The sequence below is a fragment of the Myxocyprinus asiaticus genome, chromosome 27 (genome assembly GCF_019703515.2).
Source record: "Myxocyprinus asiaticus isolate MX2 ecotype Aquarium Trade chromosome 27, UBuf_Myxa_2, whole genome shotgun sequence".
In the NCBI taxonomy this organism is placed as follows: domain Eukaryota; kingdom Metazoa; phylum Chordata; class Actinopteri; order Cypriniformes; family Catostomidae; genus Myxocyprinus; species Myxocyprinus asiaticus.
This window is the reverse complement of record NC_059370.1, coordinates 1080641-1152729: the sequence shown is the minus strand read 5'-3', so window position 1 is coordinate 1152729 and position 72089 is coordinate 1080641. Positions and strand designations below refer to the sequence as shown.

The window sequence follows — 72089 nt, the reverse complement described above, 5'->3', positions numbered from 1 at the left end:
ATGAATGGAGTTGGGAAGCTCGTTCCACCAACGTGGTATGATGAAGCTGAAAGTCCGGGAAAGTGTTTTGGTGCCTCTTTGTGTTGGTACAACAAGGCGACGATTTTAGGTACACAAGTCAGCCAATTAAGCACTTAATATACTCATTCAGACTTCAAACATTGCACACTGTCTAATTTGCACACTGTCTAAGGGGCCCCTGAGAAGCTACAGATTTCAAATTTGAGTCATTTGGAGCTTTCTGAGGGGTGTCCATGAATTACCTATAGAAATGAATGGAATAAGTTGCTTGTGGGATGCACCCTGGCAGAGTGCCCAGAGGTCTGACTGACACTAAATTTCACATGCTGATATGTCAAGTGCCCCTTATCGACATACTAAGAGGACTAAGGCCTAGGATGCAAAAAAGTGTTTTTCATTATTTTCAATAGATCTCTCTGCCTGTCATAGAAGCCTATGAGACAGACTGCCTGAGAGGCCTAAATGCACCAGTACATTCATCAGAAAATTTATAGTTATTAGGATGAGTTTTGGGATGACACCACATGCAAGGCTCTCAGGGCTTCCCATTGAACACATTTACATAAACCACAAGTCTTGAAAATGTTGATTTTGCATGAAAAATGACTGTCCACGGACCACCTATTTGGTGGCCTTGAAATAGGTTGCACATGGGCCCTTCCTATATGAACTGATGCTAAATTTGATGCTAAGACCTAGGGCTTCGAATACTTCATCGTAGGGCCCTCATAAACAAAGTATTAAAAAGCAGTGTCCCTCAGAGTTTGGGAAGTACTTTAAAAAAAATCAGGAAAAATATTCAGGAAAAATAACTGTCACTTTAGGTGCACAAGTCAGCCAATTAAGCACTTAATGAACTCATTCAGACTTCAAACTTTGCACACTGTCTGAGGGGCCCCTGATAAGCTATAGATTTGAAATTGGAGTCATTTGGAGCTTTCTGAGGGGTGTACACGAAATACCTATAGAAATTTATGGAATAAGTTGCTCATGGGATGCGCCCTGGCAGAGTGCCCAGAGGTCCCACGGACCCCAAATTTCACATGCTGACACGTCGAGTGCCCCTTATCGACATATCGAGAGCACGAGGCTCTAGAAAAGAGGAAAAGTATTTTTATGCAAGATTCTCTCACACAGGCCTCTTTGCACTCACAGCTTAACAGAGCCTCTTGAATTAGATTAGAGACAACTAGGGTAGGGTTGGTGTAACACTTCTCAGTGGAAGGAGGAGGCGAGAAGCAGATTTCCTGGTTCAGGTAAGCGTTTTTTTATTTTCCTCAGTGCAGCACAACACACTCTCAGGGCTTTACGTTGTTGGCAAACACAGTCTAAAAACATCCACAAACTAGCTTACAAAATAAACTTTCAAAATAATCATCAAAACTTCTGGCTTCATAGTCCATGCCCAGGCTCTCTCTCCCCTCTAACTGCTGTGTGGCTCTATTTATGCCGCTCTCCCCGTGCTCACTGAAATTAGAGACAGGTGTTAGACATCATTTAACTCGGGTGTAAGCGCCCTTACCGCTTTCTCTCTCTCCGGAGAGATGCTTGACCACGCCCCCGCTGCCACATATCCCCACCGCCCGACTCAGGCCGGGGCGGCATCCGGCCTGCCTACCACTCCCCCCCCATTCCTGGAAAGGAAGTCGGCGACAGCCATCTGCGCCCCCGGTCTGTGGTCCACCTTGAACTTAAATGGCTGAAGAGCCAGATACCAACGGGTGATCCGGGCATTGGTATCTTTCATGCGGTGGAGCCATTGGAGTGGGGTGTGATCGGAACAGAGGGTGAAGGCCCGCCCCAGCAGGTAGTATCAGAGAGTGAGGACCGCCCACTTGATGGCAAGACACTCCTTTTCTATGGTGCTGTACTTAGTTTCCCTTAACGAGAGCTTACGGCTAATGTACAGCACCGGGCGCTCCTCCCTCTCCACCACCTGCGAGAGTACGGCCCCCAGCCCCCTGTCTGAAGCATCTGTCTGTAAAATAAAAGGGAGAGAGAAGTCAGGTGAATGTAAAAGCGGCCCCCCGCAAATTGCGGCTTTAACTTGCGTGAACGCCTGTTGACACTGCTCCATCCACTGGACCAGATCTGGAGCTCCCTTTTTAGTGAGATCAGTCAGCGGGCTGGTGACGTCCGAATAATTAGGTACGAACCTTCTATAATAGCCAGCCAGCCCCAGGAACTGTCTCACCCCCTTTTTGGTCTTGGGTCTCGGGCAGGTCGCAATCGCCACTGTCTTGTCAATTTGGGGACGCACCTGCCCGTGGCCCAAGTGGAACCCCAGATACCGTACCTCCACCCATTCAATCGCGCACTTCTTCGGGTTCGCTGTGAGTCCCGCTCGGCGCAGCGATCTCAGAACCGCCCTCAGAAGTTGCATGTGCCGCTGCCAATCATTGCTATAAATGATGATGTCATCTAAATAGGCAGCGGCGTAAGCTGAATGCGGTCTGAGGATTCGGTCCATGAGACGCTGAAACGTAGCCGGGGCCCCAAACAAACCGAACGGAAGTGTCACAAATTGGTGTAATCCAAACAGTGTGGAGAAGGCGGTTTTCTCACGGGAAATTGGTGTCAAGGGGATCTGCCAATAACCCTTTGTCAAATCCAATGTCAAATAAAAACGAGCAGTGCCCAACCGATCGAGCAACTCATCAACGCGAGGCATTGGATACGCATCAAATTTAGACACCGCGTTGACTTTTCTATAATCCACACAGAATCGCACAGACCCGTCGCTCTTAGGCACTAGAACAACTGGGCTGGACCAATCGCTGTGGGATTCTTCTATTACCCCCATATCAAGCAATCGTATCCAATTCTTCCCGAACGATTTTCTTTTTGTGTTCGGGTAGTCGATAGGGGCGGCTACGTACCACGACCCCCGGCTCGGTCTCGATGTGGTGATGGATGAGGTTTGTACGTCCCGGTAGAGGGGAGAACACATCTGCAAACTCCTGTTGCAACCTAGCAACCTCTGCGAGTTGGCTCGGTGAGAGGTGGTCTCCGCAAATGACCGGGGTGAACTGGTTATGTTTTGAACTCACTTCCGGTCCGAGCTCCGCCTTCTCGGGAACTACCGTAGCCAACGTCACGGGAACCGCCTCCCTCCACAATTTCAGGAGATTGAGGTGGTATATTTGACGTGCGCCCCCTCTATCGGTTCATTTAACCTCATAATCGTGTGACCTCAAAGGGTCCTTGCCACTTGGCGAGTAATTTAGAGCATGATGTGGGAAGCAATACAAGCACTTTATCTCCCGGTGCAAATTCCCTTAGCTGAGTTCCTCTGTCATACAGTCGGCGCTGTCGTTCTTGAGCTTGGAGCAAATTCTCCTGTATTAGCTGCCCCAAAATGTGGAGTTTTGCTCTAAGATCAAGAACGTACTGAATTTCATTTTTACTGTTTGAAGGTCCCTCCTCCCAGGCCTCTCTCAATACATCAAGCACACCGCGTGGGCGTTGCCCATACAGCAGCTCGAATGGGGAGAAGCCAGTGGAGGCTTGCGGGACCTCTCGTACTGCAAATAACGGGTCGAGCCATTTATCCCAATTTCTAGCATCATCGTGCACGAACTTACGAATCATGTTTTTGAGGGTTTTATTAAATCGTTCCACCAGGCCATCCGTTTGAGGATGGTACACACTGGAGCGAATTGATTTAATATTTAATAACTCGTACAGTTCGCGTAGTGTCCGTGACATAAATGTTGTGCCCTGATCGGTGAGGATTTCTTTCGGAATCCCCACCCGGGAGATTATTTTGAAGAGTGCCTCTGCAACACTGCTTGCTGAGATGCTGCGAAGAGGCACTGCTTCCGGATATCGCGTTACATATTCCACTAGGACCAATACTAGGATGTCTGCGTGCTGACCGTTCTAATGGCCCGACGAGGTCCATTCCAATTCTCTCAAAGGGGACCTCGATTAGAGGGAGAGGACGCAATGGTGCTTTTGGGGTGGCCGGTGGGTTAACCAGCTGGCATTCGCGGCATGCCGCACACCACCTGCAGACATCGCCGCCAATGCCCGGCCAATAGAAACGGGCTATTAGACGGTTCAGTGTCTTCCTTTCTCCTAAGTGACCTGCCATGGGATTATAATGAGCCGCCTGGAATACCATTTCCCGACGGCTCCTTGGAATCAAAAGTTGGGTTGTATCCTCTTTGGTCCGAGTGTCCTGTGTCACTCTATACAACCACTCATTTATAATTGCAAAATAGGGGTATGAAAGGGCGATGTCTGGCTGGAGTCATTGACCATCAATGACTCTCACTTGGTCAAAGGCGTGTTTGAGGGTTTCGTCTCGCGACTGCTCCAAAGCGAAATCCCCCTCAGGGAATTCCCTGAGAAGGGGAGGGGCTGCAGCCTCTCCCCCTCTCTCGTCATTATGACGTGGAGCTGTCGAGGACGGCCCCGGCTCCGCCTCCCCTGCCAGAGCATCGCACATCACACATCTCCCTATTTTCGTACAGGACCCATCCGCGCAAATTCCCTTTAATAAAACTCTAAAGTCAGGTCAATCAGTCCCCAAAATCAGCGGATGGGTGAGGCAGGAACTAACCGTTGCCTCCACTCTATGCTTTTTCCCCTGGAATTTAATCATCAGGGTCACTACCGGATACTTGTGAATATCCCCGTGTACACATTTCACCTTCACCGTTTTAATTGTGACCAATGCCTCGGGTTGGTGGATAGCGTGTGACTCACGCTTGGTTGGTGGATAGTGGTTTGATTACACCCGGTGTCCACCAACGCTTGGTGAGTACCCCCCTTGACACTTACCGGTATCCGGTATGCTCCGGCCCGGTCGGACAGTTGAGGATCTCAAATTTCAAGGTCCTGTGACCTTTGGAACCCCCTTTTCTAGACATCCCACTTGCAACGTAAACAATGGAAAATCCATAAGTAGACCATGGATGCTGTCCCTTTTTGGGCCAATTAAGTATTAAAAAAGGGCTGCAGAACTCTGGACACCGACACAGGGCACTGTGACAAGACATATATGTCAATTTTGGGACGATCGGACCTCTCTAAGTGCTGTACAAGAAAAGCCTATGGAAATGAATGGAATAAGCTGCGCATGTAACTCCTTCCCGTCTTGCACCCTGAGGTCCGACAGACCCCAGACTTCACATGCTGGTTGTCTAGAAGCCCCCAAATATCATATCTAGAGGACAGGTCTCTAGAACAAAGAGACATTTTTCTTAGCATTTTATTCTAGAATCTCCCCCACAGCGCTCTTGCTTACATAGCCAAAAAATATCTAGAAAACATCTAGAGCTTCAGAACTCGGTGGCAGGATCGAGGGGGCCCTGGACTACCACCGTACTGAATTTCAAGTGCCTGTGACCTTTTGACCCCTTTATTCTAGACATCCCACTTGCAACTTAAACAATGGAAAATCCATAAGTAGACCGTGGATGCTGTCCCTTTTTGGGCCAATTAAGTATTAAAAAAGGTCGCTGACACAGGGCACTGTGACATACTAAGAGGACTAAGGCCTAGGATGCAAAAAAGTATTTTTCATTATTTTCAGTAGATCTCTCTGCCTGTCATAGAAGTCAATGAAACAGACTGCCTGAGAGGCCTAAATGCACCAGTACATTCATCAGATGATTTATAGTTATTTCGATGAGTTTTCGGATTACACCACATGCAAGGTGCTCAGGGCTTCCCACTGAACACGTTTATGCAATTTACAATTCATAAACATTTATATTTTGTATAAAAACATCTGTCTATGGACAGCCTACGTGGAGCTTGTCAATTAAGTTGCAGGTGGGCACTTACGGCAAAAACACAGGAAGTGCCGCCTTCTGAGCTAACTGGCTGACGTTTCTCAACTAAACCACTTGTTTTACACCCAGAACAGTCAAATAGTGGTATTTATCAAACTTGCAGTTCAATAAAGTTCATAATTTTCAAACAAAACCACTCTGTCCACAGAAAGCCTATTTGAATTAAAAATAGATTGCACGTGGGATGTACCCTGGGATCGCGTCTGTGGGGTCATACAGACCCCAAATTTGACACGGTGACACCTCGTGAGCCCCTCGACAACATACTAAGGGGGGTGGCCTTTTCGGTCGTGTTTTGGTCAAAAGTCAATGAAATGGGTTTAAAGGGCACTGGGCGGGCACAGCAGGCACCCACCGTGTGGTCTGGGGCAAAATCGGGTGAAAACCAGCCAAAAACTATTAAGTGCCATAGATGACCAAAAACTCACTTATAACAGCTCTGGGGGATGCCCAGGCACTGCCTGTCATGAACTGTGGCGACGATGGGCATCGGTGGGCATCCCAGGGGCTCTGGTATGCAAAAGTGTTATTTAGTAGGTAAGAGGACAAACAGGCATTCTGTGGACATGAGGAAGACTATGGTGAAGTTTAGGTGGCAAGGGGGCACCGTAGACACTTCATGGACGTGAAGAAGACCATTGGGAAGACTAGTAGGTAAGGGGACAAAATGACACTCTGTGGACACTATGGAGCTTATGGGGAGTGGACACTTGGAGACTGGTGGACAACCCCCAGTATGCCCGTTCTAACCCCAGAGCACCTCTAGTGGTGTCCATACAGTGCCTTTGACCTCTTAGCCCGGTCCGGTTGGCCTTGGGCGAGTGTCGTCATTGGTTAGAGGGTTCGGGGATACCTTTCGTGGTTTGGACTGATCACAAGAATCTACAATACATCCGTAACGCTAAACGTCTTAACTCTAAGCAGGCTCACTGGCCGTTGTATTTCACACATTTTGATTTCACCCTGTCGTATCACTCAGGCTCCAAAAACGTCAAACCCGATTCCTTATCTCTATGTTTCCAAATTGAGACCTCCATCACCCCAGCGGATACCCTCCTCTCCACCCTTCAAGTGGTGGGCATGGTATCCTGGGAGGTGGAGGCTAAAGTGTGCACAGCACATAGTCACTCCCATCTGGTTGAGGGCCCTCCAGAGTATTCGGTCAGGAGACTGATTGATGTTAGGTGTAGGGGCAAAGGGTACCAGTATATGGTGGACTGGGACCTGAGGAGAGGTGCTGGGTCCCAGCGTGAGATATCCTGGATATCCGTTTCCACCATATGCAAGGTAACTCTGCTGGGGATGCCAGGAGGCATCCCTGGGGGGGGGGGGTACGGTCGCAGTTCCGGCATTTGTGCCGGCTCATACTGATGTTTGTTTTTCTCTCTCCCTCATGTCTCACAGGTGGAGCCGGCATGCATGATCAGCGTTTCCATGGGAACAGCATTCCCGGAGAGGTGCTGATCACGGCAGTGATTTACTTGCCCATTCCACCTGCTTTTCTCTGATTGCACTCCCTACTTATTCCTTGTGTTTCCTCTCTTTCTTTGCCAGTTTATTGTTTGCTGTCAAGTGTTAACCGTGCTCTCTTGTTTAGTTGGAGCTTGCTTGTGTGTCTGTTGGTTGCCTGTCTCTAGAGGTGTGGTTACCTTCCCATTTGCCGTCGCCTTCGCCTGTACTGTTGCCTAATTCTTGTGGAGGAGGATTCCTCTGTCTCTGTCCGTGTCTCGAGGGAGAATCTCGTCTGGGCTTTGCTTTGCACCACACCAGCTTCAACGGACTCTCTTCAGATTGCTCCTGACTTCCACAATGCACACACTCATCATAATAACACACTCTTTCCTTAGCCCATTGAGCAGCTTATGTTTGACTCTGCTCTCTGCAGCCTGTGCCGGGTGTACCCGTCCTTATTTGAGTGACTGTCATTAATAAATTCATTGAACTGTTTCCCTGAGCGTTTGGGTCCCTTTGTCTCCCCTCACTCTCTGACAGTGACACCCGTTAATTGTTTGCGCAACGGACACTTCCAGTGTAAACAGCATCATTGATTATAATAAGGGTTCTATTGCTTTTAATGTGATGTGACGCAACGTGCCCCTCATGTCCGGTGTAGACAGGATGTTAAGGGCTCGATAAACTTCTGTAGAAGTTCTTCCTCATTCTTCATTCAGGGGTAAAAAGAAGTTCTAAACAGCCAAGCAATGATATACTGTTTGTGAATATTCAGACACCCGCCACACCGATGTGGGAGGCATTTAGAAGTACATTTCAATATGAAGACGCTACATGTAAACCCTTAAAAATGTGTTATCAATGACTTTACGCATCATTCTGCGTAGAATTCACAAGGTCAGTAAAAGAAGCTGTTTTAACCACTCGATGAAGATTTAAAGTAATATACATGCAGTAGAAAATGTTTAATTTGTCTTGTTTACATTATGAATTTATGACGCTAATGCACTAACATGCTACACGTGGCCATAATATGCGCCGGTTACATTCTGTTATTGTAATTTATTATGACACTGATATCATTGCAAATATGATTGTATAAAAGTGTTAATGTGCAGAACAAAGATAAAACGATGATAGAGGCATATCTTACTTTAGACAGATGTGTGAATGGCTTTTTCTGCAGATGGCACATGAGTGAATGGGCACTTGAGAGTAGGGGTGTTCGATTTCGAATTTTTTGGAGTCAACTCCGATTCCCGACTCCAGCCATTGGAGTCGATGGAATCGACTCTTTGACTCCATTTATTTTCAATCAGGATAGTTTCAAAATTCAGGGCTGTCACCAGGGGTGGACATTAGTAGGCAGTGCCTTCCCAAGTGACATATTTTCACCTCAAAAATTGCTTGTCAGGAAAATCAATGGAATTATAAAAATCATAGTTTAATTTTCACTCGTATATACCTCACTCAGTCCACAGTTTTTAGCATCCGATTGCCGCTCCATGATAAAGTTGAAGTTTTTCTGTAACTGCTGGTCAGTTTCTCCTACCCAAATTCAAATACTAACGTTAGTGGGACGGGAGAAGCTTACTTTGGTCTAGATGGCTTCCATGCCGATAGAAAAACAAATCGCACATATTTTCTTGCCTGATTCACTTCAATAACTATTAATAAGCATATTGTGGAGATGTAATAAAATAAAAAAAAATAATTAATTTGGACCATTGTTTTTAAATGGAATGTACAGTATGGTGCGTGAAATCACTTTTTTATGGAACGTATGGTGAAAATTTTTAAACAGCAGCTTTTTAAACTCAGTCTCAACAACAACTGATCAAGTAGCAGTGTGTTATATTAAGATATATTTGTGTGGTTATTGCTTTGATAAAATATCACTAGCTTACCTGTAATTTAATAGTGTTTCATATTCCATATGTTCTGGCGATGGCCCTGTGAAGATTGCAGTTTTTAATCGCACTAACTAATAAAAATTTTGTTTTTATTTTCTCTTTCGAGTTTTTAAAATGTGTGACATGAAGACAAACTCCTGCTATTATAATTAGAGACACTGCATAACTTTACCTTAAAATGACTGGTAATGTAATTCCCTAGTTGCTGCCCATATCCAATTTTAATAGGGAAAATAACAAGAAACAAGCTGGCTCGGAAATAATTTCATTGACATATAGAAACTAGACAAATTGGTAGAATCCACTTCTCCAACCACTGTCCCTTGCATTGATGTAATACTACACAAACTTCTGAAAGTTTTAAAATCTGTCACACCCTCTCTCTCTTTTGTATGCACGCACATTATCTCTCACTCAAACGCACGATGAATGAGGTAGTGTCCCACCAACCAGCAGGTGTTTGTAGAGGATGTGATTGGTTCTTAAGAATGTCAATTCATTATTTTGAGCCAATCACAACGTCCTGTTCATAAAGTTACGGATTCAAACAAAAGAATCGATTCCTGTATCAGAGTCGACTCCGATTATAGGACGAGTCAGAGTCGAGGAATTTACACTTTTGGAGTTGACTCCCCATCACTACTTGAGAGAATTTTAAAAGATTTGATTCCTTTAGTAGACAAAAAAAACCAAAAACAAATCACATGACTTGGTCTTGGAAAATGTCTCTAAGAACGATCGTACAGATGTAGGTACATTTGCACCAGCTCGCTAATAACTCTGCACATCGATGTGTTCATGTTGACTGATTTTGACTCACTGAACAATGTAAACAAAATTAAGTAAGAAGGTGTTTAACAGCCGATAAGAATTTTTCCAAAAGTTTGCCCCAGCGTGCTATGAACCAAGAAACGAACGCAAAAACAACTTTTTGGCCAGATTTTGTTCTAAATCACATCACACCCATTCATTCTTCGATTTCATAGGAAGTATATCAAGGCTTTAATGGCTACAGCTGGGACACATTAAGAGGGGACCTGGGAGTTGTAGTTTTTGATGAGCCCTCTATCTTGATTTGTAGTCATCTGCTGCAGCCACCTTGAAGGAAGATATTTTCCATCTATGACACTCCCTCTCATGATGCCACAGTGTGTATTACGCAGTGATTTTAAACAAATGTACATAACACCAGTAGATGTGCGTGGCAATGGCTTATAATCGGTATATTTTCAATTGACATTTGTTTTAATAGTCTTTATGTGTGTGCATTATGCATTGAAACAAATATAATTTAAACACAAGATGTGCATGGCAGTAATGTTTTGTTTTAGTTCTTATAGTTTACTGATAGTTTTATATGTGTGTAAAAGGCCAATCGCTTGCTGATTTAGTGCCGTTATATTTCTTTTGTAAGTGCCAGCCAATTATTGGGCATATTGTCAGTGCAACAACAAATAGGCACTCTATTCCAATGGTGTGCCTGAGCAGAGTTTGCAGAGTGCACAGGTCCTCGTGGAATCAATAGGCTCCTCTTATAGGCAATTCTCATAGTGGTTGATGGATATGGGTTTGTCTGTTGTCTGTTTGTAGACCATTACAATTGTAAAGGGGAGGCCACCCAAAGGCCCAAGGACGGTATCCAATGGCATGGCTGAAGGTCACCTGCGCATTCTGTCTTATCATGTGCGTTAAGTTTAAGTTATTTTGTTCCAATTAAATTACTATATTATTCATTTTATGATCCCCATTTATTTTATCTGGGGAGGCGGAGCCGGGGCCGTCCACGTCTGCTCTGCAACAGAATGATGCAGGAGAGGAATCCTCTGGCATTCCCGCCCTCAGGGATTTCCAGGAGGAGGACCTCCCTCTGGAGCAGTCGCGTGATGAAACCCTTAGGCGCGCCTTTGACCAAGTGAGAGTAATCGATGGCCAGCAGCTCCAGCCTGACGTTGCCCTCACATATCTGTATTTTTCAATTATTAGGGACCGGTTGTATCGAGTGACGTAGGACACTCAAACCTATGAAAATACAACCCAGTTATTAGTCCCGAGGAGCCATTGGGAAACACTTTTCCAGGCGGCTCACCACAATCCTATGGCCGGTCACTTAGGGCAAGAAAGAACACTACACCTTTTAATGGCCCGCTTCTATTGGCCGGGCATTCACGGAGATGTACGCAGATGGTGTGCGGCATGCCGTGAATGTCAGCTGGTGAATCCACTGGCCACTCCAAGAGCGCCATTGCGCCCATTACCTTTAAAGAGGCCCCCTTCGAAAGAATTGGTATGGACCTCGTCGAGCCATAAGAATGGTCAGCACGCAGATATAGGTTTGTATTAGTCCTGGTGGATTATGCAACGCGATATCCGGAAGCAGTGCCTTTACGCAACATCTCAGCATGCAGATAAAAGAGATAAAATTATCTCCCGGGTGGGGATTCCAAAAGAAATCCTCACCAACCAAGGCACAACATTTATGGCACAAACACTACATGAACTTTATGAATTGCTGGGGATTAAATAGATTCGCACCAGCGTTTATCACCCACAAACTGACGGGCTGGTGGAACGGTTTAACCACACCCTGAAAAACATGATTCGTAAGTTCGTACACGAGGACATTAGAAATTGGGACAAATGGCTGGACCCCTATTATTTGCAGTCAGAGAGGTCCCGCAAGCCTCTACGGGGTTTTCCCCCTTCGAGCTCCTGTATGCCAGCCCCGCGGGGTGCTTGACGTCATATGGGAGGCGTGGGAGGAAGGACCTTCCCAGAGCAGAAATGAAATTCAATACGTCCTTGATCTTCAAGCAAAGCTACACACACTGGGTCAGTTGTCACAACAGAATTTGCTCCAAGCTCAAGAGACACAAAGCCGGCTATATAATAGGGGTGCCCAGCTACGGGAATTTGCACCGGGAGACAAAGTGCTTGTAATATTCCCCACAGAGCTTGAAATTACTCACCAAGTGGCAAGGAAAGGGTCGGGGGTTACATGGCGAGTCGGGGACCTCGATTATGAAGTTAAAGGAATGGATAGAGGTAGGGCACATCAAATTTACCACCTCAACCTCCTTAAATTATAAGAGAGGAGGTCCCCATGTCCATGGCGACGGTAGTTCTGGAGAGGGCGGAGCTCAGGCCAGAGGTGAAGTTCAAAGCTGATCCATTCACCCCGGTCCCTTGTGGAGACCACCTCTCGCCGTCCCAGCTTGCGGAGGTGGCCAAGTTACAAAAAGAGTTTGTGGACGTGTTCTCTCCCCTCCCCGGTCAGACTAACCTCATACAGCACCATATTGAGACCCCACTAGGAGTGGTAGTACGTAGTCGGCCATACCGCGTACCCAAGCACAAGAAAAAGGTGATTCGGGACGAATTAGAGGCAATGCTCGAGATGGGGGTAATAGAAGAATCGCACAGCGATTGGGCGAGCCCGGTTGTTCTTGTACCCAAGAGTGACGGGTCAGTCTGTTTCTGTGTTGATTCCCTGAAAGTCAACGCGGTGTCTAAATTTGATGCGTACCCAATGCCCCGATTTGACGAACTGCTCAATCAGTTGGGTGTGGCTCAATTTTATTTGACACTGGATTTAACTAAGGGATATTGGCAAATCCCCTAAACTCCATTATCCCGAGAAAAAATGGTCTTTTCCACACTGTTCAGATTACACCTACAGATCTATAACTCTGCAATAAATTGAATGGCATCTAAGATAATAATATTTTATTTGTTTCCCTGTCTCAACCTCGGGACTCCTATCCTGAGGTCACCAGAACCGGCCAGATCCAGCTCCGTTCCTGCTTGGTGTTGGACTCCACTGCTATGTGTCACTGTGTGATGATGCTAATAGCAGCCGATGCCAGCCAAACATCACTTCAGTCTATTACGATGGACTTCAGAGGATGACCTGATGCCAACTCCAATCATTAGACATGGGATACTTCAAATGCCATAGCCTGAACCTTGGACTTAGGATAGACCTCACCGAAATTACCGGCCAGGTTGAACTACGATGCACCTAAATGATCTCTGCCTGCATCACCTCGGTCTAATGATGGACTACACTCTTGAAATGGAATACATAGACTATCAATTAATTGCCAACAAATCCCTTCATCAGCTAACTAACAAGGACAATTGCATCTATGTGAATTTCTGCATTTAATCCAGGATGGACTTCAAAGACATTAGTCATTAATCTTACAGTTCATACAAAATCTTTGTTTTAAACAGTGACCCTTAACACTTAGTTTAATAATTTTAAACCATGACTTACACTATACATAAGTAATATTGGCATTATATTCATGATTTTTGCCAGAGGGGAACTGGCCCCCACAGTGAGACTTGTTTCTCCCAAGGTTATTTTTTTCCATTAACCAACATCTTATGGAGTTTTGTGTTCCTTGCCACAGTCACCTTCGGCTTGCTCACTGGAGTTATAAATACAATAATTATTTAATTACTTATTTTAAACAATTCACAATCATATTTTATTAAACTACACAATGATGATTCTAAGACATTATAGATATTATAGTTTTATCTTCTGTTAAAGCCTGATCTTCTGTAAAGCTGCTTTGAAATGATGTGTGTTATCAAAGGTGCTATACAAATAAAAATGACTTGACGACACCAATTCGTCACTCTTCCGTTCGGTTTGTTTGGGGCTCCCGCCACGTTCCAGCACCTCATGGATAAGATCCTCTGGCCACACGCTGCATATATGCCGCTGCCTACTTAGATGATATCATTATATACAGTAATGACTGGCTGAGGCATATGCAGCATCTGAGAGCTGTGCTGAGGTCGCTGAGGTGGGCGGGGCTCATGGCAAACCCGAAAAAGTGTGTAATTGGGTGGGTGGAAGTACGATATCTAGGCTTCCAATTGGATCGTGGGCAGGTACGTCCCCAAATTGATAAGACTGCAGTGATAGCGGCCTGCCCACATCCCAAGTCCAAAAAGGAGGTGAGGCAGTTCATGGGGCTGGCTGGCTATTACAGAAGGTTTGTTTCTAATTTTTCTGATGTCACCAGCCCCTTGACTGATCTCACTAAAAAGGGGGCACCAGATCTGGTCCAGTGGACGTGGGCGTGCCCACGGGCTTTCACGAGAGTGAAATCTGCACTCTATGGCGGGCCGCTTCTCTCTCCCCTTTATTTTACAGACGGATGCATCAGAGAGGGGGTTGGGGGCCGTGCTCTCACAGGAGGTGGAGGGTGTAGAGTGCCCCATGCTGTACATTAGTTGTAAGCTCTCTCTAAGAGAGACTAAGTATAGCACCATTGAGAAAGAGTGTCTTGCCATCAAGTGGATGGTCCTAACCCTCCGCTACTACCTGTTGGGGTGGGCCTTCATCCTCCACTCGGATCACGCCCCACTTCAGTGGCTCCACCGAATGAATGCGCGGACTACTCATTGGTACTTGGCACTTCAGCCCTTCAAATTTAAGGTGGTCCACAGGCCAGAGCCACAGATGTTTTTGGCTGATTTCCTCTCCAGGAATGGGGGGGGGAGGAGTTGGCAGGCTGGACACTGCCCGGGCCTGAGATGGGTGGTGGGGGTATGTGGACTGGGACGTGGTCATGTGACTGTCATTGGGGAGAGAGGAAGCGGTAAGGGCCATCACACTCTTAAGTACACTTGAACTAATGCCAGTTTGTTAGTCGGAGCTCTAAAGTCTCAGTCGGTGTGCCCCATGCTCCACTCAGAACTTAGCTTTAGTCTGCTACTAACCTGGTCGTAGATTTGAGGAAACATGGACTTAATGTAATCTACTAAAGACAATAATTTCAGAGTAAATCAGAATAAACTCAAGTGTAACAATTTATTTACTAGGTAAAATAATACATTCATCAGTTCCAATTAGACAATAATAAGTCAAATTCAAACATTTATCAAAACATAAGAAATAAGAATTGCATACCTGGTAGATAAAACTACACACAGCAATTGTGCGGGAGATCTGACTACAGATTCCCCGTCTCCTTTGCCATCTCTCCTTAAGTACCAAACAATTCTATATTTATTTCAGTTGTGTTTGTTTGATGTTATTCAGGATTTGGTAAACAATTTAGGGGGTTGTAAGTAGACCTTTTAAATTTGTAATTGAGTAGGTTTGTTTGATGTTTACAAAGAATACACCTAATCTGCATACAGCATATGTTTCCTGTGAGAGACCTGGGAGGGGCATGCCCCTGATAGAATACAGTAACTTTTTAAATCTTACTTGTGATTTGACCTTGCTGAAGGGGAGGTTTTACCAGTTGCACTGAAACCTCTTGAATGATACCAAACATGTATGATCAGAAAACCTTTTACATTACAGAACAGGATAAGTCATAACTTAGTTTTTGGTGACTCTAAAGTGACCTGAGGTGAGGTATGGAAGAGAGTGGGCAGATGTGAGTGAGATTTGCATTTTATGGTCCATACTCAATAGGGTGTGTTGTCTCAGGTTGAGATGCTCTTCTGTGTGAGAGTTTTATGATGTTGGCTCTCACAGAGTTCTTTGACTTTTACTGGAAATGGCGCCTTTTGGGCGTAGACATCCTGGTGCCAGCCTAACACAATTAACATGTTAATATTACCTTAATTTTTAGGGCACTAGCACCAGTACTAACACTAAAAAAGTAAAAATCAAGACTGATTATTTAATAGTTCATTTTTTCTCACTCCTTGGTTTTGTGCATGTCAAAAAATAAAAAATATCAAAGAACAATCAATGCCTGACTTTAATGGTGGTGACAATAAAGGGTCATAATAAGTAAAGCTCTGTATTCTTTATTGTCTCTGAACAGACCTTTGTGGAGAATTAGTACCCCAACCAGCATTTGTCTAATGGGCGAAGGCTGGTAATAGCCATCTATTTGTTTATGGTCCTCTGAGACAGAACTTCGGAGCTTTTCACTGTTAAGGGTCATGCAGCAGTCAGATGAAGTTCCTGTTGTGCTTGTCAGGAGGCAGACACCCATTTCCAGATATTTTCAAGATTATGATCTTACTGGTAACAAGTCTATCTAGACCCTTTTCACCACCTGCTTATTCCAATACTCATGCTGCTTTCATTGAAGAGGAAGATGATGTTGCAGTGGAGAATCAACAGTGATTTGTACATGGTGGTGATCTCCATAGTCCGCTGTTGTACATCAGCAGGACCACCATATGGACACAATGCGGCAAGAGAAGGTAGATCTGAGTAAACTTCAAGAGTCTGCTTAGCATTGTTCAGCAGTTAAAGGAAGAAAGGGAGGAACTCAAACAAGCTAACTGTCAGTGCATGGCCCATCTTCACAGTTACAGTACATCAGATGCAAAGCTGGCAAAATCAACAGCAGCAAAGACACCAATTACTATCTCCAGTTTGCTTACCTTGTGAGATAAAGACTCCTAAGACCTGTGCAAGCCTCATGGAGGCCATGATTAGCCTATATTGTATCAAATGCTAACTGCTCATCAGTAACCCACACCATTGGACTCAAGATGGCACCGAGTATGGCTGCTGCGTTGCGAGCTCCGACACAGCATAGCAATGTTTTGTTTGTTTTGTTTACAATTCTTATGTTTTTTGTCTTGGATGCTGTCTGCCTTATTGTCTACGACAGACAAACACTTTTGGACATTGGTTCAGCGATCTCACACCGAAAACCGGACTTCACATTCCTCAATGCCGACCCGCTGTTTACAAACACGCAAGCGGAGCCCTTTGTCTGGGCAGCACGGCCGCGGAAACGCAGGAGGAAAAGGGGAAACAGAGCCGGCGTTCTCATCAGAGTAAGACACCGCGCAAATCGACCCCCGCTACCCACTATTCTACTGGCAAATGTTCAGTCTCTGGATAACAAGCTCTGCGAGCTGAAAGCGCGGATCTCTTTCCAACGAGAGACGAGGGACTGCTGCATTATCTGCCTTACGGAAACTTGGATGTCTGCGGAGATTCCAGACTCAGCCATTGAACCCGCGGGGTTCTCCATGCACCGAGCGGACAGAGTGAAAGACCTCTCAGGTAAAACTAGAGGAGGTGGTGTATGTTTTATGATCAACAAATCCTGGTGTGATCAGAGGAATGTACATTCCATCAAGTCTTTCTGTTCTCCTGATCTGGAATTTCTTATGCTTCTGTGTCGACCATTCTGGCTACCGAGGGAATTCACAGCGGTCATTATCACTGCTGTGTACATTCCCCCACAAGCCGACACAGACCGGGCACTCAAGGAACTGTATGGGATTATAAGTGAGCAGGAAACCGCGCACCCTGAGGCCGCGTTCATTGTGACCGGGGACTTTAATAAAGCCAGTTTAAAATCAGTCGCACCAAAATATCACCAGCACATTAGTTTCAACACACGAGGGGACCGGGTTTTGGATCATTGCTACTCTCCGTTCCGGGATGGCTACAAATCCCTCCCCCGCCTACCATTTGGCAAATCGGACCACTCTTCCATTCTGCTTCTGCCCACGTACAGGCAGAAATTAAAACAGGAAGCACCCACCCTCAGAACGATCCAGTGCTGGTCGGACCAATCAGACTCTACGCTACAAGACTGTTTTGATCACACGGACTGGGAGATGTTCCGGTCCGCTTCTGATGACGACATCGAGCTTTACGTTGATAGCGTAATGTGTTTCATCAGAACGTGCGTAGAGGAAGTGATTCCGACCAGAACTGTACGAATCTATCCGAATCAGAAGCCGTGGATCAATAGCGATGTTCGCGCGGCACTTAATGTGCGGACCTCCGCTTTTAATTCCGGGAACGCGGAGGAGCATAAACAAGCCAGTTATGCCCTCCGAAAAACTATCAAAACAGCAAAACGCCAGTACAGGAGCAAGATTGAAGGACAGTTTAACACCACCAACTCTAGAAGCATGTGGCAGGGAATTAACATCATCACGGACTTTAAAGGGAATAAAAACTCCGCCATGAACACCGCTGCCTCTCTACCGGATGAGCTAAATACTTTTTATGCTCGTTTCGAGGGAAATAACACCGCCCTCGCTGAGAGAGCTCTCCCGGCCGAAGCTACAGAGGTTAGTTCACTCTCCGTCTCTGTAGCGGATGTAACCCGATCTTTCCGACGGGTGAATATCCGCAAAGCCGCGGGTCCAGACGGCATTCCGGGCCGCGTCATCAGAGCGTGCGCGAACCAGCTGGCTGGTGTTTTTACGGACATTTTCAACCTTTCCCTCTCTTTGTCTGTAGTCCCCACATGCTTTAAAACATCCACCATTGTGCCTGTTCCAAAACAATCAAAAATAACTTGTTTAAATGACTGGCGTCCTGTTGCTCTGACCCCCATCATCAGCAAATGCTTTGAGAGACTAATCAGAGATTACATCTGCTCTGTCTTGCCACTCAATCTTGACCCTCTGCAGTTTGCTTATCGCAACAACCGCTCCACTGATGATGCCATTGCATCTACAATACACACTGCTCTCTCCCACCTGGAAAAAAAGAACACTTATGTGAGAATGCTGTTTGTAGACTACAGCTCAGCATTCAACACCATAGTGCCCTCCAAGCTAGATGAGAAACTCCGGGCTCTGGGCTTAAACAGCTCGCTGTGCAGCTGGATCCTGGACATCCTGTCAAGCAGACGCCAGGTGGTTAGAATAGGCAGCAACATCTCCTCATCACTAACCCTCAACACTGGAGCCCCGCAGGGCTGTGTTCTCAGCCCACTACTGTATTCCTTGTACACACATGACTGTGTGGCAACACATTGCTCCAATGCCATCATTAAGTTTGCTGATGACACGACAGTGGTAGGTCTGATCACTGACAATGATGAAACAGCCTACAGAGATGAGGTGCACACTCTGACACACTGGTGTCAGGAGCACAACCTCTCCCTCAACATCAGTAAGACAAAGGAGCTTGTGGTGGACTTCAGAAGAAAAAACAGAGAACACAGTCCCATCACCATCAATGGAGCACCAGTGGAGAGAGTCAGCAGCTTCAAGTTCCTGGGTGTCCACATCACTGAGGAACTCACATGGTCCGTCCACACTGAAGTCATTGTGAAGAAGGCTCATCAGCGCCTCTTCTTCCTGAGACGGCTGAGGAAGTTTGGAATGAACCGCCACATCCTCACACGGTTCTACACCTGCACTGTGGAGAGCATCCTGACTGGCTGTATCTCCGCCTGGTACGGCAATAGCACCGCCCACAACCGCAAAGCACTGCAAAGGGTGGTGCGAACTGCCAAACACATCATCGGAGGTGAGCTTCCCTCCCTCCAGGAAATATATACAAGGCGGTGTGTGAAAAAAGCTCGGAGGATCATCAGAGGCTCCAGCCACCCGAGCCATGGGCTGTTCTCACTGCTACCATCAGGTAGGCGGTATCGCAGCATCAGGACCCGCACCAGCCGACTCCATGATAGCTTCTTCCCCAAGCAATCAGACTTTTGAACTTTTGATCTCCCACGATCAAAATACATCAGCCCTGCACTTTATTACTCTTTTATCTCACACCGGATTGTCATAAATTATATTATTATTATTATATTATGTCTCTCTTAACAACTGACTATCAACCGACAGCCTGAATGTCAATACAGTACAATACTGTACATTCTATATATATATATATATATATATATATATATATATATATATATATATATACACTTTTTTTTATATATATATTTTAATTTTTATTGAATAATGTGTATCTATATAGTAAAAAACAAAAAAACAAAAAACAAAAACAGCATATTGTATACTGTACAGTGTATGTTATTATTTGTATATTGTTGAGTGTAATTATGTGTATAACAGATGTTTAAATTGTGTTGTTAATTTGATGTTTTAAGTTGAGTGTAATTATGTGTATAACAGATGCTTAAATTGTGTTGTGTTAATTTGATGTTTTAAGTTGAGTGTAATTATGTATAACAGATGTTTAAATTGTGTTGTGTTAATTTGATGTTATTGTAAATTGGTATATGTCTCATCACTGTCACGACTGCTATGTTGATCGGAACTGCACCCAAGAATTTCATACACCATTGCACTTGTGTATATGGCTGTGTGACAATAAAGTGATTTGATTTGATTTGATTTGATGTCACCAGTCCGCAGTACATCTGAAAGTTTAGCCAGCTCAAGGAGCACCTCATCATTGGCTGATAACCTTAGATCTTAGCCCATTGCAGCACAGATCATTCAATGCTAGCTTCCACATAGCAAGACCAAGGCTGAGTTTGGAATTGCATGGTACCATACTTCTCATACTATTTTTGCCATAGACACATATGGCAGAAGTAGTAAGAGTAGTGTGTGTAGTATGCAATTCCAAACTCAGCCTAAATAACTTGGATGGAGATGGTTGATGTTGTCAAATCAGTAACGCAGAAAAACATAATGACTCTGTGCTAACCGAAGCCCCACCCACAACCAACAGCTGCTAGTAATTGCTACTAATTAGATGGCAGACATAAAAGTGAGAGCGTTTGAACATGACAACAGCTCTTTGTCCATCTAGTTTGGGATCTTAAATGCTTGTGATATTGTCTTTGTCATTGGAAAAGTAGGTTATGTATGTTTCCTTGTATTGTTTGGGTATTCCATGTAGCATTTGTACTGTTTTGTACATTGACTATTCATTCATGCATTTATCTGTATTTGTTTTACATGTATTTAGAACAACCAACTTTAATGTCATCAACATCAACTTTAATGGCACCTGTAAACCACATGTTCTAATCAACACCCCATTGTGTTGCCACCCTAACCTCCCTACCAGTGGACTCCAATATTTTACTTGGTTCTTTGAGCCAGAAAAACTAATGCAATGGATGGTCTAAAAACTTTCAGAGAGAAGATGAGGCAGTTAAGGCACATCCTGCTGGATTAGTATGAAGTGAGAGACATGAGAATATCAAATGGGTGTTCATTTTCTCACACACCAGAAGTGGTAGCTACCCAGTTCAGACCTCTTGTTTTGCAACAATTTGCAGCATACCAACCCTCAATCCCCACCTTGGCTTCTGTGTATGCCTTATCTTGTGCTGGAAGTCAGATGCCGGTGTAGTCTCAGACCTCAATCCATGCCTAACCCTTCTATACCTTACCCTCTGCTGGTGAGCTGGTACCAGTGCAGCAGACTGCCAAAGCAGCCTTCAGTCCATTCCTCGCCCTTTAGTGGTAGCCAATCACCAGTGCTGCCTTTGGTCTCATTGCCCTCTGGTGGAAGTAAGCTCCCATTGCAGTCTTTACTACATGCCTTGCCCTCTTATCATAGCCAGCTGCCAGTGCAGCCTTCAGTCTTCTCTGGTGGCAGCCAGCTGCCAGTCCCTTCCTTGCACTCTAGCGGTAGCGATCTGCTAGAGCACCCTTCAGTCCCTTCCTTGCCTTCTGGTGGTAGTAAGGTCCCAGTGCAGCCTTTAGTACCTTCTTTGCCCTCTAATAATAGCCAGTTGTCAGTGCAGCCTTCAGTCCCCTTGCTCTCTCGTGGTAACAAGCTGCCAGTGCAGCCTTTGGTCCCTTCCTTGTCCTCTAGTGGTGGCCAGCTGCCAGTCCCTTCCTTGCCCTCTAATCAGCCAGCTGCCAGTGCAGCGTTTGGTTCCTTACCCTCTAGTGGTAGCCATCTGATAATATGGCCTTTACTCCCTGCTGGAGAGAAACCAGCTCAGCCCTTTAGTCCTGCCTTAGGCTCTGCTGGTGGAAAGAAGCCACCTCAGCCCTTTTGTCCTCCCTTAGTCCCAGCTGGTGGAGAGAAGCCAGCTCAGCCCTTGTGTCCTGCATTATTTACTGCTGACAGTTCCGGCTACTCAGCCTGTGGCCTCTTTCTCAGTCACTCAACTTTTACATCCTTCCTCAGCATCTGCTGGTGGAAAGAAAATGACTCCGCTCCCATCAGATCCTCTGCCCTCTTTTTCACCTGTGGTGCCACTTGAACATCGTCCCTCACCTGTGGTCCCTTCAGCGCCGTGGCCTCGCTTCTATCCTTTGCCTGCTGTTCCACTGGAGCCATGGCCTCCACCTCATCCCTTGCCTGTGATCCCTCTTCTACCCAATCTGTGGCCTCCTATGTCTGTATTTCTGCTTTCTGGAAAATTACAATTCATCATAAGATGTATGATATGATTTCACCATGCCACCTCACACATTTTCCAAATGTGTAGAGATGAGCATTAACACTGATGGGTTGTCGGAGTGTGCAAATTAAAGCATATATTATAACCTCAGTGAATGAAGAGCAGGCTTCCATGCCTTGGTTCAACTCATACAGGCTTAAAAAATTTAAATGTAATGTAAATGAATAGCATTTCTAGATGTGGAGTCCAACTCAATTTGCAACAAAAGCTTATCTGTCACGACAGTAGTTGTTTCTTTTTTCATACCATAAATAGGCAGTAGCCTATGATATGATTTGACCATGTCACCTCGTACATTTCCCAGATGTGCAAAGGTGTTTTTTGTCTGTCATGTGAATCATGTGATGTTGTATAACTGATCTGTGATAGATCTAGTGTTGCTATGGCACTATATCTTAATATCTACGGTACGATACCATTTGTGTATAATGATACCGTTCGTGTTGTTTGGATGCATTGTTTGGGGGCACAAGACACAACACCCGAACCTCATGCTGTACTGGTGTTGGGCCTCATGTATTCAGATAGAAGACAAAGGCAGGCCTAACACAAGTTGTAAAACCTAACTCACCCCCCACACATTCCATGTCGTAAATCTTACTGATAAAAATCGCGCCAAAATCAAACAAAGGGAGTCCAAAACAGACTACAAATCCATGAAGCCTTGCTCACTAAAGGATCGAACTCTCAACTCCTATTGGATGAGGCACACAACAGAACGTCCCTCAAACATGACATCATCAGGAGTTGAAATACCTCTGAAATGCTTCCAGAATTTGCTTCCAGCGACTTTGTTCACCGAATATAGACGTAGCTCTTTGCTGCTCTCAGGTGCAACCTCGTGGCACAAGGAAGTAACGTCCGACTTGAAACTGTGGCCATACAATCTCCATCTCGCTGCATGAGTTGAGATTACTCTGTGTTCAACCGAACACTCTAATGGATCCGAAGGAGACCGCCGAGCAATTCGCATCTTCATCCGTTTGCCTACAGAAGTGAAGAGATTAAAGATTTCTCTTCCATCTTCAATCAAGTCGACATTTCTGAGTTCTCCGCCAGCCCGCCGAGAATCAACAGCCGTACCGCCCGCCGACAGAGCGAGGAAACGGCCTCCTGTCATCACCCGAGCCTCAAGGAAATGGGTCAGAGTTAAAGGACGGAGGAAAACACATTCTACCTGTGTCCTCATGCGATTCAAGTAAGAGGTTTACATCTGGGCAGAGATAGAATATTATAGTGTGTTATTCTTGTGTTTCAAGGTTTTTGCTTGTACAGTTTATGGACCGCCATGTCCGCTCATTATTAATACTCAGGGTATTAATTATCACAAATTTGTTTTGCTATATTGTGGTCCAACGAAATTGGACTATTGTGCAATTTCGCATCGCGGATGAGACAGGTAAACTGAGTTCATCCATTAAATAGTCAAAGTACGCTGCTTTCTCTCCCACTATCGCGAAATAGGCTTTAGGGCTGTCACTTCTTTCTCTCTCTCTCTCTCTCTTACTAATCACACACACACACACACCTTATGTGTTATAGGATTATTTTATTTCCATATCTAATCATATTACTGTTTAGTTTGTAGTTGTAAGTCGGAAGTTTATTGACTGCATTGTATTAATTATTAATTGATTTTACTGCATAAATAAACTTTGTTTATATTACAAAGAGAAGTGTTCTGGTTTGTTTTGCATACACCTGTGTCATGCTGACGGGATGTCAGTGCTCGGATTCAAACCTTCATTCATTGTTTTTTTCCCCGAAAATCGATATTCTTCAGATGTCGATTTTCCTAAGAAAACAATCTAATATTGAGACTGTTTTACTATTTGGTTATTAGTCCCTGATTTCAGGGTGGTGACCCGTCAATGTTAATCCTTATTAATATTCTATTGATTTTTGATAATTGATAATTATCTTTGATGATTGAATTTGAATGATCAATAAGCTAGTGTTAATTTTAATGTTTCATCAATGTTAACAATTAACGATTATCTTTGATAATTGTTGATTTAAAGGATTTAAAAAAAGCTAACATTGATTCTCATCAATGTTCTATTGATTTTAATAATTAATAATTATCTTTAATTATTAATTATTGCTAATAACCAAACTTGCTCCTAAACGTAGCACACTGGAGCCTCATATGAGGTTTTAATGAGTTAGATTCAATTGATTAATTTAAATATTAACTAATAACAACCAGTAAAGCCCTACACTGGTGCCAATGCAGTCTGAGTACCACATGCATTAAACAGTATGGCCAGCCACATCAATTGGCATTGCAGCGCATAGTCGAGCTAACGCAGTGGTTCACAAAGTGTGGGGTGTGCCCCGTTGGGGGGGGGGGGGGTGCAAGGGAGTGTGGAAGACTAACCCATCCTTAAATCTCATTCACTTTCACACATAAGAAACGATGTGCGCGTCCTCCGCGCGCAGCTCTTGACAGCCCAAAGCATTCATGATGTCAGGTGTGGTCATGTAAACAATGTCATTATTGTGTGTGCACCAGTTTCAAATGAGTGACGAGGTGAATTAACACTTAAATTTCGGTCTGTTCCTCCCACAACACTATCATATGGCTTCAAAAGAATTGAGATCTAAGGTACGAGTGATATTGATGACTTTAATGGCACTTTTATGTGTGCTTTCAGAGCTTGGACAGCCACAAACATGATCCTCTCGTCCTTCAATCTTGTGTTTCACAGATGAAAATGTAATACTGATTTTGAATGGGGGATTTGGTTTTCTGAGTGGCCATGCGCCCCATGGAGGAAGAAAACTTCTCATTTGCATAATTTTTTTAAATTCTTTTTTTGTTTGTTTGTTTTGAAAGTATATAAGCATAATTAATGTTTTATGCATTTACGTAACAACCTTGTGACAAACAGTAACAGTCTTAAAGAGATGGTAACAATGTTTTAAGATGGGCTTACTTTTAGTCGTTTAGCAGACATTTTATCCAAAGTGACTCAAATGAGAAAGAGACCCAACATAAGAATTATATTGAAAGCAATTATGTGCATTGTGCAAGTATAGGACATTTGATTTTAATTTTAGAGTTCTGTGTGTTTTGCAGTATAAATATATCATTTTAAAATAATACAGTTTGATATATGCAACGTTTACTTTTGGCCCACTGCCCTCAATCGAGTTTGATTTTTGGCCCTTCATAGGAAAAATTTTGGGCACCTCTGCTCTAAATCAACCTGAAAAATAAGGTTACACCAACCAAAATAATTAGTTTGGGTTAGTTGAAGTAGAAATAGATCCTTAAGGTAACTTTCTTTTTATTTTTATATATTATTATTATTATTTTTTTTTATCATAAGTCTAGAATCTGTGTTGGCACTCATAGATAGGCACAGATGGCATCTGTGTTTTTCTTCCCACATTTTCTTGACTGATTTTTGAAGGTAACCTATGGAATTATGAATTTAAACATGGTAAATGTGTTAAATTGGGCTCAGCATATTATACTCTTATTGGAAGCTAAAAAGCATAATTAACCAAAAAAATTAACAAACAAGGAATGGGGATGTGTAGAATGACTGCCTTAAGTTCTGTGGAAATCTCTGTTCTGTGGCCTCGTCCTCACAAACCGAAATATATCAATTAATAGTTCACCCAAACATGAAAACTACTACACATTTTAAATTGTTGGGTTCCTTTAAGGCAGGGGTTCCCCCCCAGTGGGCGTTCAAAGAATGCCAGGGGCGCTGAGAGCAACTTAGTAGATAGGGGGGCATTAAGTTACAAATGGGGGGTGTTTATCAGTCAGGTTAATCAAGTTCCTGTTTGCATTAAAATGTTTATCCAAACTCTGTTATATGGGTTGGTATGCATTTGAACCGCGGTTCATCTGATTCTGTCTGAAGTCTAGCAACGCATCTGAAGTATCTGGTTTAGCAGCATCAAATAAACAGGTGAAGTCACAACCTCCGCTAATGCACCTGTATGGCTCTGTAGTTAGATACGGCTCAATGGAAACTGGGTGCATTTTTACTCACAGATTGGTCTCGAGCTCTTAAATGCACACCTCTGATCATTGCAGTGCTACAAGAACCAGTGAGAAGCACGGCACGAGATGCGGAAACCATTTGAATTCGGCACAGAATTCTACATGACCACCCTTGAATTTACTATAGTAACACTAACTGGTCTTTAGGCAGAAATAGATAAGTATTATCATATCACTACTTCAGCTCTATTAAATTTGTCATAGGTTACATTAAGGGAGTGAGGGAATATAATACATTTTTGTTACAACTTTTAAATGTTTACATTTTGGTTTAATTGTTTCTACATGTTTAGAGTAGGTCTACTGTTTATAATTACAAAAATGCCATAGTTTGTTTTATGGAAATCATGTTACATCTAACCATGGTAGTGAAGAAGATCCATGCTTCCATGTGTTTACTATGGTCTTGTTACAAATACCACTGTTAAAACTATAAAAATAAATACATTAAAATTTTCGTATGGGCAAATGCAAAATACACTTTTTTTCTTTCTTTCTTTTTTTTTTTTTTAGATGAAATGGAAATGCTAAAATCCTAAAAAAATAGGCTAAAATATTTTTGTGTAAGAAAATATAACTGATTTTGTTTGCCTTCAGAAATTCCAAGAGATGACACATTTGAATCAATAGGAATCTGATGAAAGGAGTTCCAACTCAGTCACACTGAGGGTAAGGGAATGAAATAGGGGGGCGTTTATCAAAAAAAGGTTGAGAACTACTGCTTTAAGGCATAGAAAAGAAACGTTTCATGCTGTTAACTGTCAAAAATGAGAAGAAACAAAACTTGTGTAGATTCAGTGGCATTTATTTGACAGTACTGGACCCAGCCGAGGCAGTCTGATACACTGGAGAAAATGGCTTGTGAGTCCTTTAGAGTTATTGGTACGTTTCCACAGGCACTGTGTGGGGTGTGTAACAAGAGAGGAGGTTACAGTCTCATCGGCTCTATGTCTGCATCTCGCTCTGATACAGAGGACTCTTTCTGGATGGACGTGGTCTCCGTGTGGTTCTCCAGACCCCAGTCCTCATGCCCTTTCTGAGGTAGACTGGCTAACAGCTCCTGCCATGCACAAACACAACCATTAACATTGTTTTTATCTCTGTGTTTGTCTGCTGGTTTCATGAGTTTGTATTTCCCCACCTGCTGTCTGTATCGGTCGTTGTTCTTCACAGCTATCAGCAGGCTTTTAGTGAAACTCTTCAGTTTTGAGAACTTTTGCTTTTGGTTCTGCAACTCGTTCTCCAGGAACTGCACTTCTTCATTCTGAGAGAATAATTCAACAATACTTCACACAATTTCAACCCAGATCTGATCATAAACTGCTTCTGCTTCAGAAAAGGACATTACAATCTAAATGTATAAAACATTTGAGAGATTGACACAATTATGAACAACAAAGGCTGAGTATACTTTGTTTTTTCTGCGTTCTGGATCGGATGGTGCCCTGTTGACTGCGTTGCCTTTCAAATAATTATTTTTTGATCGCGAGCAAATATAAACCTGTTCCAAAATTCAATTTGCTCCTGAAGTCAAGTTTTAAGATAACATATTTATGATATTATCATAATTCAAGTTGGGAGAAACCAGATTAGAAGAAATACAATCTGTGTTCTGAATGTGATGTTAAAGAATATAGAAGAAAGTCATATGAGTTTGAGACAGCATAATGTTGAGCAAAGGAGAGACTTAACATCAACTATTCCTTTAAAGGTCCAATAGACATCATTTTATTTATGCAAAATACAATTTCCTTTTTGATTTGGGATTAAATATGACCAGGTAATTTTACTGACAGGTGTTGTTAGAATCACCCTATACTAGTCTAATAAGATTGCCTCTGATATAAAACAAACAGTTACCACCTTTATAGAGCTGGCTAGTTCTAGATGGTAGCTTGCACATTTGGTTGCATTTTATTTTGTTATTATAACTTTATTTAACCTCTGGTTGTTCTACTTCTACATATCCCCTTCTCAGGATGACAAAAACTATTTTGTCCTAGCATTTCTGTACACTAATTTAGGACAAACTTGCAGAAATATAGGGATATGTCATATCACCCTTAACTGAATGATCACATCTGCATAATAGGGATGCGCTGAAATTTTGGCCACCGAAAAAGCAAAAAACAGAAAACCTTGATTTAACATTTGATAACAGAAACACTGAAATGGAGAAAAAGCAGCATTCATGTGAAATGATCTTGGTTTAATTACATTTAATGTAAGTCCCGGATAATGCTGGATAAAAATCATGGTAACAAAATTGCTTTATAGTTGAGACACATGCACCTGCCTGTGTGGTGAGACTCTTGTGGAGAAATCCAGACAACCGCACAAAAAACTCACTGAAGTTTACTGAAGCACACTGCTATAACAGTTCATATGTGACTGCCAATACAATTAGCCTTTGTGTTTCTTAGTAGCACATTAAAGTCCCCATCCCCAGAAATGATAAAGTGATGCTCTCTTGGCTATTAGTACATTAATAAAGAGTGTCATCCTGTGCTTGTGCAGAGGCTGGGAGGTATTCTTTAAGGGACAGTTCACCCAAAAATGAAAATTCTCTAATCATTTACTCACCCTCATGCCAGAACTATCCCTTTAAACACTTTATTAGCACTTTGAAGGGTAAAAATGTACTTGCATTAGTCCATCTGGGCTTATAAATTGTATTTTGCTGGTGCTTTTCTTTCAAAACACAAAAACTAATCGCAGCAGTCAAATATTCCCATCAACCGTTCGAGCTATGAGTGGTATCAAACACACGGTCAGTAGAGGAGTCCAATCTGACCTGTGCCGAATGTCCCACATGCAGTCTCGTGCAAACACACAAATGTGCGCTGTTCATCTGAAACTGGATCTGAGAGTGACACTGATGCAAAGAAACCCAACTAATTTTCCTTCAGTCACAACAATAATGACAATGGATGATGAACCTACACAAGACAAAATATTAAAAATGGGCAGAGTATTTGTGCTTTCTTCTGCACTCTTAAGCACTTTATTTGCACATTAAAGGGTAAAGATGTACTTACATTAGCCAAAAGTCTTTTTTTTTTTACATCAATAAATATAATACACATTTAAAACTATGAACATTTATATTATATATTATTATTATTATTATATTGTATAAATTTTATATAATGTATATAAAATGTATATATAATATTAAAAATACTATCCAATAACCTTTAAAATATTGGAGCCTAGATTTTAAGGTAGCAATGGCACCTGAAGGAATAAGAATTACAATCACTTATTATAATATTTATATTATTCCAAGCAAACTCTAACTTAAAATACTGTAATCATTTTCGGCTCAGTGTGTCATACATTTTTGGGTTTCAACCAAGAATTTTTAATTTGGTTCATCACAACTGCATTTCCCACCAAAGACTTAAGTGGGACAGTGTTATTGTACTATAATACTTTACGCCTGCTGATGACTTCTGCAGTTGTCCTTAAGTGTAGTGTAGAATTTACAATCTATAATAACTAAAAGGATTACACAACACAAATGGTGACTAGTTACAGCACCTAAAATATACTCTTTACTTTTTACAACTATATAAATTTGATAAGAACCATGCCCATGTTATTTGTCACACTACCCAGTTACATTTTTATAGTTTCTACAGTTTTCACATAATATTTTGCCGGTTCCGGTTGAGTGAACGCTGGCATATTTTGATGCTACTCTCTGCAGTTTTAAGCTTTCTATGTGGATTTAATGCTTTTATTGGACTCTTTTATCAAGGACAACCTTCTAAGCCTTTCTGTTGGACTGTTTATGCTTCTCTGTTGGACTATTTCTGAACTACATTCAATCTAGGATTTTTAGGTTCTCACCATGTGCAACCCCATTTCTGGCTGAATGTGAGCTCTCGCCACCCAGTGCAAATGGGACTGTAAGTATGGGCTGTTTTATGCACACTGACACTGTGTGCTTCCTTTCAAACCTGTGCCATCTATGGCAGGAAACTTTCTGCTTCTCAGTTGTCTCATCTATCAACATGCACTGTCCGGTGTATTACTCGTCTATGGACCTTCACAGGATGAATTCTTCATTTCGTTTGTCTGCTGGAATTTTTAATCTCTGTCTGACTCTGGGGATAGCTCGCCCTACTCTGTGCATCGTGGTTCTTGCCGCAAACACTACAAGGACATGCCTCCTCTGATTGCGGCTCCATAGCAGCGTTGTGGTCGATCTCTCGCCATCCATCTACCAGATCAAGTGTTGTGACTGGAAGAGCCAATTTTGATAATCTTCGCTCGCTGAAAAACACCCCTTCTGACTTCGCTGCTGTTTCAGCTACAGGTTCCCTTTCGACTAGGATTGCCTTAGTAAATGCCATGTCTCTGTCCAGTAAATATTTTATTTTAAATGACTTTTTAAAATAATGGAGTTTTATAAACAAGGTTTGGGAGGAGCAAGGTCATTTAATCCGACCAATCACATTGCTAGAGTAAGCATAAAAAAAACAGCCGCTTACCTCTACATGGTGTCGCCTTCACCAGAACAGCTCTTCCATCCAAACAATCTCGTCATTCAACAGAAGCTGCCATAGCAGCTCATTTGTTTTCGCAGTACTGACTGCTACCACTTAAGTGTTACATTTTTACTCTTTCTTTCTAAGCTCCATTCACCGAAGCAGTTTATAGCGTGAAGTTGCTTCTGCAAACTGGCTGCTTCAGCACTATATACATGTGAAACATCCCTCTACGACTGCTTATATGTTCTCCTATCTAAATTTCCCACCCGGAGCGGCCGGCCGCGTGAAGCTGCTTCCACAAACTGGCTGCTTCAGCACTGTATACATGTGAAACAGCTCTCTATGACTGCTCATATGTTCTCTTATCTAAACTTTCCACCTGGATCGGTCCATTGCGCGAGCTGCCTCCGTAAACGGATGCTGCTCTGGCTCATGCTACTCGAATTCTATACCAGCTCCATTTGAACGCAAGGGAAACAAAAGATTATTTAATTCAATCATCATTCCAACGCTCCCCAGCGTTTCAATCTGGTTCTCCCGCACAGCTGATTCCTGTCAGCCTCATTACCTCGCCGCACAGCCCGTTTAGGGTGCGATCCATTCAGCGATTCTGTTTGTCTACTTCTAACATGAATATCACGATCATTCTCCCTTTAAAAATGCCATCCGGAGCGTGATTTATTCCATTTGCAACACAGGGGCAATCATGCAACAGCGAATTCCTTTCAATCGACCGATACTCTAATTACAACTTCTTTTCATACCAACGCAGACATTTTACGCGAGCTCGCTGCAGCACACCACAGTTTTACACAGTCTCTGTCTGAACAGACACAAGCCAAATTCAGCTCAGCAAGAGGCAGATCATGCGCCATGTCCCAACTAATTCATAATCATTCCGCAAACTCGCCTCGCCTTCTCTCAGCATTCGAGCTTGCTTCGCTGCGCAGCCCTGATAACACAAAGCAAGCGCTGCTACAAACTTCCACTCATCTCTACACAATAACGTGACTTTCCCTCCTCCCGCCAGGACAAACACCTCACGCAGGTAAAATCAATCTATCACTTATTTTACAGAAAGTCGTCTCTACTTTTGTCCAAATCATTGGATTACAAACTTGTATTTACAAGCTTAAATTTAAAACTTAATTGCTGCATGATTTTAAAAGCATTCAACATCTGCCATAATTTTACACAAAGTAACAGGTTTTAATCAACGCCAAATGATTCAGCCTGGCACTTTGCTTTATGCTCCAATCTTTCAGTTTCCGTAGAATTATTACAAGTAATCAATATAAACAAATTGTTTTATTCACCACACTACCGCAAACGGTGCTCTTATAGTATCTATTAAATCCAACTCTCAGGCACAAACTCCCACGATTTCATATGTCCTCGTCAAAACAAGACGAGTCACCCCGTGCCATTTATACAGAGTCATGAAATGACACACATTACACTGGAAAACAAATCTACAAAGCCCCAAACCATATGCCTAAGTTAATAAACATCAAACATGTGACTGTTCACATGCCACAACCACAGCACGTCTTTCAGACCATGCGTCTCAGCCTCCATGGCTCTGTAACTCATATTATGCCACTCATACCAAATGAACCATCGCTCACCTAGCAACTGACAACAATCTGGCTGCGGCCTGCATCTTCGCACCAATCACTTTCATTCGAACATAGCCTACCTACCCCCTCACGTCGAATGCTGTACTCAACCCATTTGTACCGCAGAGTGAGTTTTGCTTATTTTCAGTGTAAACTTTTCACACGAAAGAATAGGCTCTTCCTGTTACATGCAGCGCTTGAGGATTCATCCCGTTCATCCTACCATTGTATGCCATGCGGGCCACGCCTGCGGATCCACACGCTTAGTAAAATCCAGTATAAACATTCTCACACAAAACGTATGCTCTCCCATTGAACACCGTGCGGTCTGCTCCTGAAGATTCAACCCGTTCATACCACAAATGCCATGCAAGCCCGTACCCTGACATTGCCTCACATACGTTCCAGACACCTTCGTTTTTTCCACGCAACCTATTCTCTCTGCTAACATCCATCCCTCTACCCCTTCCTATCCATTGGCCACTACAGTGGATACCCACGTGAGGCTGCCTCCGCTAGTTAACCCTGCTCCAGATCCATTCCCTTCTTCACTTTATCACCCTCCCTTCTACCATTTTAATCTCTCCTACTCCGGATCCATTCCTTGCGCGAGGCTGCCTCCGCAAGCAAACTTCGTCCCAAATCCCTCCTCAGCTAACCATAATTAAAGCAGAAAACATTCCAGGCTCTAAAACCATATTGCTGACTCTTTCTCGTTTTCCTCCAGAGATCCAGAACCTTGGCCCTAGAAGCAAACCCGACACCAACCCCAGTTCCTCCCTGTCCATAACTGAAATTCTTAGAAATCATCCTCCCAGATTCCTCCACGTCCCCCAGGACTCCATTCTTCAAGCCATTCCCCCCAAACCCTACAAACATATTGGACAGCTCGGAAATGCTTCAAAGATTTCCACCTAAATTACAATCTGCCATTTCTAGATTTTTCTCTCCTCTCCGTATCCTCCTCTGCCTCACATCCCAACAAACCTAAAACTACTGTCTATCGATCTACTACCTCGTTGCCTAAACATTCTTCATCAGGGCTACATTTCTCTAAACACCTCAAATAAAACATTAGGCACCACGTTCATCCTTGCCTACTTTGGCTTCCTCTGTTGCACCGAACTCACCACCATGACAAAATCCGTCCCAAGAACCCATCCCTTTATTCTGGATCTCCACATCCTAGACAACGACACAATCAGATACTTCATCAAAACTATACTCAAGCCATTCCTTTCGCATTGGCAGTGCAACCATAGCAGCCCACAAAGGCCTGCCCGAACACCAAACACAATTACGGGGCTGCTGGTCATCCGACACATTCCTCTGTTACATCCATACCAACCGCCTTCATATCAGGAAGGCCAATCAAGCCCTGATTAACTAGCCACAAGTTCTCTTCCGGGGTCAGGGGGATGCTCGCTTCATCCTCGAATATCCAACAGGCCGGCCCCACCGTTCGGACGCAGCACGGGTCCACCCCGGCCAGTCCCTCAATGCAGGATGGGAATGCCTAAAGTACTCAAGGGCTCTCCCGTTTGAACCGTGCCGTGCAAGCTAACTCACGTTTATTTGTATTGTGGGCTCCCCCTTTCGAAGCGCAGTGAGGTCTACCCTGTTCAAATGCCATGAGGGCCCTTCATTGCCAGAAGGAGATGCTGAGGTTGTCCTGAGCACCTAGGATCCACTCCTATACTTAGGGTGACCTGCCCTAGCAGCTAGTATTCACACCTCCACTCGGGGGGGCCTGGCTCCCCCAGCGCAATCCACAAGGGCTCTTCCATTCAATCCACAGTGTGGGTTCTCCCATTTCAAACCCTGAGTGAGCTATTCATGTTTATTTGTATCATGGGCTCTCCATTCGAAGTTCGGAGGACTCTTCTGGTTGAATGCAGCGAGAGCCCCCGTTCAATCACAGGTTGGGCTCGCCTTCTCGAGAGGAGCAGTGCTCCGTCCCTAGGGGTTTCGCCCGCTCGCTGCACGGGCCCATCCATCTAACTCACCAAGCCTGGAGGGAGACTTAATTTTCGGTCCGGGCTGCTAGGATTCTCGCCTTTGTCCAGGGTAACCCGGCCCTAATGTGGGGGTGGCCCCCAAGTTCGGGCATAATGATCCCTCCAGCGCTTTTCAGCCCTCGCAGGGCTAACTTCTATGTGGGCGGAACCGCCACTGTCTCTTTAGTGCTTCTGCCTAATTTCCATTCTCCACATCTACTTATTCTATACCTCCAGTTTCTTATCCCCCAAGCGGACCCTAGTGTGAGGCTGCCTACACTAGCAACCCCTGCTCGTTCAATCATACTTTGGCACCTCTGCCCACCTCTCACAGGGCTCAGCAAGCGCCTCCCCCTTCCCCAAACTCATTTCATCGCTCAACGCTCCTTTTTGGGGGGTACAAGAGGTATCCTAAATACTTTGATCCTTTCAAATGCAAGAGGTACAATAAAATACTTCGTCTTGTCTCAAATACAAGACTCCATAGACAACAGCTCACTGTCCTGTTTTCTGGCATCTTTTTGGGGGTATTTGTGCTCAGGTCAAGCCTCGAGCCTCAAGCCCTTCGTCCAAGACAGCGAGCCACAAACATTTACACAATCCTCTAAGCAGGATTACATTAACTTGCAAACTACTGAAATGGAGTTTTATAAACAAGGTTCAGGAGGAGCAAGGTCATTTAATCCAACCAATCACATTGCTAGAGTAAGCATATATAAACAGCTGCTTACCTCTACATGGTGTTGAGTCTTCTGGCATCCCTCCACCTCCCCTTTCTCCTCATATCCATTTACTAATAACTAACCTAAGTCTGGGGAGGTATTTGTGCTCAGGTCAAGCCTCAAACCCTTTGCCCAGGACAGCGAGCCACAAATGTTTACACTATCCTCTAAGCAGGATTACATTAACTTGCAAACTACTGAATTGCTCATTAGATTTTTTATTTGTATAACAGAGACCTGGCTGAATGTTGGTGACCTTGCATACCTGGGTGAACTGGCCCCTTTTAACCGTGCCTTTTTCAGCTCTCCCAGGACTACTAGTCATGGTGATGGCCTGGCTATTTTTAAGAACTGTTTTAAATATAGACTTTTACCTATTAATGTGCATACCAGTTTTGAGGGGAGACTTTTATTGACTGATTTGGCTGGGCCTGTCCTCTGCGCTCTAATGTACAGGCCCCCAAAATTTAATAAGGATTTTATAAATGAATTCTCTGAGCTCTTGGCATATTTGTCATCTCATAATGACAGAGGGTAAATTTTAGGTGATCTAAACATTCATGTTTGATGTCCATCCAAACCTCTTGTTAAAGATTTTCTATGTCTGCTGGAATCGTTTAATTTTGTTCAATCAGTTTCTGATCCCACACACCAGAAGGGTCATATATTAGATCTTGTTCTGACTCATGGTTTCGCTTTATCTAATCTTGAGCCAATAATAATAACGCAATAAAAGTAACATGCATTATGTAATCAGATTACGTTTTTGAGTAACGAGTAAAGTAACACAATATTTTTTATTTTAGACCATAATATCTGAGTTACTTTTTAAAAGTAAAGTTTTGCTTTTGTACACCTCTACTGTCACTGTATTGTGAGAAATCAGGAGTAAAAGTGTGCAAACTTCAGGGAGGAGACGTAGTGAATGATTGGCATTGTTGTTCTATAGAACAACAATGCCAATCATTCACTACGTCTCCTCCCCGAAGTTTATCCTCCTCACACTATAGTGTGAGGTCAGAGTCATTTCTGTTTAAATGAATGGGAGAAATTGGAATGCCCAACCAAGAAGCTCTAGCACCCAACAGTCAATGGATGTAGAAAGGAATCACCTTTTAGATACAGACATCGCCTGTCAATCAACTCCCTAATGCGCATGCGCATTTCGTGTCTTAGCGTAATATGAGGTCAACATTCGGTTGAGTGAATCGAGGTTGATTCTTGTGTTAATACACATTGCATTAAAAAAAATTAGTAAACACGTTTAGACAGAGGGATTAAAAGACTAGTCTTCCACTGGCCATGACATGATACACAGGGTGAAATACTCGCTCAGTTGACTGACTTATGCAGCCAAACTGCTCTGTGTTAGAGCTCCCTGTAACTGGGAGAATGGGATGAGAAAAGCTGAATCTGGATCAGTGACTGCAAGCAACATTCTACATCGATTGTGTACACAGAGAAAATGTCTTAGTTTCTAAAACATTTCTACTTTTTTTTTATTTTTATAATAAACAAGTAGTTTGATTCATGAAACAAACCGTTTTATGACATTTTGTTAGCATTAAAAAACAATTTCATTCAAGTATCAATGCGCCTTTGAAGTTATACCATGCATCAACTCAAAACAAGTGCTGTGCACTGAGATGACTTAAGTGAAAAATATTCATTTATTCATCAGACTTATTTCTTGAACATGTTAGACATTCCCCACTGAAGTTTATCCTGACTTTTGAAAAACATCTTAAGTTGGCTCTGGCATTGTCGATGGGCACCGAACATGATGACAGATATGATGCAGGTTCAAGAGTTGGACTAGGCTGCTTTAGGTATGACAGTGGTTATTCTTCATTTTTCATATTGGCTGCCATGTTGATGGAAAAACAAACATGCATATTATTGATTCTTTATTATAAATATGACATGAACACCTACTTTCTAAATATCTGTTTGTTTACTATGTTGTTTTGACAAGTGTGTTGTACAGTAGCTAGCATGACCTGTAATGTCTCTTGTATGGAATGCATGGCTTATTTGTATGGTATGGAATGCATAGCATAGCAGAAGAGAAAGTGGCTGAGAAAAAAGTTACGCAAAAGTAACGTTTTACTTTCCATAAAAAAAACTTTTTAATTAACTTTTTTAAGGAGTAACGCAATATTCTAACGAGTTACTTTTAAAAGTAATGTTGGGCCTCATGTATTCAGACAAAGGCAAGCCTAACACAGTCGTAAAAACCTAACTCAAGCCCCCACATTCCAAGTCGTAAATTATACTGATAAAAATTGCGGCAAAATCAAACAAAGGGAGTCCAAAACAGACTACAAATCCCATGAAGCCTTGCTCACTAAAGGATCGAACTCTCAACTCCTATTGAATGAGGCACACAACAGAACGCACCTCAAACTATGACATCATCAGGAGTTGAAATACCTCTGAAATGCTTCCGGGATTTGCTTCCAGCAACTTTGTTTGCAGTGTGTAGACGCAGCTCATCGCTGCTCTCAGGTGCAACCTCGTGGCACAAGGAAGTAACGTCCGACTTGAAACTGTGGCCATACAATCTCCATCTCGCTGGACGAGTTGAGATTACTCTGTGTTCAATCGAACACTCTAACGGATCTGAAGGAGACCGCCGAGCAATCCAAATCTTCATCCGTTTGCCTGCAGAAGTGAAGAGATTAAAGATTTCTCTTCCATCTTCAGTCAAGTCGACATTTCTGAGTTCTCCGCCAGCCCGCCGGGAATCAACAGCCGTGCCCGCCAACAGAGCGAGGAAACGGCTCCCATCATCTCCCGAGCCTCAAGGAACTGGGTCGGAGTTAAAGGATGGAGGAAAACACATTCTACCTGTGTCCACATGCGATTTCAAGTAAGAGGTTTACGTCTGGGCAGAGATAGAATATTATAGTGTGTTTCAAAGTTTTTTGTTTTTTTTGCTTGTACAGTTTACGGACTGCCATGTCCGCTCATTATTAATACTCGGGGTATTAATTATCACAAATTTGTTTTGCTGTATTGTGGTCCAAACAAATTGGACTGTTGTGCATTTTCGCCATCGCGGGTGAAACCGGCAAACTGAGTTATCCATTAAAGAGTCAAAGAACGTGGGACTTTTAGGAGCCATCCACCGCGTCTCTGAGTGATAAACTAACAGCTGCTTTCTCACCCATGATCGCGAAATCGGCTTTAGGGCCGTCACTTAATTCTCTCTCTCTCTCTCTCTCTCTCTCGTACTAACCACACACACACACACCTTATGTGTTATAGGATTATTTTTATTTCCATATCTAATCATATCACTGTTTAGTTTGTAGTTGTAAGTCGGAAGTTTATTGACTGCATTGTATTAATTATTAATTGATATTACTGCATAAATAAACTTTGTTTATATTACAAAGAGGAGTGTTTTGGTTTGTTTTGCATACGCCTGTGTCATGCTGACGGGATGTCAGTGCTCGGATTCAAGCCTTCATTCATTGTTTTTCTTCCCGAAAATCGATATTCTTCGGATGTCGATTTTCCTAAGAAAACAATCTAATATTGATAATGTTTTACTATCTGGTTATTATTCCCTGATTCCAGGCTGGTGCCCCGTCAATGTTAATCCTTATTAATATTCCATTGATTTTTGATAATTGATAATTATCTTTGATGATTGTTGAATTTGAATGATCAATAAGATAGTGTTACTTTTAATGAATGTTTCATCAATGTTAACAATTAACGATTATCTTTGATAATTGTTGATTTAAAGGATTAAAAAAGCTTACATTGATTCTCATCAATGTTCTATTGATTTTAATAATTAATAATTGTCTTTGATAATTATTAATTATTGCTAATAACCACACTTGCTCCTAAACGTAGCACACTACATTTACTGGAGCCCCATATGAGGTTTTAATAAGTTAGATTCAATTAATTTATTTAAATATTAATAAATAACTAAATTATTTCTGATAGTAACACTGATCTAAACAACCAGTAAAGCCCTATAGTAACGTTATCCAACACTGATCTTGAGGTATTTGATGCTGGATTCTCTGATCACAGTTCGGGACTGCACTCTCATGTCCCAGGCTGACTCTCCCCCACCCCCTTTTTTACACTCCTGTAATTCATTCAACCTCAGCGATTCAGTTCTCAAAGGCCTATAACACCAACTATGTATCCCTTGCAACAGTGGCCCCACCCCTTGTGGTTTGAATACAGATCGACTGGTTGACCTTTTTAATAATGCTTGTTCTGCCACCCTTTTTAATAACTCTTGTTCTCTGTTGCTCTATTAAAGCCAGGCAAATGTAAGACTAAAACTAAACATCAGCCCTGGCTCAATGATGCCACCCGCTCTCTTAGGAAGGAGTGCAGGAGAGCAGAGCACAGATGGATGGTGGTGTCTTGTGAAATTCTAAAAGATTGCTTGGCTCAGAATCAAATTGCTGTTAATCAAGCTAAATCTAAATATTTCTCTGATTTAATTTCTAAGCATGCCAATCGGCCTCGGGTACTCTACAGTACTATTAATGTAGTTTTAAACCCTCCTACTAGATCTCAGTTTGTTGCCACATCTGAGTCTTGTGAAGAGTTTCTAAAAAATGTTGTAACAAAACTCAAAATCTTAGATCCCTTATCTTCCCCTCAAATTCGGACATGTTTGAGGTGCTGCCTCCATCTAGTTTTCTAACGAAATTTCAAGCTGTGTCTTTATCCCAACTATCTGAAATTGTTTTCCATCTGAAGCCCTCTGTCTGTCAGTTGTATGTCTTACCTCCACAGCTTTAGAAGGATGTTTATGATACTGTGAGCTCCGAAGTTATTGCAATAGTTAACAGTTCATTAGCCAATGGAGCTGTACTGATAAACATGCCATAGTTCAGCCCTTGCTGAAAAAAAAACTCATCTTGACCACACTGTGCATGACAATTATAGGCCTATATCAAAGCTGCCCTTCATTTCAAAGATTCACGAGAAGGTTGTTTTTTTCCCAACTTATTACTTACTTAAATACTTTTAACATCATGGATAAATTTCAGTTAGGTTTTAGAGTATTACACAGCACTGAATCCGCTATGCTGAAAGTCAGCAACGATATTTTGCTCTCACTTGACTCAGGATCTTGTGCTGTTTTGGTACTGTTGGATCTTACTGCAGCATTTGACACCACAGATCATAACATTCTCTTACAGCGCCTCGAGTGTATGGTTGGCATACAAGGCCTAGCTCTTCAATGGTTTGCCTCCTACCTTAAAGATAGAAATTTTCAGATACTATACGACTTTCAAAGTCATCAGATTGCTGTTCATTTCACACTACACAACTGCCTGTCTATAATGAGGTATCTTTAAGTTGCTGTGGTTTGCACATTACACGAGGGATCGGCGACAGGGGGTCACACATTACAAAACATTTCACTAGGAAGAATCCCCGACAACTCTGTCTGGTCTCCAAACAACGTTTCACAACAAAACACATGCGAGAAGTGATACAGGAAATGACGCAAGATCTCGCGTGAGACTGGAGAGCTTCCCTCTAAAAATTGTGGTCCGCAAGAAGCTTGCGATCCAAGTTGTTTGTGCGTTGATTTGCAGTGAAAAACCAAAAAAGAAAAAGAATATGGAGGAGAGAATGGTTGGGGAGACGCGGGCAGCAAGGATAGTCTGTTCTGTAGAGAGATTGGAGGTAAATAAATAATTTTGCAATGAACGCAGGCAGCTGGCTGCTGGTGTTGTGGCTTGACAAGGACATGTTTTTGTTTCAAATAATTGAAAAGCTTGTGTATGCAAATTTATTCTGACAAACTCTATTTAAGCCCATTTATTCTGATAGAAATTATACTATTGTGCTCATCATACAAATAGATGCATGATAAGACTGGGTTCAGGGAGCTGCTGCGAATGACACATTAAAACACATTTCACACTGCAGGACTTGGAGTCGCAGACAGGTCTAGATATTTAACCTGCTAGATATCTCTCGGGCATCTGCGACGCATCGGCGCATCTCTCAGATTGCGTCTTTGAAGATTCACACATAGCGATCATCGCTCACGAGAGCGAGCACCGATTTGCCTCTGATTTCAGGCTTTTGTCGGCAATCTCCATTAACTGTCGGCAAGTGTAATATCAGGGCTAAAATCGTGTAAACTCGGCATTAGTTGAGGGAATTTATCTTCTTCCACTGCCCGATCTCCTGTGGTGTTCCCAAGGTACAATATTAGGCCCCCTTTTGTTTTTTCTATATATGCTCCCCTTGGGCACTATCTGTCAGAAATATAACATTTCATACCATTGCTATGCCGACGATTCCTAGCTTTATTTTCCAGTCAGACCCAATAGCAGCTGCTCCACTGAAATTCTCTTAAAGTGTCTTTAGGATATTAAGTGTTGGATGGTGAGTAACTTCCTTCAGTTGAATGAGAACAAAACTGAAGTTATTATCCTAGGTTCTCCCATTTAAACTGTGGGGCTTGGTAATCATCTAGGTCCTTTGTCTGCCAATGTACATAAATTTGCTAAACATCTAGGTGTCTCTTTTGATTCATCTTTAAATTTCAAAAAACAAATCAGTGGCATTTAAAGAGTAGTTTTTATCATTTGAGAACTATTGCCAAAGTTAAGCCTTTTCTCTCTCGTAAGGACCAAGAAACTATAGTTCATGCATTGATTACATCTCGCCTTGACTATTGTAATTTTCTTTATCTCAATTGTCTCTCGTGTGTTTACAGATGGTCCAAAATGCTGCAGCTAGGTTTCTAGCAGGAACCAAGAAAAATGAACTAATTAATCCTGTACTAGCCTCCCTTCATTGGTTACCAGTAGAGATGGGCATTTTGGCCATTTTGTCTACTCAATTACACATCGACATGTACATACACAGGCAGCCAAAAGTTTGGAATAATGTACAGATTTTGTACCAAAATTGGTACTTTTATTCACCAAAGTGGCATTCAACTGATCACAATGTATAGTCAGGACATTAATAATGTGAAAAACTACTATTACAAAGAACTATTATTTGAAAAAAATGTTCAGAACTTCTTAAACTACTTCAAAGAGTTCTCATCAAAAATCCTCCACATGTAGCAATGACAGCTTTGCAGATTCTCAGCATTCTAGCTGTCAGCTTGTCCAGATACTGAGGTGACATTTCACCCCACACTTCCTGAAGCATTTGCCATAGATGTGCCATAGATCTTGTCGGGCACTTCTCATGCACTTTACTAGCACCAACAATCATGCCACGCTCCAAATCACTGAGATCAATTTTTTTCCCCATTCTGATGATTGATGTGAACAATAACTGAAGCTCCTGACCCGTATCTGCATGATTGTATGCACTGCACTGCTGCCACATGATTGGCAGATTAGATAATAGCATGGATGATTGTTGGTGCCAGATGGGCTGGTTTGAGTATTTCTGTAACTGCTGATCTCTTAGGATTTTCACACACAACAGTCTCTAGAATTTACTTCAAATGGTGCTAAAAACAAAAAACATCCAGTGAGTGGCAGTTCTGTGGACGGAAATGCCTTGTTGATGAGAGAGGTCAATAGAGAATGGCCAGACTGGTTGGAACTGACAAAGTCTACAGTAACTCAGATAACCGTTCTGTACAATTGTGATGAGAAGAATAGCATCTCAGAATGCTATTCTGAGATGCGCACTGTTTTAGCGGCACGAGGTGGACTTACACAATATTAGGTAGGTGGTTTTAATGTTGTGGCTGATCGGTATATATCTCTGACATTCTTCAGCCATATTAAGCTCCAAGATTGCTTAGATTGCTTAATCTAAAGGGGATTGAGCATTTTCTGTCGCTGCCCCAAAGCTATGGAATAGCATTCCTTTTTACATTAGGTCTTCTCCTTCTATTTATTTTTTTAAATCCAGCCTAAAAACCCATCTATATTCTTTAGCTTTTTGATTGAATCTGAGGTTGTAATGTTTTTTCTTGATCAAATTTAAGAAATCTTAAGCATCCTTAACCTTATGCAGATGTATTTGTGTACATACATACCGTATATATGCATGCATATACATTTGTGTATATGTGTATTTATGTACTTTTATATATAAATGTTTTAAAAAAATATTTTTGATGTGCAGCACTTTGGATCAACTTCTGTTGCTTTTAAATGTGCTATAGAAATAAACTTTGACTTGATAACTGTAAATATAATATAACTGTAAATGTTATAAATAAATACACATAGAGCTACACTTATGAGATATTTGTTTATGCTGATGTTGTTGAATGACTGTTCTGTTGCTTCTCTGCTTACCTTGAACTCTAAGAGGTTCTGAATCTGCTCCATTTCAGTGGTCAACATGTCCTCCTCATCATCATCTTCATCATCATCCATGATTTCAATCTTCTAGTAGAAAGTTTCATGCATGAGTTACTAACAACACCTGTCTCAAAGCGATTCTATCGCAAGTGAATGAATATGAACTCATACCACATTTTTAGCAGGAGTGGAGCTGTCTGATTCTTCATTCACATCATTGTCTTTCTGAAAGAAATCACTGCCTCCATCTTCAAAACAAGCAAGAAAAGTACAATACAATATCCTGTTTTACCATGTCATTACAAATAAAACAATCAAATAAAAGTGATATAGTTCGCCAAGTGGTAGCAAGAAAATCCTTCCTACCGTCAGACAAACAGAGCGACACGACATCGTGTTCGCTGCCGTTTTCAGGAGTGTGACGATCTTCTTCAAGCGTGTGAGGTGAGTGGCCTCCAATCTGACTGGAGAACACGGCCGGCCCTCCTTTAGGTGGAGGTATTTCAATGCCCATCAAACGGTACTTCCTTCTGCGGTTACCAATCCATGTCTGCCAATTTTTTATTTTAGAAAAGAATTAAACCATGAATTTTGATGAAAAGTAGACTCTTTTGTCACTAAAAAAATAGATAATCTTGAGAATAAAGTCATAATATTTCAAAGCTTGTTTTTTGTTTTGTTTTTAGAAAATAGGCTTTATGAGAATAAAGTTGGAAATTAGAGATTTTGTAGATATTTGAGAATAAAGATATTTCAATTTATTTGAGAAGTTTCATTTAATTTTGTCACATTTTATTTTATGACTATTATTTCTAGATAAAAGCTATGAGGCAAAATTTTATAATAAAATATTTTTGTAAAACAAGTTATCCTGAAAAAGGGATGTGAATTGTGGGCAAGCCAGTGAGCAAACAGGATACAGCGGTCTGCCAGATGAGCAACATGGGGGATTTGGTAAAACTGTACTTTAGATTAAGATAGGCTTAGCCTCTTGGCAAACCATTTTAAAGTTGTTATACAATGTAAAAAAATTACCTTACATTTACAGTAAAATACCGGCAGCTGTGGTTGCCAGAATTATTATAATTTTTTTCTGATTTTCTCCCCAATTTGGAATACCCAATTCCCAATGCGCTCTAAGTCCTCGTGGTGGCATAGTGACTCGCCTCAATCTGGGTGGCAGAGGATGAATCTCAGTTGCCTCCATGTCTGAGACAGTCAATCCGCGCATCTTATCACATGGCTTGTTGAACGCGTTACTGCAGTCATAGCGCGTGTGGACGCTTCACGCTATTCTCCGCGGCATCCACGCACAACTCACCACGCGCCCCACCGAAAGCAAGAACCACATTACAGCAACCACGTGGAGGTTACTCCATGTGACTCTACCCTCCCTAGCAACCAGGCCAATTTGGTTGCCCAGGAGACCTGGCTGGAGTCACTCAGCACACCCTGGATTCGAACTCGCGACTCCAGGGATGGTAGTCAGCGCCTTTACTCAATGAGCTACCCAGGCCCCCATTGTCAGAAATTTAACGTAAGAATTCCAGGATGTAAAATTAATGCAACTCTATGTTTTATGGTTCACTACCGTTTAAATTATTAAAGGGTTCATGCCATGCCTTTTTTTTTATTATTTTAATATGTTTCTTGAGGTTCATTTATAATATTAGTTACGTTTTTTTTATTTATTTTTTTTTTATTTGGTAAACATGATCATTTTCCACCCCCGTTCTGATTTTGGTTCTGCTTCTCCTTTAAGTCTTGACAGTTAACACCCACTGTTCTGATTGGCTCTCTGTTCTTGATTGACCTGTTCTCTCCTTGCCATCTCACAGCTCACTGCTACTGGGCAGGGCAACTGAAGTGATAAGGTAAAGTAGGTGTTGATGTGTTGTTGTGGAGGTGGTCAGATGAAAATCTCTTCAAATCACAATGTGGAGAAAGTAGAGAGCGAGTCGTTTTGGCAGCTTGGTTTAAATAAATGTCCTTTTTGCAGTGAGGAGGAAGTTTTGAGATCTAAAACTTACAGTGTGTTATTATAGTACAATGAACTTACATGAGAAAAGATGAAGAAAAAATTAATTCCTCATGTCATGACCTCTTTAAATGATATAAACTTGAAATATAACCTTCTGGAACTATAAAAGTCTGGTTTTCACTTTAAAATGTATTGTTAGTCACTGTAGTAACTACAAAAGGCCACAAGACCTAAAAGTCATCAAGAGTGACCCTTCCAGGAGCAGTAATTAATTCACATGTAGAGAACTGTCTACACTGTGTTACTCACATAAGGAGGGGGGAGGAGGGGGGTTGCAGGAGGTGTTGATGTTTGTGTGAAGTGATGGTCAGGTGTGGGGTGTGAGATTGGGCCGTTCAAATCTACAGTAGAACACATTCAGGTCGTCAGCCAGTTGTTGGTCCACTACAGTGTTGGGGGTAGGAGTCCTGTAGTTAGTAAGTTGTTTCAGGCCACTCCATACTGATGTAGGGTCGGTAGCTGAAAACAGGTTGTTACTCAACCTGCAGTTAAGATCTGTGAAGAGGAGTTGTGCCGTGTCTCCGAAAACAAAAGACAAGGAAAGCACAGGGCCCAGATGGTGTCTCACCCACTTGTCTAAAATCCTGTGCTAACCAGCTGGCCCCCATCTTCACACTGATCTTCAATAGATCACTGGAGCAGTGTGAAGTCCCATGCTGCTTCAAACACTTAATCATCATTCCTGTCCCAAAGAAACCTTAATGACAAAAGACCCATCGCTCTGACGTCTGTGGTCATGAAATCATTTGAGAGACTGGTGTTGGCCCACCTGAAGGACATCACTGGATCCTTTCTAGATCCCCTTCAATTTGCTTATCGAGCAAACAGGTCTGTAGATGATGCAGTCAACATGGCATGGCATCATATCTTGCAACATCTGGACAGACCAGGGACATATGCAAGGATCCTTTTTGTGGACTTCAGTTCGGCTTTCAACACCATCATCCCAGCTATACTCCAGAATAAATTACACCAACTCTCTGTTCCCATGTCTATCTGTCAGTGGAACACAGACGGACAGGCAGAAACTAGTGAGACATGGGAAATTCACTTCCAGCACATGTACAGTCAGCACTGGTGCCCCCCATGGATGTGTGCTCTCCCTGTATACAAATGACTGCACCTCCAAGGACCCCTCTATCAAGCTCCTGAAGTTTGCAGACGGCACTACTGTCATCCATCCAAGATGATGACGATGAGTCTGTATACAGAAGGGAGGTTGAACGGCTGGCTCACCTGTGTAGTCAAAACAACCTGGAGCTGAACACGCTCAAAACGGTGGAGATGATTGTGGACTTTAAGAGGAACACCCCAACACTGACCCCCCTCACCATTCTAAACAACACTGTGGCAGCAGTGGAGTCATTCAGGTTCCTGGGCACTACCATCTAACAGGACCTGAAGTGGGAGACCCACATTGACTCCATTGTGAAAAAGGCCCAGCAGAGGTTGTACTTCCTTTGCCAGTTGAGGAAGTTCAACTTGCCACAGGCGCTGCTGATCCAGTTTTACTCAGCAGTCATCGAGTCTGTCCTCTGCACTTCAGTAACTGTATTGTTTGGTGCAGCTATGAAATCGGATATCAGAAGACTACAAAGGACAGTTCGGACTGCTGAGAGGATTATTGGTTGCCCCCTGCCCTCCCTTCAAGAACTGTACACTTCCAGAGGAAAAAGGCTGGAAAAATCAGTCTGGACTCCACTCACCCAACCCATTACCTTTCTGAACAGTTGCCTTCTGGACGGTGCTACAGAGCACTGAGCACCAGAACCGTCAGGCACAGGAACAGTTTTTTCCCTCAGGCTATCAATCTCATGAACAGTTAAAATGTCCCCATTGAGCAATAATTAATGTGCAATACACAGCTTAGTCTATTTATATTTATCCAACATACCACACCTCTTCTGCCATTACATTCCCTTGCTTCTGTATATAACAGATTTGTATTTGTATATTGTGCATATGTATATACACTACCGGTCAAAAGTTTTGAAACACTTGACTGAAATGTTTCTCATGATCTTAAAAATCTTTTGATCTGAAGGCGTATGCTTAAATGTTTGAAATGAGTTTTGTAGACAAAAATATAATTGGGCCACCATATGAATTTATTTCATTATAAAACTAAAATTTAATAATAAAAAAAAAAAATTTTGTTTTTGAAATTGATGACTTGGACCAAATAATAAAGAAAAGCAGCCAATAAGTTCCCAACATAGATGGAAACTCCTTCAATACTGTTTAAAAAGCATCCCAGGGTGATACCTCAAGAAGTTGGTTGAGAAAATGTCAAGAGTACATGTCTGCAAATTCTCAGCAAAGGGTGACTACTTTGAAGATACTAAAATATAACACAGTTTTGATTTATTTTGGATTTTGTTTAGTCACAACATAATTCCCATAGTTCCATTTATGTTATTCCATAGATTTGATGACTTTACTATTATTCTAAATGTGAAAAAAAAAATGTAAAAATTAAAAAAAAAAAAAAAACAACAATTATATATATATATATATATATAATAAAGAATGAGTAAGCGTTTCAAAACCTATTGTGTATTTCCATATATATTTTATTTTCTATTCACTATACAGCATATGTTAAGGTAACTGCCCGTTAACCAATAAACATTTTATTACAGTAGCATTTTTACATTTGTAGACTCCTAGGTAGAGCTGTGTAAAAGAAAACTGTTCAGAAGAAGACTTGTTCAGAATAAACTTGATGAGTCTTTGATTTGACTTGATTTAATAAATAGAGTTAATATAAACATAAAAAAATATAAGTATTTCATATGCCTTCCCATACATAAATCTGATATATGGCAATTAACATAAAACTATGGTTTGTTTGGTCAAATATGCACATAGCCTATTCAAATGAGATGATAATAAACTATGATTTAAGGAAAATATGTATTACATATAGGAGAACAGCCATTTGTAGTATTTTGTTATGTTGCTGCATTTATGTGCAAGTATATGACTTTTTTATATCATATATTGTTATGTAGGCCTACTTTTTTTTATATAATATGATGTGTTAAAGAAGATTTCAGATTTGTATGGGTTTAACTTGAAAGCTATGTAAATGTCAACTAGAACTGAAACATAGGACTTCAAAATGTTGAGATGGCACTCTGCCTCCTCATTTTAAAAGTCCACCACAAGCAGAGGTAGACTGACCATCGGGAGAACTGGGACTTTTCCCAGTGGGCCGGCCATAAAATGGGGCCGTGATATGCCAAAGTGGGCCGCAATATTATTATTATTAATGTTTCAAACATTATTCCTGTAAAAGTATATATTTTTTTCTTCAAAATATTTTGACTTTACTCTTAAACTCTTGGATTTTTAAAAAGTGGTCCTATGTTTATGTTGCACTGACACCTGGTGGTGTAGATGCAGCATCACTCACAAACAGAAGCTTTCCGTTATTGATGCCATTGCAGAAATGTGCTATTCGCTGTCAGTAGTGATGAATGTATTCCACGAGTGAAACCATCCAGTTACATGGGATTATTGAGATAAAGCGAGGTATGTTTGACAGATTATATAATCTATTTCTTTCTGTTTAACAAGTTGCAAATAAATAAAAACTGACTGCAACTTTAAGGTAAAAGAATGTCAACATCAAAATAAAATGATAAATAAAATAATGAATACAATTATTTGTGTGCATACAGACCTTGATAATTTCTGTGTCGACACCGAGTTCATTGGCTGCGGCTGCGATCTTTTCTCGGCACACAGAGCCTAGACTTGTCATGCCGTTGTCCCAGTATCTCTTCATCGTGAACACATCTCTGCCACTAAACTGAGTCCTGTCCTGCATCTTAACAAACACTACACCATTTATTAAAGGCCATCATCAAAATCTGACAGAACCGTCAGCTCTCATGAATATGTGCGCTAGAGCAGCGCTTCCCAAACCGGTTAGGGGTGTACACATTTTGGATGTCTCCCTAATCAAACATGCCTGATTCAATTCATCAGCTCAACTAGACTTTGTTTGGGTGTAAAAAATGTGTAAATTTTTTAATTAACTAATTGACTAAACATGAAAAAATTTGTTACTTTTTTACACCCCCTTATCAACCCAAGAATTTCACACACTATTGCACTTATATGGTTGTGTGACAATAAAAGTGATTTGATTTTGATCTGTTGGCATGGGTGGATGGGCCCTGTCAATGATGTAGTGACAGCAGCAGTGCACAAACTTCAGTGCCTTACAAATGGAAGAACGGTGCTGATCAGCCATCAAAGAGTTGGGTCAGAAAAGTAAACAAGTAGGGATCAAACCATAATGTTGCAGTACTTAAGATGGAGGTTAAACAGTAGAAACATGAAAAATTATAAAGGAATACAGAACTACTTATAAGCAGAATTTTATCAAAATCATGCAAGACCGTACGGTTGTCATGTATATAAAGTGCAGAAACATCCTAAACGTAATACAGGCTAAAAGTAGTTGAGAGGGGCATCTATGAGTGGTATATGAGGACACATGATAATATTTGACATTTTTCCTAAATTAGACATACTGATTCAATTAAAGTTAATAGCTATAATAATGTTTTTGAATTTAGTGAGTTGACTAAAAATGTTATAATGTTAAACGCAGCCAATGAACTCGGTGTCGACACAGAAATTATCAAGGTCTGTATGCACACAAATCATTACATTCATTATTTTATCATTTTATTTTGATGTAATTAATTTGTTGAGATTCTTTAACCTTAAATGTGCAGTCAGTTTTTATTTATTAAACAAATGTCCATTTTCTATTGTTTCATGAATACTGAGAACTCAAACATTCTACTCATCTGACATACTGCTTTTTGCAGACAGGGAAGGCGAGTCGGACGCAAGGGTTTGTCAAATGAAGGAGATATACAGAATGTGTACTGTTGAGGACAGGTTTGGGAATCACTGATGTAGTGGACATTGCAGCATATGTGGGACACTCACCGTTCTTTTCCGGGAGTTGCTCTGAAGCCAGGGCACTGACATATTACTGGTTACCTAGTGAAATACAAACAGGAAAAACTCATGTGATCCCCTGGTACTCAGCACAGAATGTCCTCTGACCAACCACATGAAGCTCTGACCAGTGAAACCTCATGTTAAATTCATTTTCATTCAACTAAGAATGTTGCTCTCCAAGCATTATATTAAAGAGCTTTACAACAGTCAACCTGTCGAGATCATGTCATGTTTGAATTTTTCCTGCAAAATCAAAAGAAAAATTACATTGCATAAAATATTATATATTGAATTTTGATATTTAATATTTTATTTAACAAATGATAAATTAGTTTGCATTTCTACATTGTAACAATTTTTTTAGACAATTAAGCACCCCATCCCTTTATATGCAAAATAAAATTGTTTATTTTGGTCTGACAGGTTCTTGACAGGTTTCATCATATTCACCCTTTTATTTATGAGTAAAAGGACAACCTTTTTATTTTTATCATACATCTCGTATGTTGTACTACATTATATTACATCCTAAAAGTATTTTTATTGAAATGTATGTTGTTTAAACAACAGTCATGTAAGAAAGCAAAAACTGTAGTTTTACATGTGTTATAATAAACCAGAGTGGCTTTTTGGCAAACCTTGAAACTGGGCATTCTGGAAGATGTCTGTGCGAGTAGTCGCAATGGAATGCTGCCCTGTGAGGATGTACCAATCAGTAATGAGCTGTTGGTTTGACATCCTTTATCTCCAAAGGGAGCAGAGTTTGATGCATAAACTGCAGCAGCTGATTGGCTTCTCTCCGTTAATCCCACACTGTCAATCAAGGAAGATGAACCTGCGCTGGAGCTCTGCCCACTGTCCGCTGAACTAATATTGCCGCCTTTACTGAACTGCACCTGTGCACCCATATTCGCCAACTCCTCCTCTCTCGAGTACTCGTTATCAGCGTCGCCTGTTTCCATGGCAATCGAGAAGATCTGTGATGCATCGACAGGCTTTTTACTCCTCTCTCTGCCGTGACTAGTTTGCGTGAGTGGCCGTGTTGACACGTGCCCTAGCGCCGCCAGAGAAAAAACATGCTGAATATGAGAGCTGTTGTCTGCAGTAGTTTTCGGAGGACTGCGATGCACAGCTGTGTTTTTTTGTGGTGAGGTATGCGGCCACATCTGAGGCTGCGAGGTTCTGTATTGCTTGGCCCAATTGGCCGTGATTCCTACAGATTCTCCAGGGGCGAAAGGTATCTGGCTGCATTTGAGCGTGCTGCTGGTGGGAATTACAGGGGCTTTGCGTTGCATGGCCGCAATGGTGGTGTGATGTTCAGCGGTGTCCGTGTGAGAGGGCAGCTCGATTTCAGTGTGTAAGGGCAACGACTTCATCCTGTTGTGAGCGGAAGCATCGAAGTGGTTTGCCTTCTGCGTCATAGAGTAAATGCCTGTCAAAATGACATCATGGTTGTTACCTTGGGGACCACTTCCACTGCTGAGCGGCGAGGAAGATGATGGAGATGAGGAAGAGGAGGAGCATGAGACCTGTGGAGGGAGAAGGTGTGTCACCGAGGGGCCACGCTGAACGCTCCGCACAGCCGCCATCTCTGCCGTTAGTACAGATCCTGTACCGAGTGCTCCAGCGGCTGCAGGCAGGGCATGGTGGTTGGACAAACCTTGAGCAGCGACTCCATTATGATCTGCTTTAGATGCCAGCTTCCGTCTCTTGTTTCCTACCCATGTCTGAAAAGACAAAAGTACAGAAATGTACAACCATCAGGCAAGCTTTGAGACAGTGTAAATCATCCAACTGTATACCAATCTCCCAAATTTATTTTCACATTGAAAACCATAGACAGAGATGGGAAGCATAAGGAATTTAATGAATCTGGCTCTGATACGGTTTCATTAACCATTTTTTAGGGGGGTATTTCTGAGAAATAAATATTTGGAAATAAGAAATACAATTGGATTTACTGCCCTCAGCAGTAAAGATAATTTCATATTTTAACAGAACAGATTCTTGAAAAATGTACTTAAGCAGACTTTAGTTTGTTTATTCATTATTTTTTACATAAATACCACTACTAAACAACAAAGATAATAATGTGTATATTTAAAGGGATGGTTCACCCAAAAATGAAAATTATCTCATCATTTACTCACCTTCATGATATCCCAGGTGTGTATGACTTTCTTTCTTCACCAGAACCATCCAGAAGAAAAATACAAAAATATCTTAGCTCAGTAGGTCCTTACAATGCAAGTGAATGGAGATTTCTCTTTTTCTTCTCCAAAGATCACAGTCAGCAGAAACGTCATCCATACGATTCCAGCTCTTAAATGAATGTCTTCTAAAGCGATAAGATCACTTCTGGTGTGAAAAAAGATCAATATTTAAGTACTTTTTAACCATAACCCAACGCTTCACGAGAGGGTGGAGTCCAAGCGGTCTCTCATGTGACGTATTCGCGTTGCCATTAAGGACATAATCTCATGTTCTCCACTCAGTTGAAACATCCAGGATAAACACACAAACGCACCACTGTGAGTAAAGAAACAGATAAAAACAGATCTAAACCAAAACCAACGAAGTTTCAAATGCCAATGCGATTACGTCACACATGCGTACCAATGCTCACTGGAAACATGATTTAGAGTTAATAAAGTACTTAAATATTTATCTTTTTCACACCAAAAGTGATCATGTTACTTTAGAAGACATTAATTTAACTGCTGGAGTTGCATGGATGACGTTTATGCAGACTATCTATGATTTTTAGAGCTTCAAAAGAGAAATCTCCATTCACTTGCATTTTAAGGACCTAATGAGCTAAGATATCTTTCTGTTTTTCTTCAAAAGTGTTCTGGTGAAGAAAGAAAGTCATACACACCTGGGTTATCATGAGTAAATAATGAGAGAAATTAAATTTTTGAGTGAACTATCCCTTTAACCCTTCCTCAATCTGAGTGTTTCAAAACTTGGTGACTTTATTTAGATATGCAATCTGAAAAAAAACAAAAAAAAAAACATAAATAATAATAATTGGACTTCATTCGATGAGTCCAAGTGGTCATAAAAAAAATGCGACACCTTGGATGTTAGCGGTCAAAATTGACCAACCATAGGAAATGAATGGGAAAGACCCTAAGACAGAGCAATTATTTTTCATATGTGTTGAATAAAATCTATATATCAGCCACAATGCTGAATGAACACACACAGAAATGAAGGAGTGAGACTATAAAACATCCAGAGTGCAAAAGATTCACACCCACAAATTTACAGAGAGAAAGAGAGAAATGAATGGGTTAGTCTATGACACAACCAGAATGCAGAATGCACACACACACACACACACACACACACACACAGTTGTAAACAGTCCCATATACATACAGCCCCCCCAACACACAGAGAGAGAGAGAAATGAATGGGTGTCACACACACATGCAAACACATCAAAGAGATCAAAGAACAAAAATGTCTGAGTCTGACCCCAATGTGGTTAGGTGCCTTCCAGACAAAACACTGCACCTTTTTGTTATGGAAACAAAGCACCTTTCCCACAGTTCTGAGTTATAAATGTGGCCTTTTAGGAACTGCTGCACAGTTCATTCAGTGGCAGCACCATGGCGAAACGTTTTACTGTTCATGAGACCCTGGAACAACTGCTTGACTCCAGTGATGAAGAACAAGGGCTTGCTGAAGTGGCTGCATCAAACACTGCAGCTGCACTACTGGCTATTATTGTCACAGCATGATTTTCAAGTCATGTTATTTTTCTCACCAAATGGCAGCAATCTGCCCCAATACATGACACATATTTTTCATATTTTCTTTGTTTCAACTTACAATAGTGTAGATTGTTACTGTAGTGAAGTTGCTTATTTGCACATGCAAATGATTGTGAAATCGAAAAATTTACATAAGATCTAAATAACCTTAAGTCCCAAAAGAAGTGCATAATTTTACTGTTACTACTTCAGGGAAGTTAGTGTTATAACATATAATTTAAAAATAAGGGTACACCTTTATTGCATCCGGCCATAAATGACCATTTGTGAACAGTTTAGGAGGGTTAACTACACATCATCATTTTAACAACCATCCAGAAATTACATGACTTGCACGTTTTTCATAAACTCAAAAGAACCGCAGATAACTTATTCACTCAGGGAGTAGAGTTGTATGCTTCAAGCTGTAGATTCAAAATAACCGACTCGTAAAGGCCGAAATATACTTCCAACGTCCACGTTGCGGATCGCTCCGCATACAGTATGTGTGACGCAAATTGTGTCGTGTGCATCACTTACACATGCGGCTGCTATTGACAGTACTACAAGAGTATCACAAAGAAGTTGTAGTGGGCATGCGTCAAATGCGTTGGTATACGCTTGCGGTCAGAGGAGTATACTCACAAAGGCAATGCAGTCGACCAGGCGCGAGCCAATCCGGAATGAGCAAAAATGAAGTATACCTGGGTCTTGAGAGTCAGTTGTTTAGGAATCAGAGCGCTGGTCACTCTACATTTCGCGCTGCTGATTTAATAGCAATGTTGCAGTAATAGTGCAGTAATCATTGTCAGATTATTTTAGCATAGTTTCCTGCCGGAAGAATGCACGTTCAAGAACCGTTAACGGGACCATGAAAATCATCAGTTCTGGTATTTTATTTAAATGGAAAAGGTTCTGAACAAGAACTGGTTCTTGGTTTCCAACCATAACCATAGAGCATAAACTGAAAATATAGCAAAATTTTCTTTTTCCATTCAGATTAAAGGCCTATTCACAACAACATCGTACCGTTTTTGTGAGACGAACTTCGGACGAAAGGTCTATTCAGACAGACCGAAAGAAATTTAATGAAAAACTATTTCACCCCTGTACAGTAGGCAGCACTGTTGCTGTTCTACTAGTTTCCTGCCCGGACCCTTCTGCATTCAACTATCAGAGATAAAAACAGTACACTGAATGCTGTTAAAGCTTTTATTAAGCTAATTTGGTGTAACTGTTTCATTATGTTCTTTCCATGTTTCTGATGCATTTTGAGCAATATAGAATCTGTGTTTTTTATGCAAGTGAGATGAGTAAAGAGCGCTGTTGCATAAATATACTGTATGTCCTGTGTCCTTTGCACATGTATTTTTCTACAAGTATATTCCAAACAGACTCCCGAACCCAACTTCTCTTTTTATAATGCCTGGATAATATAACACAAGGTACAGTGATATAAATACATGTGGAATAATGTACAAGATTAACAGATATAGGATAAAAAATGATGCAGAATATTAAAAACAATATAAAAGAAAACATGGGCTCACTGTTAGACCTTATTCACGCCAGCGCCATCTTTGATTTTTAATGGGAATGACAATGAGGCTGTGAGGGATAGACTTACAGTCTCTTCAATGGGCTGTACTGCAGTTTAAAGTGTTTCTGGGGGGCCTGGGTAGCTCAGTGGTAAAATACGCTGGCTACCACCCCTGGAGTTCGCCAGTTCGCTAGTTCAAATCCCAGGGCGTGCTGAGTGACTCCAGCCAGGTCTCCTAAGCAACCAAATTGGCCCGGTTGCTAGGGAGGGTAGAGTCACATGGGGTAACCTCCTCGTGGTCACTATAATGTGGTTTGTTCTCGGTGGGGCGCATGGCGAATTGAGCGCGGATGCCGCGGTGGATGGCGTGAAGCCTCCACACGCGCTATGTCTCCGTGGCGACGCGCTCAACAAGCCACGTGATAAGATGCGTGGGTCTCAGACGCAGAGGCAACTGGGATTCGTCCTCCGCCACCCGGACTGAGGCAAAATCACTACGCCCCCCCCCCCCCCCCACAAAACATTGATAAAATATTTGTCCAAAGAACTCGCCATTGAAAAGTCTATCCCTCACAGCCTCGTTGTCATTCCCTTTAAAAATCAAAGATGGTGCTAGTGTGAATAAGGTCTAATTCACATTAATATTAAATTGAGGGTGTGATGAGGAGGAGGGTGTGGCCAGGCTGTGAGGGTGCATGGCCAGCGCTGAAACAACTGATCAGCGGGAGAGCGGGATAAAGGGGAGCCGGAGATGCCAGTTCAAGAGAGAGATGCACGCGGCCGCATTGTGTGTGTGTCCTTATGTTTTATGTTGGTTTAAGTTTATGTTTACCATTAAACTTTATGTTGACTGTTCAGCCAGTTCCCGCCGCCTCCTTGCCCAGCCTTATACTGTTACAGTGGTGCCAAAACACAGGAGGGAGGAGGGATAAGCTGTCGCGGAGTCCTCGCCACTGCCGTCTGCCCATAGGAGCAGCCACGGCCGTCTGCCTGGGCATGGAATGGTCGCTGCCGGCTGCCTAGAGCTGGAGGAACTGCTGGCATCCGCCGAGAAGGGGAGGAGTGGTTCCGTCTGCCAGGGGTCAGAGCGAGCTGTTGTCTGCCAGAGAGGAGGAGCGGTTGAGGACCGGGCGACGGCGTGTCCGGAAACCAGCAGGCAAGCTTTCTCTCTCTCTGTGTCTCTCGCTTGCCCTTTCCCTCTCCCCACACCACCCCTCATCTCTCCCCCAGTTTCACAGGAGGCGGGGTGGAACACTGGCTGACAGTACGGCCGGAAGGGCAGCGACTCCCCTCCAGAGATGAGTGGGGGGGTAGTTAGTCAGGCCGATGGCACCATGGCCTGAATCGGGCGGGGGAGGTGTGCATGGCCGGGTTGTGAGTGTACACGGCTGGCGCTGAATCAGCTGATCAGCGGGAGAGCGAGATAAAGGGGAGCCGGAGATGCCAGTTCGAGAGAGAGAGGCATGCGGCCGCGTTGTGTGTGTGTCCTTATGTTTTATGATGGTTTAAGTTTATGTTTACCATTAAAATTTATGTTGACTGTTCAGCTGGTTCCTGCCTCCTCCTTGCCCATCCTTATACTGTTACAGTGGTGACGAAACCCAGGAGGGAGGAGGGATGTGCTGTCGCGGAGTCCTCGCCACTGCCATCCGCTAGGGGAGCAGCCGCGGCCATCTGCCTGGGGACGGAGGGGTTGCTGCTGGCCGCCGAGAGCCGGAGGAACTGCTGCCGTACACCGAAGAAGGGGAGGAGCTGTTCCATCCGCCAGGGGCCGGAGGACTCACTGCCGTACACTGGGGAGGAGCGAGCTAGTGTCTGCCAGAGGGTGGAGGAGCAGTTGAGGACCGGGCGACAGTGCGTCTGGGAGCCAGCGAGCAAGTTCTCTCTCTCCTCGCTTCCTCTGTGTCTCCGCTCACCCTTTTCCTCTCCCCACGCCTCCTCCCGTCTCTCCCCCAGGTTCCCAGGAGGCCGGAGGCTCGCTGCTGTCCATCGGGGGAGGAGCGACCTGGCGTCCGCCAGAGGGTGGAGGAGCGATTGAGGTCCGGGCTACAGCACGTCCGGGAGCTGGCAAGCAAGTTCTCCTCACTTTCTACCACACTGACTACCACACCTGGAGTCGCAAGTTCGAATCCAGAGTGTGCTGAGTGACTCCAGTCAAGCTTCCTTAGCAACCAATTGAGTTGCTAGGGTGGGTAGAGTCATGTTGGGTTAACCTCCTCGTGGTCACTATAATGTGGTTCTCGCTCTCAGTGGGGCGCCTGGTGAGTTGTGCATGGATGCCGCAGAGAATAGTGTGAGCCTCCACACGTGCTAGGTCTCCGCGGTAACGCACTCAACAAACCACGAGATAAGATGCGTGGATTGACTGTCTCAGATGTGGAGGCAACTGAGATTCGTCCTCCGCCACCCGGATTGTCACTACACCACCACGAGGACTTAAGAGTGCATTGGGAATTGGGCATGCCAAATTAGGGAGAAAAGGGGAGAAAAAAATAAATAAATACGAGCTTGGTCCAAACGAATTGCCGAACCTCGCTGCTATTTTTAACAGTGGGAAAATATATCAGACACAGTGATATACATATTAAATAATGTACATTAAGACAAAACACCAAGTAAATGATAAAATATGAGGCATCAGGACATTATATAACTATTCTAAAAAGAAAGAATCTGTTTACAGCGTCTACATTATTTACTACATATTTGCAATGAATTTAGTGTTTTTGTGCAAGAAAAGTAAAAGAGCACAGGAATACACTCGAGTCTTTAGTTTATGAACATTTATAATCCATGCGCATATATTATAAGCAGGCTTTCAAAAGCAGACTGGGTTTATGTTTGCAGTACCAATGGTTAATGAACTGCAACTATTTTGTTTTTCTACAGTAACACTTTTTAGTGATTCACACACTTGAACAGAAAAGCAAAACATATATTCATAAAATCAACTATAATCCCCATTATTCCCTTTCCCCCTCCCAATCCCCAACCCCACCCTGACCCTCAACAATATCCCTGTGGTCACAACTTGAGTTACACACTCACACACAAAAAAGAAAAATATATTTTTAAAAAATTATAATAAATCACACACATTTAAAACACACATTTAAAATTGCACATCTCTCTCCACAGCCCCACCCTGAGAGCACTCCAAAAAGGCCACATAGCAGCCCTATTTTTTATTAAAAGAATTTAAGTTGCCTAGCCTTCTACATCTCCTCAAATTCACTTTCTCCCATAATCTCTTGAGAGAAGTCGAAGCTCCATCCCCCAGACTCTGAATTAACAGGGAGTAATACACTGATGCCTCATGACCTTTTCCAAAAGCAGTAATCACCACTCCCAGAGTATCTTCCGCTTTACGGGGGTGTATGCTTCTCCCAAAAATAGAACAGAGCAGGTGGCGCAGCTGTAAATACCTAAAAAATTGAGGCCTGGGAATCCCAAAATGTTGAACCATATTTCATATAGGTCACCGAGCGTATTAACCTCCCTCACAATCCACTCTGTCCAGCAGAAAGGGGACTTATTAATACATAATTTTGGGTTCAGCCATATGCTCGAAGCAACATTTAAATAAATGTCTGAATTAAACACTCTGGACACTTTTGTCCATACCGAGTGCAAATGCGAGATAACGGGGTGTAACTTAACTTCTCCGGTTAGTTTGATAGAAAGGCTTGTAATAGCGAAATAGGGGCAAGAACTTCCTGTTCAATACAAAACCAGGGAGGGGCTCTCTCAGGTGGAAGCGACCAATGAGCCAAATGTCTGAGACCGAATGCATAATAATAATAAAAAATCTTGGGTAGGACTAGCTCACCTTTGTCAATCAGCCTATGTAACTTATTGAAGTGTAATCTGGGACGTTTACCATTCCAAATGAAAGACTTTGCTATGCTATCAAATTGCTTGAAATAAGAGAGGGGGACATCTATAGGGAGAGATTGTGGCAGGTAGTTGAATTTTGGAATACTGTTCATTTTAATAACATTAACCTTCCCAGTCATAGATAAATGTAATGAAGCCCACCTGCTTACATCACTCGAAAACCTTTTTATTAAAGGGTCAAAATTAACTCTAACTAATTCATGCAAATTTGCTGGGAATAAAATGGCCAAATATTTAATGCCCTGTTTGGGCCACTGGAAAGCGTCCAGCTGAAAAGCCGTTACCAGGCAGTACGCTGTCAGAGTCAAAGCTTCGGATTTAGACCAATTCACTCTGTATCCAGAGAATTTAGTCAAGGAATGAATAATTCTGTGGAGGCAAGGCACAGATCTAGTAGGGTCGGAAACAAATAATAAAATATAATCTGCGTAAAGTAAAAGCTTAAGTGCCACACCTCCTGCCACCACCCCTGGAAAATCATCCTCCTTTCTTATCGCGGCTGCTAATGGTTCCAGGGCAAGACAGAACAATAATGGGGAAAGAGGGCAACCCTGCCGGGTGCCCCTATCCAGAGTAAAATAATCTGAAATTAATCCATTTGTTTGTATGGCCGCTACCGGGTGTCTATAAAATAACTTAATCCATCCAATAAAAGTATTCCCAAACCCATATATTTCCAAAATCTTAAAAACATAATCCCATTCTACCATATCAAACACCTTTTCGGTGTCAAGTGAGATGGCAGTGACCAGAGTCTGATCATTCGCCACTGACCACATGATATTGATGAAACACCTAATGTTATCAGAAGAGCTACGGCCCGAATAAACCCCACCTGATCTATATGTATAAGAGATGACATAACTTTACTTAATCGTTTAGCCAAAATTGTTGACAATATTTTAACGTCTAGCTGGATCAGGGAAGTTGGATGTAACTTTTACGCTTGCTTGGATCTTTGTCATTTTTAAGAATCAGACTGATCCGGGCTGGTGTCTTGGTTGGCGGAAGCTTTCCATTCTTTAATGATTCCGTATAAACTTCTAGCAAAAGTGGAGCCAGTTCTGTAGCATAAGATCTAAAAAAATCAGCAGCAAAGCCGTCTGGCCCCGGAGCCTTGCCTGTAGGCAAGGCCTTAATTACCTCGCCAAGCTCCTTCAAGGTTATCTCAGAATCAAGAGAATTTTTTTGCTCAGTCATTAGTTTAGGAAGTTCTAATGGTTCCATAAAGTTTCTAATATCTTCATCAGTAGATGAAGATGTGGAACTATAGAGATCAAGAAAGAATTATTTAAAAGCATTATTAATATCAATGGCCGAGGTAAATATTTCACCACCAAATATTTTTATCACTGAGAGAATGGTAAAAAAGACACTCTCTGTTTTATATATCTAGCTAGACGTTTCCCTACCTTGTCCCCCAACTCAAAGTATGACTGTCTTGCCCTGAATAGCTAAAACTCCACCTTCCGTGACAAAATTGTATTCTATCTGTATTTCAATCGGGTCAATTCCCTGAGGTCATTAGACGACATTTGGCGCTTCAGCTCTGCCACGGCACTTTTAATATTCCCTTCCAATTCCACGAGTTCTTGTGCTTTGGATTTTTTGGTGAATGAGGCATACTGTATGATCCGGCCCCTAAGAACTGCCTTAAGTGCCTCCGAAGCCACGCCCACAGAGCATACTGAGGACCAGTTGGTCTCCATATAGACATTAATTTCAGTCTTTAGCATTTGTTGGAATTCAGGATTTTGCTAAAGACTATATGATTTCTTTTTCTCCATATGTGGCAACACCTCTAAACACACCAGGGCGTGATCTGAGACTAAAATGTTTCTAAATGAGCAATCAACAACAGATGAAATGAGGGACTTAGATATATATAAAAAATATATATTCTAGAGTAAATCTTATGGACTGATGAAAACAATTTATAGTCCCTACCAGATGGGTTCAAAAGTCACCAAATATCTGTAAGACCAAGATTTTTACACATCCTGTGAAGCATCAATGTTGCTCTAGGGGGCTTGCACACTTTTGCTTCACTATGATCAAGGACTGAGTCCATTAAAAGATTAAAGTCTCCTCCCAATATTATATCATGAGGGGTGCCAGCGGCTTGCAACATCCCTTCAAGATCTATAAAAAAGCCCTGATCATCAATGTTAGGTGCATAAATATTAGCCAAAATAAGACTTTGTCCCTGAATTTCAGCTAAAACAATAACGACTCTTCCTAATTTATCTTTACTCTGTTTGAGACATTTGAATTGTAGATGTTTACTTACTTATAAGCGTAATGACTCCCCTGCTCTTACTCGAGCCGGCACTATTATAAACATGCCCACCCCATATCTTTCCAAATTTTTCAGCTTCCTGCGGATAAAGGTGCGTTTCTTGAAGAAACACTATATCATATTTCTTACGATTAAGAAGAAAAATAACCTTCTTTTTATGGCTTGTGGCAGGATGTACACAGCTGTGATAATGACCGCTGTGAATTCCCTCGGTAGCCAGAATGGTCGACACAGAAGCATGAGTAATTCCAGATCAGGAGAGCAGAAAGACTTGATAGAATGTACGTTCCTCTGATCACACCAGGATTTGTTGATCATAAAACATACACCACCACCTCTGCTTTTACCTGAGAGGTCTTTCACTCTGTCCGCTCAGTGCACAGAGAACCCCACAGGATCGATGGCTGAGTCTGGAATCTCCGCAGACATCCAAGTTTCTGTAAGGCAGATAATGCAGCAGTCCCTCGTCTCTTGTTGGAAAGAGATCCGCGCTCTCAGCTCGCAGAGCTTGTTGTCCAGAGACTGAACATTTGCCAGTAGAATGCTGGGTAGCGGGGGTCAGTTTGCGCAACGTCTTAGTCTGATGAGAACGCTGGCTCTCCTTCCCCTTTTCCGGCTATGTTTCCATGGCCGGGCTACCCAGACATAGGGCTCCGCTGTCGTGTTTGTAAACAGCGGGTTGGCATTGAGGTATTTAAAATCCAGTTTTTGGTGTGCTATTGCAGAACTAATGTCGAAAATTATTTGTCTATTGTAGACAATAAGGCAGACAACATCCAAGACAAAAAAACATAAGAATTCTAGATAAAACAAACAAAAAACTGCAACTCCAGCCACTAGGCGAAACCAGCACAAAAAAAACAAAAAACAAAGAGCGTGCAGATTTCTCAAACATTCAATCGAATGTTTGGTGAGCCGGTCCACTCGGCTGCAACATGAGTGCAAGCAAATGACTTTCTCCAATGGCTTTGCAAGAAATACAAAACAAACTCCAGCCAACAGGTGGAATAAGCACAAAGAGCGTGTAGATTCATCCACCAAACTGTCCTGAAGGTGTGACGCTCCACAAAACAAACTCCAGCCAACAGATGTACCAAGCACAAAGAGCGTGCAGATTCATCCATAATACTGTCCTGAAGGTGTGTTACTCTACAAAATAAACTCAATCCGCTAGGTGGAACCAGCACAAAAAGAGTGCGCAGATTCTTCAAACAGTCAAGCGAATGTTCAGTGAGACGGTCCCACTCGGTTGCAACGTGAGCACAAGACGACCCACTCACTCAATTGACTTTATGAAGGACATCGCTTGCTGTGTGCATGCAAATGTTTTACGGCCATCCTTAGCATCTATTCTCAATTTGGCTGGGAATATCAGTGCAAAAGTGATCTTCCGTTGACGAAAAAGTTTCTTGCATTCCTTGAATCGATCACATTTCCCTCTTGTCGGATTCGCAAAATCTGGGATCAAGAAAATGCTGTGGTTCTTCCAAGAAAGCCTTACTTTACTCCTTGCCTCGCGTTAACACCAGATCTTCACTGGATGATCTCAGAAATTTGTCCAGAATTGATCGGGGCCTGTCTCCCTCCATGGATCTCCAAGCAGGAACCCTGTGAGCTCGCTCAATTTCCAGCTTATTGCCTGCTATGTCGAGCAGATTCGGAAAGAGGAATTTCCAGGAATTTCACCACATCCTGTCCCTCTTCGCCCTCAGGAATTCCAATGATTCAGACATTATTCCACAGGCTACGGTTCTCCATGTCCTCCAACTTCTCCCAGACACGCTCCAAATCCACCTTTGTCGCTAGCGGATTAGCAGAAAATTCCCTCTCCGATGACTCCAGGTAATCGATCCTTTTCTCAACATCCCCCACTCTTGTAACCACATCAGTGAACTTCGCCTCCATGGCAGTGATCCATCGATGTATCATAATATGATCCTCCAAATTAGCAACTACCTTCGTCAGCATTGCCGATATGTTCAGCATCTCTCGCCGCATTTCCCGCACCTCTCTGACTAAACTGACTCCCAGGCTCGTGGCCTGCTCGGGAGCGTCAACTTGAGCAAGTAAGTGTCTTTTAATGTCTTCAGAGCCCGAGGATTTTGAATTCTTTGACATATTGTCCTGCTAGAACAGTTATGGAACTCATGTTATGGAGTGTATCGAATCTCACCGTTTATGTCATTAAAAGTGTTAAAACTAGCAAAGTGCGCAGAGCACACAGTTCACATGTCCGATCCTCGCATGGCGTCACGTGACTCGCAGCTATTTATTTTTAAGCATATAATTTTCAGGGGTGTTTATTAGCTGCACATCCAAAGCGAGTGTTTGCCAGTTGATTAGCACCACCAATGCGCTGGATTGAGCAGCTGCAGCAACTCTGGAAAAATGACAAAAGTTCTTATCTCAATGGTCAGTCAGTTTTCATCACAGTCTGAGGGAAAAAAAAAATCAGACCACTCTCCGTAAAAAAAAACATCGGATTGTCGGAGGATGGTTTGTCGGACCCGATGTGAATAGCGCCATAGGAATCCACTGTTCCAATTCAAAAACTTGTTCGAAACAAACAGTCACACCGAAAAAACAGACTTGGTGTAAATAGACCTTAAAGGTGAATTGTGTCATTTCTGCGGCACCAGAACGGAATTACAAAAATGAACATTGTTTGAATGGGTTTCTAGAACACTCCCCTTGTTTGCCATTGGTCAGACAAATAGTCCCACCTCACACTTTGCCAATGTTGCTGTGTCAGGCTGATCAAGACACTCAAACAAATTAAGTAATATTCTGATAGCGCTACAGTGTTAACATTTTTGGGGGAATCAGTCTACTCACAGTTGCTGCTGTAGCCTGGCTTTCACAATCAAAGCTTGATGATTTGGCTTCTTTTAAACTATTTTTGATGGCAAAGAAGAACAAAACAAACTTATTTGATTATTTTTGTCTGAAACATGAATTATTTGAATGTTCATTCGAATGAACTAAATCTGTTAATTACCCATAGATACTGTTAATGGCTAATGAAGTACAGTATAAAGTATAATAAATATTTTTATTTTTAAGAGTTTTTAGAAAGGTGATCAGTCAGGAACGATGTTGACTGGTGCTGCCTGTAAGATTAATAGAAAAATAATCACTTGAAAAAGGTGTCTAATGTCTTTTGTCATGTTTTGAGTAAAGGCAATCTTTTGTTCAACATGATCACATGGGAAGTCAGCATGCTGTTTCAGAAAGTTCCAGTACCCTAGGATTGACAACAGTATGCCGACTCACTGACATGCCCTTTCTCCCATCAGACATATTTGGAACGATTCAACAACAATTACTTTCCGTTGTAATACGACTGGTAGTGCGATAAGGAGGTTGCATTTTTATCCGTAACATTGCACTAATGGTTAGGGTTAGATTTGGGTTTTGGTTGGGGGATAGATAAAATAAAATAAGCATTTCTCTTCACTGTTTTACACTGTTCAGCTGAAAACAGTTATTTTTAAAAATGGCTTCTGGCGACCTCTCCTGGATATAAATGGATGTCACACTTGTTTATATGCTCTGAAACACTTACCGCTTTAGCCTCTAGGGGCAGCGTTTTCAAATTCGGTCAACGTATACCGATTTCGGCTAAAGAAAAATCGGCACACACTTGCTGATTTTTATGTGAGATCCGGCTGCTTTTGTTTAGGATTTATGTATTAACTCTTACTGCTTGTTGTATCGTGAAAGTAAAGGCATGGCTGTGATCAAGCGGTAGAATCAGGCTGCACGTCACGAGAGTCATGCTGATATTTAGTTCAACAGCATGATTACAAGTGTGATATTACTTAATTGTCTCTGCATATTAGGCCAGGATATGAGAAAGTATTTCAATATTACTTCATCTTTAACAACTAGTGATGAAGATGGCAGATTAATTAGCCACTTTGAGATTTTCTGCATTGGCCAACAACTGTGCCCACTTGGTTCATTAACAGAAGTGGCCACTGAAAAACCCATATTGGTTGACCACTTTTAAGCATAAATTTCAAATATGGGCTGAAATTAAATGTAAAAAAAAAAAAAAAAAAAAATATACTTACTCTAACCACACTGAAGTCGAGTTTGGTCTCTTGAGCGCACTGTAGAATGAGCTGAAAGCAGCTCTTGCTCTGATTGGTCATGCCATTCTCATAGTAGCGCTCCAGGATTCTCTGTTGCTCAGCAGTAAACACTGATCGTAAGTTCATCTGTCAAATGACACCATATTATACAAAGACATAAAAATATTATGGATTGTGGCAGAAGCACTGTATCAAGATCACTGTATACTCTGTATCCTACTGTAACCCATATTGATAAGACAACACTTCAGGTTCAAGACAAATTACACTAGTTGATGTACATTGTTGTGTATTAAAAAAAAACCCAATAATATCAGCTCAACCCTTTCGCTTTGTTTTCACAATCCAAATGAATGCAAAACAAATAGGCCTATTGTATTAAACAATTTTACATCCCCACTTTTTTCAAAACTATATGGTATGTGATGTGAATAGCGGTGTAGTCAGTTTTCAATGAATATAAAGTTGTTATATGCACAGATTATAAACACTGGACAATGAACATGAAGTTCATTAGCTGTTAATGTTTCATTAGACACTGGTGCTCATACTCACAGTATGAATGCTCCTCTTCTCCAGCCATTTTTCCATCCCTCTGCAGAACGCTGTGAGACACCAGATGACACCTCACCACTGGATGAGCGACTAGTTCACACTCACCATACGGCACAGGAGCAACTGCAGTGTGTCAGTTTATTCACACAAGCATTCAGCCTTCATGTGACTGCTCTCATGAGATGTCTTCAAGAAGAATCAGACTGTTTTTAGGATGATGTCAACAACCTCCAGAGCTTCTCTTTGTCAGATTACACCCCTCAGGTCTGAAAGAGTCCACATGAGAAGGTAGTTCTTAAGAAACTGTTATAATACTATTATTATTAATATGGCTACCATGGTTTAAAAAAAAATTTTTTAAAAAAGGAAAAAAATGCATGGACTGCCATTATATACAGAGTTTATTAAAGAATTGTTACTACGTAGAAAAAAAGAAAAGAAAAAAAAACATTAATTGATTTAAGTACATCTGAAGTGGGGAATTTGTGATTTAAACCTGCATTCTTCTGAGCTAGAAATCAGACTTGACTTTCATCACAGTAAATCTCAAGTGAAGTCTGAATTTCGTTCAAAACAGTTGATCACAGTTTCTTTGTAACATTTATAGAGTTAAAACAATGTAATTATGAATATATGTCCCATGTCTATCAATGTGCTCATGTAATTCAGTATTTTTGGTGTTTGTTGTGATGTTTGCTATAGTCACTGTTAATAGTCAGCTAAAAAAACAGTCTCCATCCAGCGCCATTACTACAACACACACATACACTCACACACATCTACACATTCACTATTCTCACCACACACAATAACATTACTGCATGAACAGGGCACCACAAACAACTCGGTTATTTGATTTATTTCAACCTGACATCATGTGAATGCTTTAAATATTCTGGATGTTCATTGCAGAGGTCTGCTTTTAAAATTGTATCACATAATAGACTCACGCTTGTGCATTAAATCGAAATAATAACATCTGTAGCAAATTGAAATGGACATACAGTCGGACCCGGTTCATCGTGAAAGTAAAACTGGACGTCACGTTCGCGAGTTGAATGAGAAGCGTCATGTAACTGAGGTACGGCGAGTAAAAACATGGTGAAGTGAAGAATCGATGACGCGCGCGCAGTGCTCGAGACAGGCCCTGGAGGCCACGCGCGAGCCAGATCCACCTAGCGAAACTTTTTGATTTTTGCATCGCGCGTGAACAGATGCTGCTGTAAATGCACGAGCACAACACTGCCGTCTCCGCGAGCGGGTATTTCTGTGGTGGAGTATATTAAATGGCATACCTTCTTTATGCGGACATCAACGGCCACTGGAATTCAGCATATTTCTTGACGAATCCCCTAGCTAGACAATGAAATCAAAACGTCCGATCATCAATTCTAATCATGATCGTGACGTCAGCGGTGACAGGAGCCAATGGAGGTGTAGCATCATCGCTGTGACACTGTGAGCCCCGCCCACCCCATACTGTGTGTGAGGGGGGCACAGGAATCAAAGACCAATGACTATGAAGATTACAGAGGTCATTTTGGTCAAGTTACATGTCACTGGAGATGAAAATAATATTCTGTTTTATCAAAATGTACAATATAGTTATTATGTGTTAAACCAAATAATTTAAAGAGGCCCTATTATGCTTTTGGGGATTTTACCTTTCTTTTAGTGTGAAATATAGCTCTTTGTGCATGTAAAAGGTCTGGTACAAAGCACAAAGTCCACGCAAAAGGGAGTTATTCTCTCCCACAGAACACACTGCTCAAGAACTACAAGAAACAGGCTGTTTGTAGTCCAACCATATCGTCCGTAAAGTATCTACATCACTTTGTAATACATTTGCATAATGTACGCCTAAGGGCTACTTTGGCCCGCCCTCAAACAAACGTAGTTATAGCAGAGGCTAGGGTGAGTTGGGTTAGTGTTGTCGCCATGTCGAGAAGATGCTGTTTTCTTCACTGCGAAAGCAAAACCTCTTTGTTTGGACTTCCAAAGGCAGACGAATTGAAGAATCAGTGGTTCATATTTATTTTAATTATTTAGCAGTATGAAAACATCGGGTGACACAATGCAAGAAGCAGACGTGTGAGCGACGAGCTCTGCACACTTTGCTAAATTTTTGATTATTTTCATGTTATAATTTGGTGAAATTTGATACACCCAGTTACACATTTGCTCTTTGAGGCAAAACATGGCAAAGAAGTCAAAATCCTCGGGCTCTGGAGACATTAAAAGACACTTACGTGTTCAGGATGAAAGCCCCGACAGGCTTACAGACCGAGGACTCGATTTGGATGGTGCGGCAGGAGAGGTGATCCAGCGTCAGTTGTCCAACATGTTGGTAATGTTGACGAAGGTTCTTGCTGACTTGGAGGATCTCGTTGTAATATGTCGATCGATTACGGCGATGGAAATAAAATTCTCTGAGATAGTTACAAGAGTGTCAGAAACACTTACATCAGAAAAAGATCACTTTTGCTCTGATGTTCCCTGCCAAACTGAGAATAGAAACGAAGGTCGGTCGCAAAGTATTTATATGTCCCAAACAGGCAATGTCTTTTATTGAATCAATGACTGAGTAAACTGCGTTGGCTCCGCCGAGCGGCTGGAGCCTATTTTGTGGATTAACACTTTTCCTTAAAGAAACTTTTGCATTGATGAAAGATTACTTTTGCATTGAAGTTCCTGGACAGTTTGAGAATGGACACTATGGATGACCACAAAATATCTACATGCTCACACAAAGGATGTCTTTTATAAAGTTGATGGATTGTGTAAGTCATGGTATATAAGTTTATGCGGCCTCCGAGTGAATTGACTCGACCATCCGGGGAACCGGGATGCCGGTTTTGTTTCTTTTTGTATTGGTTCCGCCTAGCGGATGGAGCTTGTTCTATTGAATAACACTCCTTTGGAACAGCTGTGGATTAATCTGTTCGTTCTTCATGCTTATTCCTCCTGCTGGTTGTAGTTTGTTTTGTTTTGTATTTTTACAGGACACTGGAATGATTACATCATCCACTGAACTCATAACAGCTGGCTCACTGAACATTCGTCTGTCTGTCCAAGGAATCTGAATGGTTTTATATCGGCTGAAATTTGTTTTGTGGAAGATCACACCTTTGAGACAGTTCTGTGAATGAATCTACACGTTCTTTGTGTTCATTCTTCCTGTTTGCTGGGTTTATTTTACAAAGTATTTTCTGTTATGTAATTTTGCCTCAAATTTGTGAGGCAAAATTGAGCAATCCGATGGCAAAGTTGTCGTGGGGGCTCGTGGGCGTTCATGGTCCTTTTGAGTTTAGAGGGATTGTCGCCGGTTGGCGCTGTTGTGTGCGGGGTTAATGCGCACATTATTCTTTTTTCTGTTTGTTTTGTTTTGGGGGAAATTCGGGGTTTGATTGTTTCACTAACGGTGAATGTGGTCTGTATAACTTTGTTTTTGACACACAATTTATTTTTTCTACTATATCAAAATGTCATATGATAATATGAGTGGATTGTCTCTCTCCACATGGAATGTGAATGGGTTGGGGCACCCCATAAAAAGAAGGAAGGTTATTACTTTTCTTAAACGTAAGAAATATGATATAGTGTTTCTTCAAGAAACACATTTCTACCCGCAGGAAGCTGAAAATTTTGGGAAGATATGGAGTGGACATGTTTTTTTAGTGCTGGCTCAAGTAAGAGCAAGGGAGTCATTATATTGGTAAATAAACAGCTACAATTCAAATGTCTCAAACAGATTAAAGATAACAGATACAAACAGATACAGTCTTACAGATATTTGGAGCCTTTTGAACCCATCCGGTAGGGACTATACATTTTTTTCATCAGTGCATAATATAGTAGTCTCAGATCACACTCTGGTGAGTTTAGAGGTGTTGCCATATACAGAGAAAAATAAATCACATAGTTGGCGCCTTAATGTGTCCCTTTTGCAAAATCCTGATTTCCAACAAATGTTAAAGACTGAAATCAATGTTTATATGGAGACCAACCTGGTCCTCAGTATCCTCTGTGGGTGTGGCTTGGGAGGCACTTAAGGTGGTTCTTAGGGGTCGGATCATACAGTATGCTCATTCATCAAAAAATCCAAAGCACAAGAACTTGTGGAGTTGGAAGGAAATATTAAAGTGCAGAGGCAGAGCTGAAGCGCTGTATGTTAGCTGATGGCCTCAGAGAATTGACACGATTGAAATATAGATATAATACTGTTTTGTCGCGGAAAGTGGAGTTTTGGTTATTCAGGGCAAGACAGTCATACTTTGAGTCGGGTGACAAAGCAGGGAAGCTTTTGGCTAGATATATAAAGCAGAGAGAGTCTATACCATTCCCTCAGTGAAATTTGCTGGTGGTGAAATTTTTACTTCAGCCAGTGATATTAATAATGCCTTTAAAGAATTCTTTATTGATCTTTATAGTTCCACGTCTTCGTCTACTGATGAAGATATTAGAAACTTTGTGGAACCATTAGATCTTCCTAAACTGACGATTGAGCAAAAAAACTCTCTTGATTCTGAGATAACCCTGGAGGAGCTTGATGAGGTAATTAAGTCCCTACCTACTGGCAAGGCCAGATGGTTCAGAATTGTTTAGATCCTTTGCTACAGAACTGGCTTCACTTTTGTTAGAAGTTTATACTGAATCATTAAAGAATGGAAAGCTTCCTCCAACCATGACAAAAGCCCGGATCAGTCTGATTCTTAAAAAGGACAAAGATCCAAGCGAGTGTAAAAGTTACCGTCCAATCTCCCTGATCCAACTAGATGTAAAAATATTGTCAAAAATTTTGGCTAATCGATTAAGTAAAGTTATGACATCACTTATACATATAGATCAGGTGGTATTTATTCGGGGCCGTAGCTCTTCTGATAACATCAGGCGTCTCATCAATATCATGTGGTCAGTAGCGAATGATCAATCTCCGATCGCTGCCATCTCACTTGACGCCAAAAAGAAGTTTGATATGGTAGAATGGGATTATCTTTTTAAGATTTTGGAAATGTATGGGTTCGGGAGTACATTTAGTGGTTGGATTAAGTTACTTTATAGACACCCTGTAGCAGCGGTACAAACAAATCGATTAATTTCAGATTATTTAACTCTGAATAGGGGCACTCAGCAGGGCTGCCCTCTTTCCCCATTATTGTTCTGTCTTGCCCTGGAACCATTAGCAGCCGCGATAAGAAAGTAGGATGATTTTCCAGGAGTGGTTGTGGGAGGTGTGGCGCATAAGCTTCTGCTTTACGCAGATGATATTTTATTATTTGTCTCTGAACCTACTAGATCTATGCCTTGCCTCCACAGAATTATTAATTCCTTTTCCAAGTTCTCAGGATACAAAGTCAATTGGTCTAAATCCGAAGCTTTGGCTCTGACAGATTTTATTCCCAGCAAATTTGTCTGATTTAGTTTTTGTTAATTTTGACCGTGTAACATGTCTCAGTATAAGG

The 72089-nt window shown here is 42.0% G+C and overlaps 1 protein-coding gene across 6 annotated transcripts; it reads right to left on the bottom strand.

Moving 5' to 3' along the window:
• Window positions 1-27112: 27112 nt before the first annotated feature.
• LOC127418145 (highly divergent homeobox-like) lies at window positions 27113-68023 on the bottom strand. 6 transcript variants are annotated; one of them, XM_051658559.1, is made up of 11 exons: window positions 67923-68023; window positions 66628-66893; window positions 66052-66198; window positions 51117-52205; window positions 50464-50517; window positions 49178-49324; window positions 43815-43998; window positions 43620-43696; window positions 43443-43535; window positions 27462-27584; window positions 27113-27380 (listed from the first exon to the last, which is right to left on the bottom strand). In XM_051658559.1, exons 2-11 carry the CDS (start codon window positions 66661-66663, stop codon window positions 27249-27251), a joined length of 2082 nt encoding a protein of 693 aa, XP_051514519.1. In that variant the 5' UTR covers window positions 66664-66893; window positions 67923-68023; the 3' UTR covers window positions 27113-27248. The 6 variants fall into 6 exon arrangements, with proteins under 6 accessions (XP_051514519.1, XP_051514518.1, XP_051514521.1 ...); XM_051658558.1 differs by lacking the exon at window positions 67923-68023 and adding an exon at window positions 67632-67759; XM_051658561.1 differs by lacking the exon at window positions 67923-68023 and adding an exon at window positions 67632-67759 and having other exon boundaries at window positions 43443-43532.
• Between the last annotated feature and the right edge of the window lie 4066 nt (window positions 68024-72089).

Bases quoted from the DNA above. Each gene is read 5' to 3' on its own strand.
- LOC127418145 (XM_051658559.1), bottom strand. From the start codon at position 66,663: ATGGAAAAATGGCTGGAGAAGAGGAGCATTCATACT. The intron at 52,206-66,051 runs GTAAGTATATTT...TTGTCTTTTCAG, and splicing joins TCGACTTCAGTGTGGTTAGA to ACATGGGTAGGAAACAAGAG. The intron at 43,697-43,814 runs GTAGGAAGGATT...CTTGTTTTGAAG, and splicing joins GTCGCTCTGTTTGTCTGACG to ATGGAGGCAGTGATTTCTTT.